General features: G+C 36.8%; 5 protein-coding genes across 6 annotated transcripts in view; 2 read left to right on the top strand and 3 right to left on the bottom strand.

Annotated features, from left to right (window-relative positions):
- Positions 1 to 11,229, bottom strand: part of LOC121414260 (proteasomal ATPase-associated factor 1-like) — a 13,914-nt gene extending 2,685 nt beyond the window's left edge. Inside the window, exons 1-9 of the mRNA XM_041607377.1 lie at positions 11,145 to 11,229; positions 11,000 to 11,040; positions 9,534 to 9,637; positions 7,061 to 7,150; positions 5,618 to 5,716; positions 4,678 to 4,828; positions 3,795 to 3,989; positions 2,507 to 2,598; positions 656 to 771 (exon numbers count right to left, since the gene is read on the bottom strand). Coding sequence (XP_041463311.1) covers positions 656 to 771; positions 2,507 to 2,598; positions 3,795 to 3,989; positions 4,678 to 4,828; positions 5,618 to 5,716; positions 7,061 to 7,150; positions 9,534 to 9,637; positions 11,000 to 11,040; positions 11,145 to 11,200 — 944 coding nt within the window. The 5' untranslated portion in view covers positions 11,201 to 11,229. The remainder of the gene's footprint in view (positions 1 to 655; positions 772 to 2,506; positions 2,599 to 3,794; positions 3,990 to 4,677; positions 4,829 to 5,617; positions 5,717 to 7,060; positions 7,151 to 9,533; positions 9,638 to 10,999; positions 11,041 to 11,144) is intronic.
- Positions 11,230 to 19,788: 8,559 nt separating this feature from the next.
- LOC121414259 (histone deacetylase complex subunit SAP18-like) lies at positions 19,789 to 27,110 on the top strand. The gene is made up of 3 exons (XM_041607376.1): positions 19,789 to 19,899; positions 22,734 to 22,840; positions 25,378 to 27,110. The coding sequence occupies exons 1-3, from the start codon at positions 19,819 to 19,821 to the stop codon at positions 25,706 to 25,708; spliced, it is 519 nt and encodes a 172-aa protein (XP_041463310.1). The 5' UTR covers positions 19,789 to 19,818; the 3' UTR covers positions 25,709 to 27,110.
- A 6,055-nt stretch (positions 27,111 to 33,165) lies between these two features.
- LOC121414258 (acetyl-CoA acetyltransferase, cytosolic-like) lies at positions 33,166 to 48,184 on the bottom strand. Its single transcript, XM_041607374.1, has 8 exons — positions 48,014 to 48,184; positions 41,797 to 41,987; positions 41,055 to 41,180; positions 40,167 to 40,284; positions 38,259 to 38,525; positions 36,599 to 36,753; positions 34,273 to 34,383; positions 33,166 to 33,446 (listed from the first exon to the last, which is right to left on the bottom strand). Exons 1-8 carry the CDS (start codon positions 48,057 to 48,059, stop codon positions 33,270 to 33,272), a joined length of 1,191 nt encoding a protein of 396 aa, XP_041463308.1. The 5' UTR covers positions 48,060 to 48,184; the 3' UTR covers positions 33,166 to 33,269.
- A 4,184-nt stretch (positions 48,185 to 52,368) lies between these two features.
- LOC121413054 (serine-rich adhesin for platelets-like) lies at positions 52,369 to 59,079 on the top strand. The gene is made up of 6 exons (XM_041605815.1): positions 52,369 to 52,388; positions 53,984 to 54,041; positions 54,405 to 54,566; positions 55,040 to 55,123; positions 56,544 to 57,499; positions 58,110 to 59,079. Exons 1-6 carry the CDS (start codon positions 52,369 to 52,371, stop codon positions 59,077 to 59,079), a joined length of 2,250 nt encoding a protein of 749 aa, XP_041461749.1.
- Positions 59,080 to 70,888: 11,809 nt separating this feature from the next.
- Positions 70,889 to 72,089, bottom strand: part of LOC121414255 (cytochrome b5 reductase 4-like) — a 38,759-nt gene continuing 37,558 nt past the window's right edge. For both annotated transcript variants that reach the window (XM_041607371.1, XM_041607372.1), the window contains 2 exons: positions 72,088 to 72,089; positions 70,889 to 71,119 (listed from right to left, as the gene is read on the bottom strand). The exon at positions 72,088 to 72,089 is cut by the window's right edge and continues 166 nt beyond it. In XM_041607371.1, the coding sequence (XP_041463305.1) occupies positions 71,065 to 71,119; positions 72,088 to 72,089 (57 nt within the window). In that variant the 3' untranslated portion in view covers positions 70,889 to 71,064. The remainder of the gene's footprint in view (positions 71,120 to 72,087) is intronic.

The raw sequence follows: 72,089 nt of genomic DNA, 5'->3' as shown, positions 1-72,089 counted from the left end.
TATTGTTACATAGTACGTAGTTTAACTTCTTGTTATACTCTCAGTCATTCACCTTCACCTGTTTAGACGAACTCCCCCAATGTCATCTAAGAATTCCAAAACTCCCATTACCATTTAACGGCTAAACCCTGACCGAAAAAGACCAATCCCCAGTGACATCAGCTAACTTCAAGGAACACAAGTTCTAAGAAGTATGACTCACACTTCAAGCCCCAGTCACTTGCGCATAGCATCACCACACCCCTTTATACCAGAGAAAGTTTGATAGACAGTTACCTGTAGACCAATCAGAGCAAGATTAGATCCCTCGATCCCACCTTAAATTGTTACACCCCCAAAACTAATGATATAAGACTTCTTTATCAACCAACAGATTTACTCAACCCACACTCATCAAGATAAATAGACTGACATCCTTTACAATATCATATTCAGAATAATCATACAGATTACTTACATTGGTGGAATTTCATAGAAAAAGCAGCATTCAAAATTTGACGTCACAAATCAAAAATGTAAAATTCTAATAACTTTTTTATTTTTGGATAGATTTTCCTCAAACCCCACCAATATTTTGAATTATTTTTTTTAGATGTTTTTTTCCAAAAAGGTTTTGGTCATGTTGAACTTCCTCATTAAACAACCTTCAACCTACCTTGTGTTCCTGACATCAATGAGATAGATAGTTCCATCGTCTGCTCCTCCGGCCAAGGTTTGTGATGAGAGGAATGTACAACAGTTAAAAGGAGAGGAACCAGCGACATTGAATACCTGAAATATGTCAAAAATAATTCTTGAATATCAAACAAACATGCAAGTTATGGTAATGAAATAACAAGTGGAATGCCTCTGGCCGTCTCACCTGCATCACGCGGTTCAATATAGCAGCAGTGCTCACTTTGAATACTACTCTAACTTGCACAAGATGTTCAGTGATACATGGTTACTCTTATTTCCCTTTTTTATGAACTAGACCAATAAACTTACAGAGATATGATGGTTATTCAACAAAAAAACCCAACATGGCCAAAGTTCATTGACCTTACATGACCTTTGACCTTGATCATGTGACCTGAAACTCAAACAGGATGTTCAGTGATACTTGATTACTCTTATGTACAAGTTTCATGAATCAGATCCATAAACTTTCAAAGTTATGATGGTAATTCAACAGATACACCCAATTCGGCCAAAGTTCATTGACCTTTGACCTTGGTCATGTGACCTGAAACGCGCACAGGATGTTCAGTGATACTTGATTACTCTAATGTCCAAGTTTAATGAACTAGACCAATAAACTTTCAAAGTTATGATGGTAATTCAACAGATACCCCCAATTCGGCCAAAGTTCATTGACCCTAAATGACCTTTGACCTTGGTCATGTGACATGAAACTCTAATAGGATGTTCAGTAATACTTGATTAACCTTATGGCCAAGTTTTATTAACTAGGTCCATATACTTTCTAAGTTATGACGTCATTTCAAAAACTTAACCTCAGGTTAAGATTTGATGTTGACGCCGCCGCCGCCGTCGAGAAAAGCGGCGCCTATAGTCTCACTTTGCTTCGCAGGTGAGACAAAAATGAGTTTGAACAGAATCCAATAAAATAAATACCAAGGTCCTTTAAACGTATGGGAAAAAATATGTGCCAAATGCTTTTGGAAGAAATTATGCAAGTGCTGAGATATTGACCAACTAGCATGGTGTTACAGCCAGAAGTTTGATCTTTTTTTCCAGCAAGAATTCAATAACGCACATCATCATCACCTGATGCTTCCAGCATTATCACCACTTCCATTATCATTACATCATGGTAGTCATCACCAACATCGTCATTATTGCTATCAACATTATCGTCATCATGTTCCTCTCCATCATCATCATCATCATCATCACCATAATCATATCCATCACCAAGATCATTATCATCATCATCATTCCCATTTTTATATCCATCATCATCATCATCACCACCATAATCATCATCATCATCACCACCACCACCACCACTACCATCATCATCATCATCATCACCACCATAATCATCATCATCATCACCACCACCACCACTATCATCATCATCATCATCACCACCACCACCACCACCACCACCACCACCATCATCATCATCATCTTCATCACCACCACCACCACCACCACCACCACCATCATCATCATCACCACCACCACCATCATCATCATCATCATCACCACCACCATCACCATCATCATCACCACCACCACCATCATCACCACCACCACCATCATCATCTTCACCATCACCACCATAATCATCATCTTCACCATCACCACCATAATCATCATCATCACCACCATAATCATCATCATCATCATCATCACCACCACCATCACCATCATCATCATCATCATCATCATAATCATCATCTTCACCATCACCACATCCATCATCATGTCATTATTCAATCTTTGCAGCATAGAGTTTCCTCTCATTTTCATAATTAATTTTCACAAGAAATCTAACCTTCTGTCTACTTTTTAAGCCATAACCTTCCAGACTGCCCCCTTCCCTCGCTAGAAGTAAAAGCTTGTCATCAGTGCCAACTTCTCGATCAGCTAGATACATAAAAAAAAGGGAAAACAATAAATGCACAACATCATTAACAGAGTTTGAGCTCCAACAGGCCTTATACAGTGCTCTGTGCAGTCAATTCAATTTGTTCATTCTTTTACATTTAAAACATGTACATTCCATCATAAATTCAAAATATCCTTTAAGTAAACTATGAGAATAAAAATATAAATGGTAAATCAAATACCTGTCGAAAACTTTTAAAGCTCCTAATTGTCAGGTGTCGAGGAATGTTCAAGGAACGATTCCTACAAACCAACAATACCTCACTGAAGAATATTCTCTATAAATAGCCAAAATAGTAATTTGGCCTTCAAAAAGTAAACATTAGCTCATTTGCAAGATTATTTCTTCTTTATACTGTCCGAATTTGAAGTTGTAAGTTTAAATAAACAATGAGATACTACAAGAGTTTCTTTGACACCATTTTTTCAGATTGCTTGGAAGTTTCGCCAAACTTGCACAGTATACACATTATGCTTGACTAATCCACAGCTCTCACTGAATTTCTTCTCAGTTCAATCAAGTACTTAAATGGATTATTGTTGATCAATTTTGACTAGTTATGTATCATTCAAAGGCTTAGAACATGCTCTTTCAATTCAAGCTCAATAATAATCTATTAAGTATTTTGACAACATACTGTTGGCTGTAGGATTGCAGAACACAATTGTAAATTTTTGTCTTCATTTTTTTTAATGCAGAAACTCCTGCCCTCCCATCATGCTTCTGTTATCCCATAGGAACTTGGCAGGACAGCTATTTGCTGGTATAGTGGAAAGCTGGTACATGTATATAACCAATTACATATGAAACATTTTACATCCACATTGTGTGGCACTCTACCCAAGTGAAGTGAATGGGTTTCCGGTAGGAAGAAATTCCTTGAATGCTTGAGCGCCTAGGCAGCTCAGCTAAAGCCGGGGTAATTCTAATAGCAAGGCCCGCTGGAAGAAAAGTTTTCAGAACTGAAGTGGCTTCCCATGGGTAAAACTACCTATATCATTATTTTACATCTTTCAGGCATAGTGGCTGACCTTATAGACGACAGAAATTATTCTCAAGGTCTTTTTATCAAAGAGAAGACAATGGCAGAGCGGGGATTTGAACTCACAATCCTACAATCACGAGTCCCATGTTCTAACCACTAGACCACACGACCCTTGAAATGTTCACTCACATGAGGGATTCTCCGGAGTGCCAAGGTCTACTCCATCGCAGACTGGGGCTATAGAACAGCCATTGATTGCATCCGACCCTTGACCTATGACCCCGAGACACTGCGACTGGCCACAGTCCCATAACCTTGCTGACCCGTCCAAGGAACAGGAGACGATGTTCCGTCCTTTGTCCACAATGGCGGTGTCTTGAATACCTGATTGGGGTGTGAATTCATAAAAAAAGCAAACAGAAAATTTTATGACATAAGATTCAAGAAAAAGATAATTGGATATAAATAACAACCACATGCACTTGGAAGTTTTACACAAGGACGTAAGGTCATGGGTTCAAAAGTCAATCATAAGTCTTGCAATAAACTTCAAATTTGCATTTGATCGCCGGTCTGCTTCTTGCACTAACAACTACTTAAAACTGATCTATAACCTATAAATTTGCAACTGAAATTTTCAATTGATGCAAAAAAAACTGCATTTGAAAAGAAACTTATCAAATAGACATTTTTTTTTGTGAAATTTGATTCAAAGCATTCCTTGATGCTACCTAGCCTGTCTGTATCTGTGTGAGGCTGCATGATTGTTCAATTTAATTAAAATTTTGATGCTAACTTCCTGTAGCCTTTCTGTGATTGAACCAATTTCTTAATTATTGACATGTGCTTTTGTAAAGATTATTGAAGCTAGCCTGTGTAAAATTCTTGTTCATTTTGCCAGATTGGAATTTGTGCAGTGCCTTTGTAAAGTTTCTTTTAGAATCCAATTTGTTTTTTGGCAATACTCCTATGTCTTGTCCAAGTTCCACAAATACATTCAACCTTTCCTTTACAATCAGATAACATTTGTGTAAACTGCCAACTTGGATTGCTCAGAGCTAACCATACCCACCTCGTTTGTGACCCCTGAGAGTTACCGGACAGCTCCCGTCTTCCACTGACCATATCTTCAGCTGAGTGTCCAGTCCTCCACTCAAGACGACCACACCCGACGGGAAGAACCGACATGTCTCCACTTCTCCAGCATGGCCCTCTAGCTCCCTCTGGTGTCGAATAATAAACATGTGAAATTTTTCTTGGAATCTAATAGGTCCAAAGTCACAAAGTGTGATACCATTGTTCGGCAAGTAAAAGGGCAATATCATATTATACATTGCTAAAAATGATACCAGTTTAAATTGCCCTTTCTACAAACTATTTATTCACTTGGTTGGTATATAGGCGCACCCAATATTGCCCTTCCTTCAGCCAAAGTTGGCATTTGGGGGCAATTTGCCCTTTTTATTATCAAATTTCTACAAGCGGAATGCCTCTGGTAGTCTCGCCTGCATTACGCGATGCAATATAGCAGCAATACTGACTTTGATAGACAACTATTAAATAATTATCCACAGAAAAACACCATTCATATGATAACATTTTTATTTGACCCTAAATGACCTTTGACCTTGGTCATGCAACCTGAAAATCACACGGAATGTTCAATGATTCACTATTACCCACTTACCCTTTTGTCCGCATTTCATAAACTGGGTACATATACTTCCTAAGCTATATTTACACTTCAAAAACTTAACGTTGGTTAAGATTTCAATGTTGCAGGTGAGACAAAAATATGGTGACATTCGTAAATTTGAAGACATTACCAGAAAGGGCTTTTTTAAGGTAACAGGAATGTAAATTGTAAAAAAAAAAAAAAATATCTCATATCGGCTACATTGCCTATTTATTTTGCGTAAAATGATACAATGTAGCTAATTCTGGCTGGTCAGTTCTAAAATGTAGCCCTGAAAAAACTTTAAATTACCTTACGGAATCGTTCTTCAACTCACCCTCACAATTCCTGTTGATGTTTCCCATATTCTAAGACGACCATCAGAGCTTGCTGATACTCCTAAGGCACCCCCTGAGGAGATGTCTAAACTGTGAATCTATTTAAAAAAATAAAAAAGTGTATTAAGTATATACTGTTCCTCATTATATGTTTGGTTTTATTCACAGATTTCACAAATATATGACAAATATTCTTACCAAGATTTTTGCATTGTATGATCTCTTCAAATTGTTAACATTTTGAGTATAAATTGTGCTTGTAAATATGTAAAAATTGTCATCATGTTTGTATACTAATAAAGACCGCTTTTCAATTGAATTGAATATCAAATAATATATTTATGGCAAATTGTAAGGTTGAAGTGAAGGCATAGAAATAATCAAAATAAAATACTTTTTGAGGACCTGTGTACAGATTGTATTGTGGGTGAAAAAAGTAATAAGGGCTTTGTTGTAAAGGAGCAAATCACAGGTCATCTACAGTGACTTTATTTATTGCATCATATCAGAAGTGTGTCATGATGGGATCGAACAGTAATATACATACATTGAAAAATATTTTAAGATATTTAAAACCTTGGATCTGACTGGCTGATGGTAAATTTGTCATCAAAATTCAAAGACATGATCCATTCAATCCATCCCCCATTATGATACATAAGCGATTTTCATTCACAGATTTTTCAAGCTAATGAAATCTTTGCATTGGATTAGTTCAGAATTTCTTTTTCCAATAAAAATCACTGACAAAACGGAAACCCTCCCCATAGATCTATCGGCAATTTTCAATGACAAATGTTTTTAGCTACTGAATCATTGCATATGATTGTTCTCAGAGCAAATTGGTCAATGAAAATCACAGACAAGAAGATTGATGAAACCCTTATGGAAGCTTACAAGTGCCATCCAGATGCTCATATAATCATCTCGTCATGTCTACATCCCGTGGGACAGATGATCAGATGACAAGACCTTGGATCTTGTCATGTCTACATCCCGTGGGACAGATGACAAGATCTTGGATCTCGTCATGTCTACATCCCGTGGGACAGATGATCAGATGACAAGATCTTGGATCTCGTCATGTCTACATCCCGTGGGAGAGATGATCAGATGACAAGATCTCAGATCCAATCATCTCTTCCCAAAAGAAGAGATGGCAAGATGTTGGATCTCGTCATGACTGCATCTTATAGAAGAGATGGTAAGATCTTGGATCCAAGATATTGTAATCTCATCATCTCTCCCACGGGATGACAGGACGAGATCTAAGATCTTGTCATCTCATCATTAGACCTCTTCTACTGGATGTAGACATGGTGAGATCTAAGATCTCGTCATCCCCATCCTTTTCTCAAAGAGATGTAGACATGATGAGATGATTATATGAACATCTGGGTGGCACTTCATGCTTCCAAAAATCCCTCCCTGTGCATACTTACACTCTTATCATGGATACTTTCCAGTTCGGTGCTAGGGGCTACAAACTGGGCCGATACATTCTTCTCAGGACACGTCACGGTGATCTTCCTCTGTTGGCAAATTTCAAAGATAACAAGATTGAAGTAATTATTCACAATAATTATGTACTTGTATCTAACACTATGCTCATCACTAAAACAACACATACTAAAAAAAATCACCCCTCCCCCTCCCTATCTTGGCAGTCACTGGCTTCATATCAATTTCATTTTTTTAACAAATACACACACATTGTTACCAAAATGTTTACACGCATTTGATGTTATTTTACTATAGGATAAAAGAGTAAAGTTGATCATATGCCTTGCTCAAGGACATTTAGGCGCCGTAGTGGGGATCGCACCCTGAGCTTTGAGGTATCTAGTCAGGCACCTCAGACCACGGCACATACATGTAGCAAGAAAAAAATTGTTGAAGCTTTGTGAAATATGGATCCCATTTGGTCAAGTCTACTCTCTTGTCTTTTTTTTTTGTACCCCTTCTTCTTCTTTCTTCTTCTCCTCCTTCTTCTTCTTCTTCTTCTCCTCCTTCTTCTCCTTCTTCTTAAAGTACAGGCCACAATCTGTTGTAATCCTCTACTGTTGTGCAGGTAATGTACAGTGTCTTGATAAAAAAGGGTCTACAATAAATTAATGTAACAGTAAATTTTGCTGGGTTAATTTATTTAATCTGTACTCTTACGTTTGGCTTTCCATACTTTATTGTTTACATTCAACTTGTTTATTTCCATTCCAACTCATTTCATCCTTCTTTCCATCCTCACAATCCACACACATTGTCATGATCTCATCTTTCATTCCATCTCCACAATACATCTCACATAGCAGCACAGGTTCATTGCATTTCATTCATTCATTCAGTTTCCCCTCAGTCATGCTTCCTGGTTTTCCTTTAGCTTTCCACTCCACATGGTCTTATTGTTTAATTCTCATTAGGATTCAGTTTAACTCATGATCACCCTTCTCTATTCTCTGATTGGTTCTTATTTTTAAACAAGTGGAATGCCTCTGGCCATCTCACCTGCATCACGCGGTTCAATATAGCAGCAGTGCTGACTTTGAATACTACTCTAACTCGCACAAGATGTTCAGTGATACATGGTTACTCTTATGTCCACTTTTTATGAACTAGACCAATAAACTTACAGAGATATGATGGTTATTCAACAAAAAACCCCAACATGGCCAAAGTTCATTGACCTTACATGACCTTTGACCTTAATCATATGACCTGAAACTTGAACAGGATGTTCAGTGATACTTGATTACTCTTAAGTTATGTACAAGTTTCATGAATCAGATCCATAAACTTTCAGTTAGATGGTAATTCAACAGATACACCCAATTCGGCCAAAGTTCATTGACCTTTGACCTTGGTCATGTGACCTGAAACGCGCACAGGATGTTCAGTGATACTTGATTACTCTAATGTCCAAGTTTATTTAACTAGACCAATAAACTTTCAAAGTTATGATGGTAATTCAACAGATACCCCCGATTCGGCCAAAGTTCATTGACCCTAAATGACCTTTGACCTTAATCATGAGACCTGAAACTTGCACAAAATTTTCAGTGATGCTTGATTACTATTATGTCCAAGTTTCATGAATCAGATCCATAAACTTTCAAAGTTATGATGGGAATTCAACAGATATCCCCAATTCGGCCAAAGTTCATTGACCCTAAATGACCTTTGACCTTGGTCATGTGACGTGAAACTCATGCAGGATCTTCAGTGATACTTGATTAACCTTATGTCCAAGTTTCATGAACTAGGTCCATATATTTTCTAAGTTATGATGACATTTCAAAAACTTAACCTCAGGTTAAGATTTCGATGTTGATTCCTCCAACATGGTCTAAGTTCATTGACCCTAAATGACCTTTGACCTTGGTCATGTGACATGAAACTCTAATAGGATGTTCAGTAATACTTGATTAACCAAGTTTTATTAACTAGGTCCATATACTTTCTAAGTTATGACGTCATTTAAAAAACTTAACCTCAGGTTAAGATTTGATGTTGACACCGCCGCCGCCGCCGGAAAAGCGGCGCCTTTGCTTCGCAGGTGAGACAATAGGGTTAGTTCATTTTATAGTTCATACCATTATCCTTGTATTTGATTGGTGGATTTCTTTGATTATCCAATGTGGGTACATTGGCAGGACTTCCCAAAAGATTGGATTGGAAAGTAAAGTCAGTGCTGATCTGGACTTCATCTTGTTAACTTCTAATTTATTCTGTGTTCACCCTATCTTCAGTTTAATAATTTTAGTTTAATTAAAGGAGAGCTTAGGAGACTGATTGTACAGGAGAGCATAGGAGACTGAGTTTATGATTTTACAAGAGTACAAACTGTCATGTTACATTAAGATCTAAATCAAAATCCTTGGACAATTTATAAAGATGAAAATACCATAATTGCCAACTAACCTTTGTTGCATCAGACACAGTAAACCCTTCTGACACGGTGACCTCTGGTGTTCCAAGGTCATTGACCCCATGTGACCTCAATTCACCTTCTATCGTCTTCTCCCCTAGATGTGGAAACAAGTGACAAAAGTGCATTTAATTCAGACTCACAATCTAGATATTAAGGTATAGACCATTACTGCCAGAACGAGCAGCACTAGCACAAGTCTTGGATTTAATTTTATCTGTGTCACAATTTACTACATGTAGGGTTATTATTTTTTTTTAAAGGCTTGATTTAAATGAAACACAAGTTAGTTGTAAGAGTGCTTAGCACTGATAAAAATTAGTGTTGAAATTTGGTGTTGACAACACCAGCACCAGCCACAACACTGTAGCCTGTAGGCCTATTTGAATAAATAAATACTTAGGCTGGCATTGGGATTGACCTTGAGCAGTAAATATGACATATTTCTGGCAGTTAAGTGACACAGACCTGTGTTGAATGTTGTCTGCTGATTCAAGCATTACAGTCGGTGTTGACAATTTACATGTAATTTCACTAACACCAAACCCTAGAGACTGGTTAAATCATAACTTCAAGTTCAGTGTTGGTGTTGTTGATCTGAAGCTCACAAACGCAAACAGGCAGCGAACAGGATAAAACATCCCTGTAAAATTAGCTTTTACATTTAAGATTAGTGGACATCACTGAATCATTATATATTTTTATTTTATGAACAATGATATTTACTCTTTCGGATTCTTGCAGTGATTTTAAGCTATGCAATTTGTAAAATAAGAAATTTTTACTGCCATTTCTCCCAGATTTTATGTTCTTTGAGATTTCTCGCATGAAGTGGAGTTCATCAGCAGCACAGTGTGGAGGGATGACGTCATGAGCTATTGATAATGCTATCAGTATCATAATTCTGAATCCAGCTAGGTGTTTGAGTTCAGCAGATTTTTCATGCTCTTATCACCAACAGCGCCGCCACCACCAAACAACAAACTTGAAATCACCCAATCAAAGCCAGAATTACAAAGTTATAAAGTGGACTCAAATACACCTATTAATCTTTTAATGCCTCATTCTGTAATAATAATGATATATGAAAAAAACACCTTTGCAAAGACTGGCTGAGCTAATAGTCATTCAATCATTGTCTGCACTCACATTCATATCAATACGGTTATTTATAGATCCAGTAACCTACACAAAATTCAGCATATGGGACTAGAAGGCGACTCACAAATCTCCATTGATAGAAAGTCATTTTTGCGATTATTCTACAACTTCATTCAAAAGGAAAGTATCAGTGATGTAGTTGTGACATATAAAAATCACTTAAGTATCAAAACTACACAAATTATTCAATTCTGTCACGTAATTTATCATGAAACAAACGCCGCTAGGAATTTAAGGGATTCAGCCTGGATTGCGCCCGGGCTACGTTGGGAGTAAAATAACCTAGCATTCCGCTCACCTATTGTTCTGCAGTTCACCCATGCCACTCCGTCGTTTTCACTGGATAAAAGATAGAAAATAAAACGAAATTCATCATCCTCTAATTAAGGCATAAAAATACATTATTTTCAAAAGTAAAGAAAGGCTAAGATACTTATAATCACCTCAAACTCCTCTGCCACTCGCTCATTAGAGACAATCTGCTTGAGATGGTAGCCATTTTGTCCCAAGAACTAAGTGAGTCTAAGCGCAAGACATAGAGATGCAAGATCAAGCCCGGGATCCGGATCAAGCATGGTCTTGTAACTCTTTTACTGCCCCATACTGAAAGTGGACCTAATACGGGGACCAAATCTCCATTTTTATATTGAAAATAGTAATTAAGTATCTTTTTTGTTATTGCCCCAAAAATCATTTATTAATTTCTTATTTATTTTCATCGCATTCATCGCATTCATTCATTCATTCGTTCGTTCGTTCGTTCGTTTGTTCATTCATTCATTCGTCAATCCGTTCATTCATTTATTCGTTCATTCATTCGTTCATTCATTCATTCATTCGTTTATTCATTCCCCGGAGTTTGTTCGTTCATTCGTTCATTCATTCATTCATTCATTATCATTCATTTATTCATTCATTCATTTGTTCGTTTGTTCGCTTGTTCATGCATTCATTCATTCATTCATTCGTTTATTCATTCCCCGGAGTTCGTTCGTTCATTCATTCATTTGTTCGTTTGTTCGCTTGTTCATGCATTCATTCTTTCATTCATTCATAGATTCATTCCTGCATTCATTCATTGAGTCAGTAAGTTACTAAGTTATTTAGTAAGTTAGTCATTTAGCTAGTTAGTTGGTAATAGTCAGATAAATTTTTATCCAAAGGGGGGCCCGGAATTTTCCTGAGGAAAAATTTGACAAGCAAATGAAAAGGTCTTCACTTTCAAAGGGGTGGGGGAGCTTGGGGACACACTTCTGTTTTTAATAGTGCCTCTCAAGGGGGGGGGGCGTCCCCCCCTCCTGGATCCGCCAGTGAATGATGGGTACATAAAAAAACCTAGGGAGTTTGGAGCACTGAGATAATCCAATAAATATTTCCATGGCACAATCCTCCTATATTTGTGGTTGAAGACCTTTTTTTTTTTGCTTGTCAATTTTGGGGTGGACGAATTTGCCCCCCCCCCTCTGGAAAATCCTAGGTACGCCACTTAACACATATGCCAATCAGTGGCGTAACTACGGGGGGCATGGGGGCCCCCCAATCGGCTGGCAAAAAAAGGGGGAAAAGAGAAAAAGAGGGAGAAAGTGAAAGAAACATAGTGGGAAGCAAGAAATTATTGTTAATTATGTTATATTATAATTATGTTATGTTATATTATATAAAAATAAAAAAAATATATATAACTTTATGAAACATGATTAGCTCAGGGCCTATGTCTTCATTGTTCCTGATACTCGCATTGTCTGTTTAACGAGATATATTATCTTGTTGTACTAAAACCTCCCGTTTTTAAGCCAATATACACCAAATATATCTCCCCGCACTTCGAATTATTATTGTTTTATGACACATCATTTTAAGGTCTTAACCTTTGGTCTTAACATAAAACATTTCCCTTCCGTGCTTACTTTCGCATTAGTGGATTAGTGAGATGATAATATCTGCTCTTCATGATTTCCTAAAATCAGTCCTTAAAATGTCTATTTTTTAAATCTGAATATCAAAGATTTCAGCTTGCGCTCGCATCATTTGGTTAGTGGTCTACGTGAATTCCTACAAACAAGCCTTAGAATGCCCCTCTTCAGGTGTGAATTTCCAAATTTTTCAGCTCGCGCTCGCAATATTTGACTATAGTGAGATGCGTATGATAATCATGACTACAATGACTACAAAAAGTATGTCTTAAGGTGGAATTCTAACAAAATCAGCATGCGCTTGGCACTCGCATTAGAATACTATATGGTGAGATATGTATACTCTATAGATTTGGGGTCAATATATACAAAAATTTCAGCTCGCGCTTCGCGCTCGCTTCATTTGGTTAATGAAATACGTAGGGTCGTCGTGAATTCCTACAAAAAAGCCTTAAAATGTCCCTCTTCAGGTCTGAATTTCCTAAATTTTTAGCTCGCTCTTCGCGCTCGCAATATTTGATTAGTGAGATGCGCATTTTAATCATGATTACAATGACAATTGCTTTATGTGTTTGGATGCATAAATCAGCAAGCGCTTGGCACTCGCATTAGAATACTATGGTGAGATATGTATACTCTTAATAGATTCCTAAAATATAGTCCTTAAAGGGGAAGTTCACCCTGACAAAAAGTTTATTGTAAAAATAGCAGAAAAAATAATAAAAAATATTGACGAAGGTTTGAGAAAAATTCATCAAATAATTAAAAAGTTATTAGAATTTCAATTATTTGATTTGTGACGTCATATGCGAGCAGCATTCCTACATAGTGAATGGTAAAAAATCAATGAAATGTCATTTTCTCAGAAAATTGAAAATGGTTTTTACTGTACTTTTTGTATATCAATAGACAAATCATTTCACACCCGATCATGAATAGAAAACAAAATTAAGTCATCAGCAACCATATAAAATTTGAAATTCATACATTTTATATTACATAACACATGGGGCAGCTGCTCGTTTATGACGTCACAAATCCAAACCTTTGAACTCTAATAACTTTCTTATTCTTTAACGGGTTTTCCTCAAACCGTCACCAATATTTTTACTATTTTTTCTGCTATTTTTACAACAAAGTTTTCTTCAGGGTGAACTTCCCCTTTAAAATGACTGATTGGGATCAATATATACAAAAATTTCAGCTCGCTTTTCGCGCTCGCATTGTTTGTTTAGCGAAACAGGTACATATCATGATTACAAAAATTTGCTTATAATTTCCCCTTTTAGGTCTGAATATAAAAAATTTTAGCTCGCGCTTCACGCTCGCATTATGTGATCAGTAACATACATATCCGTTTAATGACACTGTCCTTAATATCTCTATTAGGTCAGCATAATTAGCAACTGAGCGCGCTTCGAGCGCTCACTTGGTGACTCAAAATGTTTGCTGGTGCCCCCCCCCCCAATGCCGTGACCCACGGTACGCCACTGATGCCATAATAATCTAGATTTAAAAAAAAGTTATTTAATTGTTTATCTTTTATGATAGCAATTTATCCAAGCTAATGTATTACAAGATATACCTGGAAATTTGACTGCAGAAATGATAAAGGTATAAAGTTTAAAAAGTACTAAAATCGAAATGAATTTATTTTACAATATATGTGATATATTATCATTATACAAGCTAGGCCTAAAGGGGTGGGGGCAGAGGGGAGATATGTCAAAGTGTAAGATATGAATATTAACATTTAATAAAACAATCAAGTAATATGCAGAATGCAGAATAGATAAATGATATCAATTACTGATAATATAAAAATGAAACCAAGCCTAATTGAATCAAAGTCATGCATTAGACATAATTATGTGTCAATAATTATTTGCACACCATATTCATGTAATTATCTGTAATATCGCAATGAACTAGCTATTGAAGCCTATATGGAATCATTTCAATATTTTTTTTAATCATATTATGAGTGATACTAGGATTAAGGAACGAAGAAGGAAAGTTTTAAATAAAGATTTAAAGGAATGTCGTGAGGAATCAGGGGCAACTCGGGTCTCGTGACAATTCGGTCCGTGGTCCGAATTGTCCCGACCCCGTCGTGAGGATCAAAACCACGCGGATGTATACAAGGAGTAAATTCTAAAGTGTTGGGACTGCTCAATAGCCAGATATAGGTCATTGCATTGTCTCTTTTGGGGGCGGGAGAGGCTGCAGGGGGGGGGGTGGTTGGAAAGATAAAACCCAAAGATTTCCCTTTAATTAGCACTTTCTCAAGGGTACATGTTAAATAAGCTGCACTCATGCTTTTATTGGGAATGTTGAAAAGAGCTAGCGGTTTTATAAAAATGCAGTTCATCTGATATAGGGGGCCTACCCTTGTTAAAAAGTAGATATAGTACCATGTTATGGTATTACCACAGTATACTACATATAGTAATACTATGGTAAAATACCATGATGTACTTTTTTTACAAGGGTACGAGAATGGGCACTTGAAGGGGACACTGACCGTGCACGCAAAAGGGGCATTTTCTTTGGTAAAAAGGAACAATTTAAAAAGTTGAGGGCACTATATATACATGTATGCCTCCTCCCTTTGCCCCCCCCCGAGTCCCCCGGATTGCCGCCCTCATTTATACGAACTGTTCAAGCAATGTTAATTATTCGTATCTTCCGAGAAAACTTATGAGAGAGGGAAAATGAGTGTTTCATCATTGGTATATATGTTCAAGTCGTTCAAGTTCATGCGGGCATGGGTCCTATGTACGTACTCGAGCGTCGGATTTTCTCATCAGTATAGACTATAAGTTTCATGATGATAGGGACGATTTTTTTCTTCAATTTATCAGTTATGAAATTGACCGTTTATATCGCCTGCATTTGTTTATAATATAATGATAATAATAATATTGCGCACATATCCACCCTGTTAGGTGCTCAAGGCGCTCCTATATTACCCGGCTAAGCTCGGCGTACAGCTTTTTAAGGAATTACTTCCTATCGGTACCCATTTACCTCACCTGGGTTGAGTGCAACACACTGTAGATCAGTTTATTGCTGAAGAAAATTACGCCAGCCGGGCTGGGATTCGAACCCATGACCCTCTGTTTCAAAGTCCAAAGACTAATCCACTGGGCCACAACGCTCCACATGTGTGTTTATGTTTGTCTTTAAGTAATTTATTATTTCCTATATTGAAGTGAGGACATGGGGAGGCCGGGGAGACATTTTTTCCCCAATTGTATTTATTTATTTTTTATTATAAATTATATATACACTGGCGTAAATCCGTGTTGATGGGTGGGGGGGGGATGACTGAAATATTTTGGCATTTTTTTGCAATCATGTTTTTAGATATGCAAGGAATTGTCTTTGATATGTCGACACTGGCGTTCCGTGGGTCACGGCAATGTGGGGGCACCAGCAAATTTTTTTGAGTCACTGAGTGAGCGCGCGAAGCGCGAGCTGATTTTTTTATATTCACACCTAAAAAGGGACATTATAATCAAATTTATGTAATCATGATAGGTACCTGTCTTGCTAAACAATGCGAGCGCGAAGCGCGAGCTGGAATTTTCGTATATTTTGACCACAAACAGCGAGATTTTAAGGAATATATTTTAGGAATCCATTAAGAGTATGCATATCTCACCATAGTCATCTAATGCGAGTGCCAAGCGCTTGCTGATTTTATTAGAATTACATCTGAACACATGAAACACTGTTTGTAGTCATTGCAATCATGATTATCATACGCATCTCACCAATCAAATATTGCGAGCGCGAAGCGCGAGCTCAAAATTTAGATAATTCAGACCTGAAGTGGGGCATTGTAAGGTTTCTTTGTAGGAATTAACTAGGACCATATAGGTATTTCATTAACCAAATGATGCGAGCGCGAAGCGCGAGCTGAAAATTTTTCATATTCAAATCAGAAGAAGGGACATTTAAGGACTGATTTTAGGAATTCACGAAGAGCAGACATATCTCACCAATCCACTAATGCGAACGTAATCACGGACAGGAAATGTTTATATACGGAGACCTTAACATGGGGCAATCACTTTTTGAGTCATGTAAAAGAAGCATATGTCAATATATGATAACTCAAGTGCTAGAAAATATATTTGGTTTATATTGACTTGAAAACGTGATGTTTTATTACAACAGGATTATATTTGTTAAACAGACAATGCGAGCACCAGGAACAATGAAGACGTAGGCCCTGGGCAAATTATGTTTCATAAAGTTATGATTAAAAATGTTTCTTATGTAATGTAACATAAATAATTATAATGTTACATTATAATGAATTATATTTTCTTCTTTCCCACTACGTTTCTATTCCTTTCTCCCTCATTTCTCCTTTTCCCCGTTTTTTTTTTGGGGGGGGGGGGCATGTGCCCCCATGCCCCCGGTAGTTACGCCACTGTATGTCCATATGGCAAATACCCCTCCGATATTGTTATTTTTTTTACCCCATGATGGTTTAATGGTTTTATTAGAGATTACATTCAAAATGTTTTGACATTCCATCTTAATCCCCCCAACCCCACCCCCAACATTGATGAACTGGAAGAAACGGGGGTTTCTCTTCAATGTTTTAATTAGGACAAAAGTATTTCGTTTGCAAATGGTGAACTAGCTCTTTATTTGCATTTTATGATCGAATGATATTGTTTTATTTGTTAAGCGGTATTTTAGGAAGAATTTTCACCAACAAAACAATTATCTCTTGTGTTTTTTTCATTTCTTCCGTAAAAAGTGGGGGTGTTTGTACAGGCCACCCCCCTCCTCGAAAGGTGGGGGGATATATCCCCCCCATCCCCCCGGGATTTTACGCCAGTGTATATATATTTTTTTTTTTGGGGGGGTGGCAATTAAGTGCCTCCTCCACGCCCCTCTTCCGGCACTCTTGGACCAAATGACGATGATCCCCACTCCCTCTTAAAAAAAAACATTCAAGTTATTCTTTTTTGTAGGAGCCCTTATCATTTAATAGGCCTAAGAATTAAACCAAAAACGTTTCAAAATATCTTCACACCGTTTAACTGACCGTTGTTAGCGCTATCCAAATATGTAAATAAAAAAAAAATTTAACGGGCAAAATGCTTAAAAGTAATATCGATCGCTTTGTGTAATCATTAAAATTGATCAATATTTAGTAAGCCTACTCTCTTCAGTAGCTTGGAATATTCCTTGATTAAAAAAAAGCGGCATTCAAAAATTTTAATAATATATTTTGATCATATCATATTTTTTATCATACTTAATCTACTTCCTCATTATTTTATGTATATGTGTATAAATATTCATTGCCTAAGTATTAATTCTGTCTCAGTAATACCGTTTCTCATGTCATTTTTTTAAACCAACTTCATGCTTTTTAATGTTTGAAATGTGTAATGAGTCTTTTGTTTGTACTTTATACATGACCCGAATTCAGCCATTTGGCTGCGACTCATTTTTCAATGAATGTTGAATTGATTGGTTCATTGATTGGATATTTTTGGGGACCGGTGGTATGGAAGCTTAAAAGTGCCACCGAGATGTTGAGATAATTATCTCGGGAAGTCGACATCTTGATAGCAAAAGATAAGATGACGAGATCCCAGATCTCATCATGTCGACATCTTTAAGAAGAGATGATGAGATGACAAGATGACAAGATCCCGGATCTCATCTTGTTGACATCTTGTAGAAGAGATGATGAGATGACAAGATCCCGGATCTCATCATGTCAACATCTTTTAGAAGAGATGATGAGATGACAAGATCCCGGATCTCATCATGTTGACATCTTGTAGAAGAGATGATCAGATGACAAGATCTTGGATCTCGTCATGTCTACATCCAGTGGAAGAGATGATCAGATGTCATGATCTCGTAACTCGTCATGTCTACATCTTTAAGAAGAGATGATTAGATGACATGATCATGGATCGAAGATCTTGTCATCTGATCATCTCTTCTAAAAGATGTCGACATGACGAGATCCGGGATCTTGTCATCTGATCATCTCATCTACAAGATGTTGACATGATGAGATCCTGGATCTTGTCATCTCATCATCTCTTCTAATAGATGTTGACATGATGAGATCTGGGATCTCGTCATCTTATCTTTTGCTATCAAGATGTCGACTTTCCGAGATAATTATCTCAACATCTCGGTGGCACTTTTAAGCTTCCATACGGTGGTCAAATGCAAAATCTATAATTAAAGAACCAATATAGAGGCCGAGGTATATATAGTGCAGTGGGGAGTGGGGTGTACGTCGATCCGTTCTCTGGAGTCGCCGCCTGTGCCGATTAGCCCGGCGAGAATTAGTCACAGTCTGGTCATCATACCGATTCCTAGAAAGATTGAGTAGAGGTGCGCGTAGCCGAGTGGTCTAAGGCGCCTGGCTATGCATGGAAACTCCGGGGTTCGAGCCCCTGCCGCGGCACTTATGCCCGTGAGCAAAGCATTTAATCTACAATGCTCTTTTATCTTGCTTTCAAATAAATGGAAATGCAAGATGCATTATTGGTAACTAGGTGTGCACTTGTTTTGTTTAAAAAAAAAATTGAAGAAAGGACAAGGACAGAAAAAATAAAGAAGATGAACGATGAAGGAAACAAAAATGAAAGCCAGAAGGTCGAAGATAAAAAGAAATACAGAAAAAAACAATAACACGCACATTAAAGAATATGTAGAAAAATAGATATACAATAGATAAATAAGTAATAGACTAATAGATAGATGAAACAGATAAATAGGCCTATACTCGATAAATTAACAATTATGAATAAATGAACGAATAAATAAATAAATGATCGAACAAATGAATATAATGAAATGATCGATAAATGAAAATCAATCAATAAATCAATTAATTAATATAGGTAGGCCTAAAATGAATGACTAAATAAGACAGATCGGATCGCGCTACGAAGGAAAGAAAAAAAGAAAGAAAGACAAAAAGAAAGAAATAAATAAATAAAGAAGGAAAGAAAGAATTCAAGAAGGAAATAAAGAAAGAAAGAAAGAAGAAAGAAAGAAAGAAAAAAATAAAGAGAGAGATAAAAGAAAGAAAGATAGAAAGAAAGACATAGGCCTAGATAAAGAAAAAAATCTGGAGTTAGAAGACCGCTAGAAGAATAAAGTTTTGTTAATTTGTTTGTCTATCATTTCATTTTCAATCAAGATGGCGTCTCACGTGGTATCACGGATCACAGAAGTTGATAACAAACCCCCGGCGCCAGAAAACCCAATTGATCGTGAAAAGGTAAGCTAATAATGATAAAGTAAAGAATCATTTAGAACATTTGACTGAATCATGTTACGAATTTATGGAGCAAGATTGATCTTCCGACAAGCTCTTAAATTTTGCTTTTTTGTCGGGTTTTCTAAATATTTATACAAGTCCCATATGTAGATTTCTATGTCATGTCTAACCCAGGCCGCTCCTGCCCGCGAAGCGGACCGGAGCCGGAGGCGGAGCCTTCCTCGGGCGAAGTTCGTGCAGGCTCTACTCTACTTCACTTAGCCAGGCCAGGAGGCTTCTAGTCTAGAGAGTAAAAATCATTTACTAACGTGAGGTTACTCTCATAGTCACACGAAGCCAGGTCTTCCTTTCATGTCCTTTCTATATACACTTGTGTGTACCAACAAAAAACCTGAAAATTTCGCCCCTGAGATTTCTAGATCTAGAACTGCAACTGTCTCTAGATGGAAATCTTTATTAAAGGGGAATGAAACCTTTGGAACAAATAGGCTTGTGTAGAAACAGAAAAATCAAAGAATAAGAATAAAGAAAGTTTGAGAAAAATCAGACAAATAATGAGAAAATTATGAGCATTTGAATATTGCAATCACAAATGCTATGGAGATCCTCTCATTGGCAATGCGACAAGGATGTGTGATGTCACTGATGAACAACTTTCCCTTTGGTGGACTGTAAAATACCCTCAAAATGTCTCTTTTTGCTTTTTCTTATGATGATACAAACTCTATCCATTATGCATTCTTAAAAAATATGTATTACATGCCCTCATGTAGAAAGAACACATAGATGTGATAAAAGAGGCAATTCAAGTGAAATATATACTAAAGTACTAATGCCTTGGGGAGAGTTGTTCACAAGTGACATCACACATCTTTGTCGCATTGCCAATTTGCTATCGCCATAGCAATAGTGATTGCAATATTCAAATGCTCATAACTTTCTCATCATTTGTTCGATTTTTCTCAATCTTTCGTTGATCTGTTTCTTTGATTTTTCTGTTTTCACACAAGCTATCTTGTTCCAATGGTTTAATTCTCCTTTAAATGATTTAAGTTCGTTTTAAAAAGGAATTGGATATTATTTATAAAAGTGTTTTTATCGCTTACCTCCAAGTCTCAACCAGGATACTTCGTTCGATCCGTCCTTAGTTATCCTTGATACTGCGGTGGAAAGTACGCAAACAACAATCGAAAAGCAATTTTTCCTATCGAACATTCTCGATTCAAGTCGTCAGCGCATAATAGGAAATTGTACCAAAAATCAACAGGTTGCATCTCATGTACTTATTGGTAAAGTACGCCATCTTTTGACAAGATGATGATGAAAGTGGATTGAATGAGCAAGAAAATAATGCTGATCGCCTAGAATGCAGCTAGCAGTACAAGTTGCAAAACTTGGTTGTTAAGTGCCTACCGGCTTGTGAATAATATCGCGCGCCCTCTTTAGGCAAAAATTGATATCCGTGCTGAGCAGGAGGTATCTACGTGAAGATTACGAAAAATGCTCTTTATTTTATTAAAAAAAACAGCAAAGAGAAGTAAAAAACGATCCATATGGTTCGGTGAGTATCCTCTACTGGTCATAGCACAATTAGAATTCTTAGCTATGATGTAAAGTCATAGTTATTTAAGTAAAAAGGGTGTGAAAGATTCGCGTGCACCAGGTGCATATGAATCCTTCGCATGCGAGATGATTTCAAATCATGGGTGGCCTAGCCCTAATCATGTACATGGGATACAACTTCATTTCCAACATTTCTACGCTACGGATTTTATTTTTAGACAAGAATTCATTAAAAAAATGAGAAAAATATCATGAAAAGAAGGAAGAGACTTGCCCGATGTTTACGCCGCCATCTTGTTTTCTATTGTTTTTCACCCACAATACGGACACTTGCGTCGCGTATCGTGGGTGAAGAACAATAGATTAGAAAACAAGATGGCGGCGTAAACATGTCTCTTCCGTCTTTTCATGATATTTTTCTCATTTTTTTATGAATTCTTGTCTAAAAATAAAATCAATAGCGTAGAAATGTCGGAAATGAAGTTGTATCCCATGTACATGATTAAGGCTAGATCTTTTAGTTTTAGAGAGAAAGTACATGTAGAAATCTCGGGGGCAAAATTTTCTGTTTTTTTAGTGGTACACACAAGTGTATAGAAAGGAAGACCTGGCTTCGTATGAGAGTAACCTTACGTTAGTAAATGATTTTTACTCTCTAGAAGCCTCCTGGCTAACTTCACTGTACCGCTACACTACGCTCCACCTACCCGAACTTCGGGACGGTAAACTCGATTGAACATTCCGAGTGACAAAGGTGGGATCACAAAGTGGTTTATTGTAAAATTAAAGAAAAAAATATAATGGGAAAGAAAAAAAAATTAATTTCTTACTCTTCAGACTTCACCCTTATTTCACTCTGTGTCCATCCTCTGGTTTTCCTCAAAATTGCTGATTGCTGAATCAGTGGAATATTGTCCCAAACTCTTTAAATATCAGGAATGGCTGTATTACTTTTAGCTCGATCCTGACGGCCGAATGGATATACTGAGGGCGATGTCAGGCTCTTGGGGATAATGGATCACAGTTAATGAATTATATATTTTAAATTTCATAAAGTTTTGATAAAATTGTATTGCCGAACATCTGAAGTCGGAGATGTCTTTGGATTCAGTCTCTTCTCACTCGCGTATTGAGCTACTTGTATACCCAGGGATTTAGCGCTGGTGCAACTCAAATGACTGTATCAAAGAATATACATTCCATACACCCGTGAAAGTAATGGCCTCACTCTTTGAATCTTGGTGTATTCTTTAATCTCCTCCTTTTCCTAGACCTGTCCACTTCTACTGAGGGTGTTCTGTAATAACAATCGTCACCATCAGGAGCATGAGTTTTCTAGAGGAACAGTCCCAGCCAATGAACTCCAGATCTACACCTGGTAAGTAATTGGTAGTGAAGGGTTGGTGGTCGAGTGGTCTCTGATGCACCTTAAAAGTGCATGGTACCTACATGTATATGCCTTTGAGCAAGGCATTTTATAATCAATAATGCTGCTTTATGGTCTGTGAAATAAATAGAAATGGGGAAAATAGCATTAAAAATGAACATGCTGAAGCATGCACTCATTGGAGTAAAATCTGCCTGTTAAGCCAAACATAATTAAAAATAAAAAACTAAATGACCCCTAATCCTTATATTTACATTATTCTGAACCCAAAACTGAATCCAAACTCTAACCCATGCCCCTTGAGATATTAAATCCGGAGCAAATGTCGCAATATCAAATGTGTCACCGATATATCATCCCCAACGAATGTCAAACATTTTTTGAGTTGCGTTCTACCACCTTTTTTCGCTGAGACTTACAGAATGTTTATAATAATATAGGTATATTTACCCAGGGTAGCCACTTCAGTTTCAAAAACTGTTCTACCGGCGGACCCTTCTATTATTATTACCCCGGCTTTAGCTGAGCTCCCTAGGCGCTCAAGCATTCAAGGAATTTCTTCCTACCGGGTACCCATTCACCTCACCTGCGTTGAGTGCAGCACAATGTGGATGAGTTTCTTGCTGAAGGAAACTACACCATGTTTATCCTGGTATAATGCCGAGTTTGATTCTAGTAATGGGAATTATTGTCCCGTGCTTATGCACCAGAATCATGTTCACAAAAGTATGTCTGCGTACGATTCATACTTACGGTTGAGGCCACAAGTTTACATACACCCATGGAATTTAGTGAAATTTGTTTGCTTGCCAAACACCGTAAAATTTACAATATCTTCAGAAATATAAATACTACCATGACGAATTTGGTATCAAAAGAAAGAGCGTGTTAAGCTCTTTCACAGGATAGGAATGTCATTGGGATTATAGTATATTTCAGGTAGAACTTTCTTTGAAGTAAACAAATAATATTCGTGCCAAATGTATTCTATTTGTTATCTTATGTTTTCAAACATCGTGTCATGCAAATATATAAATGTCAAATCTATTTTCTATCATGATATGTCACCACTGAACCGAAAAAAATTCAATCTGAAATGTTTGTGTTAAGAAGTATATTATAGCACAAATATGAAATGTTTTGTCAAGTCTTTATTTTCAATATATATAAAATATGAAGATTTTTTTGGGGAAAATGACACCTAAATTTTGTTAAGCTCCTGATGACAAAGCAATGTGATAAAGGGGCATGACATAATTCATTTGTTTGATATTAAATTCATCATGATAGCACAAATATTTTATAAGATTGAATTTCATTTTCATGATGTTTGGCAAGTATCAACTTGTCTTTGATTTTTCTGGTTGTATGTAAATTTCTGGCCTCAAGTGTATTTTATTGTCTGAGGAGTACTTTTGTCAAGACTTGCCCTGCTGTTTTTTTGTCTCACCTGCATAGCAAAGTGAGACTATAGGCGCCGCTTTTCCGACGGCGGCGGCGTCAACATCAAATCTTAACCTAAGGTTAAGTTTTCGAAATGACATCATAACTTAGAAAGTATATGGACCTAGTTCATGAAACTTGGCCAGAATGTTAATCAAGTATTACTGAACATCCTATTAGAGCTTCATGTCACATGACCAAGGTCAAAGGTCATTTAGGGTCAATGAACTTAGACCATGTTGGGGGAATCAACATCAAAATCTTAACCTGAGGTTAAGTTTTTGAAATGTCATCATAACTTAGAAGATATATGGACCTAGTTCATTAAACTGTAAGGTTAATCAAGTATCAATGACCTTTGGCCAATTTGGGGTATCTGTTGAATTACATTTACAATAAAAACTTTAAAAGTTTTTGGATCTGATTCATGAAACTTGGACATAATAGTAATCAAGTATCACTGAACATCCTGTGCAAGTTTCAGGTCACATGATCAAGGTCAAAGGTCATTTAGGGTCAATGAACTTTGGCCGAATTGGGGGTATTTGTTGAATTACCATCATAACTTTAAAAGTATGTTGGTCTAGTTCATAAAACTTGGACATAAGAGTAATCAAGTATCACTGAACATCCTGTGCACATTTTAGGTCACATGACCAAGGTCAAAGGTTAATGAACTTTGGCCATAATGGGGGTATCTGTTGACTTGCCATCATAACTTTGCAAGTTTATTGATCTGACTTTTGAAACTTGGACATAAGAGTAATCAAGTATCACTGAATATCCTGTGCAAGTTTCAGGTCACATGATCAAGGTCAAAGGTCATGTGAGGTCAATGAACTTTGGCCACTTTGGGGGTATTTGTTGAATTACCATCCTATCTCTGTAAAGTGTATTGGTCTAGTTCATAAAATGTGGAAATAAGAGTAACCAAGTATCACCGAACATCTTGTGCGAGTTATAGTAGTTTTCAAAGTCAGCACTGCTGCTTTGTTGAATCGTGTGATGCAGGTGAGACGGCCAGATGCATTCCACTTGTTTTCTTGTATACCTCTTACGTTTTATGATATTTTTTATTTTAATAGGATGGATGCCACTTTAAAAGAGCTATCTAGCCTAGTGAAGGAAGTCAACCCCGATGCACGGCGGAGGGGGACGTACTTTGACTTCGCCATCGTCCACCCGCACCCGAGGCGCCAACAAGCCTACCAGATGAGGGAGATCGGGATGACCTGCTCTGGGCGCAAGGGACCCGATGATTCCGTGACCCTGTCGGCGCAGAATTTCGTCATCGGCGATTATATCGATATCGCCATCACCTTGCCTCCGAGGGGCGGGCTCGGAGAACGAGGAGGAGGAGGGGGGATGGGAGGCGGCGGGATGGGGATGGGTAGGAGAGGAGGTTGGGGGCGGTGATAGACGTAAGGGTACATGTTCTAGGTAGTAAGTCAGAATGAGATGAATTAACGGGGGGGGGGGGGGGATTTGAGATGGTGTGGAGAAGAGTTTGAACAAAAAAATTGTGGGGGAGGGGGGTGTTCTTCAATGCTGCATAGACTTGGAAAAGGAAGGAGGCATGGGACATTGTCAATAACTGCCAAAAAACAAATATGAACCATCTAATTCAAAGTAAGCTGTTGAAAATTTATACAATGTTGCCCAACTGTAGATCTTTTTATACCTTTCTATCCCTGAAGAAATGTGCATATTGATTGAATCAATATTAAGACTTGAAGAGTTGCATCACATTAATAGGCTGTCCAACATAAAATCACAAGTTAGATCACAGATCACATCTTCTTGTACACAGGTTTCAAGGTATGCTGATGTACAGCTTGGGAAAATATTAGTAGAACATGCCATTTGGGACCTTACTAGGAAGGTGGTCTTATAATTATTTCCAAAGTGTACAGCATGATGTAAGTGGACCACAATTTTGGGAACCCGTCCATGTTATGTAACATTATCTTTGTTGCAAAAAGCTTCTGGTTATCAAGGGCAACTTGTAAAAAAAAATTAGCCATGTCACGTTGCTCACCTTAAATGACATGTACTTAAAAAAAAAAAAACATTGTTAATACATACATTTTCAATGTAGGAATCTGATTTCAGGGCCCTGGTCTTACATTAAGTTGTTATTGATTCAGTCAGTTTAATCAATATTAACTGTGAAACTCTCCAAAGTCATCACAGGGGCATATTTCAAATAGTTATGTACCCATTCCAGATGAAGATACGGGTGACTGGTGAATTTTCAGAGTTGAGATCGTAAAACACTTTTTCATGTGCAATTGTCACGACCAGAATTTCTTCCTAAATTCTAAAATCATTTCACTTCTTCAATGAAGAATTTTAATGACATTGACGGCTTGCCATACCTGAGAGTGATAAGATCGATCACAACTCTTTGTAAGACCTGGTTCAGGTATCTTTACTCCATTCTGCTGGTATACAAAAAATTCACAGATTTCATTGTACATGTTTGATAAAAACAGGATTCGGGTCTGTTCTCCCGTAGGCATTTATTTGCATTCATTCGATGTAAATCATACCGGTTCAGATCTTTCTAAAAAATCATATTATGTTACCAATTCTGTAGTAATTATTTTATCTCTGTTATGTACAGGTGTAGTGATTCAATCAGCAAAATTTATGGTTCTACATAGTTCATTAGATATAATTTCAATTTTATTGTATGGGATTGTGAAATGTGTCTATATTGTTACAAGTTTGCAGGTTGTAAGTTGCAAGTTGCAGTTCATTTCAGGCCAAAATCAAAATTTTATAATAATTTTTAACATTTACCAGTATGGATGTTGATTTTATTGCATTTTCATGTTGACTTTATTTTAGACTTTTTAATTATATTAATTTGGTCAGAGAAATTAACCTTAAGATTCATATGCCATTCACCATAATTCTATATGCCCTGGATAGGGGGTGGGGGAGGGCGGAGGGCGAGTCACTTGTTTTCAGATAGATGTATGAAACATTTGCAGCAAAGAGCACATTGTGTAAATAAATCAGTTAATTATTTGAAATGTAAAGTAGGTTTTTTTTTTAAAATATCTAACATTTATTTCATGTGACCTTTGTAATGTTGCTGAAAAATGTTCAAGTTGCCATTTTGTCCAGATACACAAATTGTTCAGACTTGTTCAGACGCCACGTGTGGTTACATGTAGGTAACCTTGTCAGATCAGATTTTTTTTTTGGGGGGGGGTGCTTCACAATGATTTAGAGTCATGCTTGAACACCAGTGCGCACAGGTCATTTAATGAGTAATCTGATTGATCTGTCCAGTGCGGTGATGCATTATAATGCACGCTACTGAAAAACTGAAATTTAAGTGCGACTCATAGTCGCACTTTGTGAAACACCCCTTATATTATTATGTGATGGTCATTTGTGCTTTATTTCATTCCCAAATGCAGATTAGAATTTGGTATCGTTTTGCATTTATACATTTTTTTCTTCTGTCCTTTTTTAAAATTGTCACTTTTTTAAGGAAATAATTTTCTGTGTTTGAAATATATTGGGGGGTAAACTTGGAGGATGTATGTGTGAAACTGTAAATAAATCTTTGTATCATAAAGCTGTAGAATGATTGTGTTTATTGCTCTTTGGATATTTTAAAGACTGTAGGTAAAGATGAAATTGAAAAAATAAAAACTCGATTTAGTTACAATGTACAAAGCACAACAATAAAAGTCTTATACATATTCACCACTTTTCAGCGGATTATTTTGCTCATTAACTCAAATTAACAGGTTTTGACAAGAGGTTTTATTGCACTTCATAATGGCCTGAATTGTGTGACGTCACACTCACTTGGCACTTTGCATGGATCCATGCACTGTGTCAGGATAGGCTTGTATGTAGAGAAGATCAATTATTCAGTGCTTCAATGGATGGGAATCTGCAGCGCTTGACTAGGTTTGTTTTCTGATTTCTTAATTTTGCTTTTCTTCTTTGGCCTAGGAAAAACTGTGAACAGATATTTGAATGCAGATAGAGGTTGAAAATTTTGCCAAATCTAAAGCAGGAAGTCAAACATGAAAAAGCCCATCCAGAACTGGAGGTTTCATCAATTTCAGCATGCAGGAAAAGCTATTTGTGTGATCTCTCTTGTGATAAAATAAAATCACCCAGCTTTTCTGCATACAAACCTATGGAATCACAATGCTTTTAAGACAGAATGAAATTAGGGACTTGAGGCCGGTGATGAGCACAATAAAGGGATGATTCAGGCTGAAAATATATTTAGAGTAAAATTCACAGAGCAATATGCGAAAAATTTCATCGAAATCGGATAACAAATGACGAAGTTAATGAATTTTAAAGTTTATCAATATTTTGTGAAAACGGTTATATGCATATCATCACATATATTCATCGGATGGGCTGATGTCACATCCCCACTTTACTTTTTCTTATGTTATTTAAACATGAAATCATAAATGTTTCATTATTTCTGTGTAAAAGATATGTCTCCATTATGATGAAACAAATTGCGGCAATAAATAACTAATGCACTTAATCAGTTGTCAATCCAATTGTTTTAGATCTTTGTAGGCTAATTTTGAATAAACCTAAATTCATATAATAAAATGCAAAAGAACAAGTGGGGATATGACATCATCAGCCCACCTAATGAATATTCATAAAGACATGCCTAGAACTGTTTAACCGGAATAATGCAAATCTTGAAAATTCAATAACTTTGTTATTTATAAAATTTTCAACATTTTGCTTTGTGAATTTTACTCTTATTTATTGAGATATAAATATCTCTAGCCTGGACCATCCCTTTAAAGCCTGTTGTTGAAGTCTGATAAAGCTATTCTCTGCTGGCCAGCAGTGAAAATGCATAAACCTGGGGAGCGTTTCATCAATATTTTCATCCGATAAGTTGTCAGATCTGACATCTTTCCATGATTTTGATTGGCTGAGATGCACTGTTCCTATGGTAACTGTCGGATAAACTGGTACTTGTCGGATAAAATGTCCGACAAGTCGTTTCATGAAATGCTCCCCTGGTACTGCTGTGCTTTATAGCACTGTAATGTTTTTATTTTCATTTGAAATAGCTTCTCAAGCACATACTTTACATATTTAGTTATTGGATATTACAAAGATTATATCCTGAAATTTTCAGTCAATTCCATGCTTGAAAATGTGTTTTATACAGACAAGATAAAAAGACTAAGATATTATATTTTGATCTGGCACCCAATCAAATTAAAATCTAGTGTGAAATCAGTAAATTTATCCAATGAAACACAATTTCAGTTTATATCCTTCACAGCACAACTGTTATGGGGGCACGAGTATTAATATAAGCTAGCAATGAAATGTAATAGTGACCTGCACCTATGTGGGGATTTACCAAAACTGAAAATAGGCTTTAACAGAAATGTAATTTTGATGAGTTTTCATATGATCTTGAAAGTTTGTGTGGTGGTTCTGACTATATACAAACAGGAGATGGATTTGTGGTTAATCCAGAGAAACAAACCCAGGAATAGAGGGAGAAGTGTGAGAGATGGAGGGAGACAGTAAATAAGAGAGGGAGAGAGAGAAGAAGGGGAGCAGAATTGTAGAGAGGAAAAGAGGAAGGCATAGAAGAAATGGACAAAAGACAGAAGCATGGAGAATGAGAGAAGAAAAAAAAGCATAAAAGAGGCAAAAAAAAAAGAGAATCAAAATCTGATCTGTCAAATACTTTCTGTTGGCATGCGCAGGCTCGATTCCAGTCATCTCTGGTAAAAACTGAAAAATCAGGTAAGTCTGATTTCTGCCATTGACTTTAACACGAAACAATCTCCGGTAAAAACGACCCAAGTTTTCTCAGGTAAAAAGTTTTATGCAACGGGCCCCTGGAGATCTTAATATCTTATGTGAAAGGGGCACTCTAAAAACTGAGCAATGCAGCCGAGATACAAGGTTTAAAGGCCATGTCCCATCATTGCGTACAAGCCTTGTATGTGACTTTTATGACTAACCAAAGGTTGCCCACATTGACAGTATCTCGCATGCAGTTGGTCGCAGGAGCACACGCAAGTCTGATTTGCACACAGTTGCGGGTGATTTACGGGCAAACGCCCGCCCACAACTCACCCACAAGGCTTGCATGGAACGATGTGATGGGGCCTTTAAACAGTGCTCCAATGATATGCTTGTAAATTTACTGAAATACTATAGTAATCAGTACACATGTAAATAAATATTGATATACAGACAAAAGTATGATAATGAATTTTATTCATATAGCAATTACCCACATAATTCACATGATACCATACAATGACAATCCTTTAAAAAAATTATAAGTTACAATTTCATACAAATTATTACAGTACATGAAATATTAAATGAGTGACACCGATATGCATGCATATATGCATAAAATGCAACATCACATCAAAGCCCCCAATCTGTCTTGAAATTACAATATACATTGCAACATACAGACCCACAAGAAAGAGAAATAAACTGATATTTGCTTTGATGCTTTGAATACCTTGCAAAATGAGGCTTAACTTGCTTAAGGAAAATACATTGTTCACATGTAAATGATTCAAAATTTTATTAATATTGTACATTGTCTAAATAGCATATATACATCAGTTGCATTTATATCTTTGTGTAATTTGTAAGATATACTCATTGCATTAGGAATTTCCTTTCCTGCCTTTATAAATGCACATGGTTCATGCAGTTGTATACTTCATTTATACAAACTGCAGTCATAACCACAATAGCATTTTGGACCTGAATAAAACAACTGCTGTATTCTTGATTATTTTTTCTTAATACCCAATAAATGAAGATATGATAAAACATGATTATTTTATACATACCAAGCACAGCATCAATTATTTGTTGAATTCTTGTGGTCATATTTTTCAAACACATAAGGGAAGTTAAAAATGTAGTTTGGCAAAAAGAAGACCCTGGAACAATAGATATATGGTTAGATACTAATTATTCTTAAGAAGGAAAACAAATTATGACACCCTGTAAATAAATGTGCCTCATGCATGTTCTGGAAATCATCCTAAAATGACAAAAGAGATTTTCTGTGCCTCAGGCATGTTCTGGAAATCATCCTAAAATGACAAAAGAGATTTTCTGTTTACTGCACTTTATTTTACATTAATATTTTTTCTCTCGCGAAATTCGCAATGTCTCATGGGAAAAGGGCGACATATATGTTATGTCTGTTGTGCATGCTATAGTGCATGCATGCAATTATGCTGTGCTGGCCGACGCAGCTTGCATATCATGCTGTTTACCAGGGCCCAGGAGGTGGTAGAGAAATTTGCCACATATTTCTTCATGAAATATAGACCATTTTCTTGAATTCTTCCTCCGCTTTTGGTCATATGGTTTTCATTTTTGAAGCATCACAGTCACATGACAGTACACTAGCACTGTGTGCTGCTTGAGCCTGCCACGCGATGTCGACCCCGAAATTAGAAATTTGGCCTAGTCACTGTAACTGATAGATGGTGCACCGTATTGTGGATCCACAAAATTAAACACCATGGCCCGTATTCTGAAGTCGGGTTTAACTTAGACTATGGTCTAACTCTGTGCTAAAATTATGGGAAGCCAAAAGTGTCAAAATTATCATTAAGTTGTATTTTTCTTATGTTTACTGTGCTTTTTTCTGATTCATCGATAGTGAAGACAATCATATTTTTATACTTCCTAGACAATTACTAATGGTTTAAGATCAAAATGAGCTGAAATATGATATCTCTACTGTTAGTGATTTATGTAACAATTGGCTGTCCATACTGAAACCACAACTTTAAACCTGAGTTTAAGTTAAATCCGACTTCAGTATACGGGCCCATGAAATGAATTATAATACGTAATAGATTGGCCCCCAAAATTCAAACTTTGTGTAGAAAAAAATAATCAAATACAAAATATGAAAACAGAATAAATGTAAACTTCTAACGGATAATCAGAAACAGTTATCTTTATAAACACATTTTATTTTTGGTGAGCTGTTTTTTGAATCAGTATATTACATTATATATCAGAGGGGTGGATCTGATTTCATAACCCTCTAAATACATATGAAAATCACACACAAATTTCCCACACAACCCTCCTAATCATTCAAAGAAAATGTAAAGACAGATCCTTCAAATTCTTCAACAAGAAATCCCATCTATCATTTGTAGGAAAGGGCAATTGACAATCATTCCCCATAAATGACGTAGTCTCATCCCCTGTTAGATATAAGATAATCTAAATTCTGTTATTCCAGTGTTTCAGATGTTTTCTATCATTTTGAATGAGATTTTGTCTTTGTTGTGCCTGAAAATTGTCTGTGTTTCCCTGTATTACAGAAGTGTTTCACACTAAAATTGATCCAAGAAGCACAATAGAAGTACAAGTTCTGGGCCCCGTCTTACAAAGAGTTATGGTCCGATGAACCTCAACTGTATGGAAATTCATCAATCTCATACTTTTTCCTCCCAGAAATTCGCACAATGTCCTTTGTAAACAAAGAGAAGTACACTAAATATTCATGAAAATGATGAAAGTATTAATATACAGCATATCAATAATTTTTTTTTAACAAAGAAGCGTTTTGGACGTTGACGTTGCTGACTTTCCACAGTTGTGGTAGATTGGATCAATTGCGACTCTTTGTAAGACAGGGTAAAGGGGACCTTCTTACAAAGAGTAGCAAATTGATCCGATCAATCGCAACTATGGAAGCCAGAAACATCAACATACATGTTTGTTCAAAATATTTTCTACACATGAGGTATATTCATACATTCACTCTTTCCTTGACGAATCAGTATGCTTCTCTTTGTTTTCATTGGACATTGGGCAAATATTCTGAAGAAAAAATTATGAAATTGATTTCCATAGAGTTATGACTGAGTGGATCAATCATAAGTCTTTGTAAGACAGGGGTCCTGGTTTGGAATGGTATTTTGTTAGACTACAAGGTTTCGACACACATTGCAATGCCCAAAGTAGTTCCTCCCCCTATGCAGAGAGCAGCGAGACCCTTCTTGGCGCCGGTCCTTTTCATGCCGTTGAGGAGGGTGACCATGATACGGGTACCCGACACCGCCAACGGGTGGCCCAGGGCTATGGCACCGCCGTAGATATTGACCTGCAGAGGGAGAGAGGGGGAGGAAGGAAGAGAGGGGAGAAAAGAGAGAAAAAGGAAAAGAGGGGAGGGGTGATAAATAGAAAGAAAGTGAAAGAAGGGAGGGAAGGAGAGAGAGATGGAGAAGGGAAGGAATGAAAGATTCATTACTTAATGGAATTGCCCAGAACACAAAAGTCTTGTTAAAGGCCTTGGATAGACTTTAAGGCCCGAATTCACAAAGGTGGTTTTGAAAACCCACGGTGGAGTCCATGGTTTATGCAGATTTCCTGTATAAATTATGCTTAATATAGTGTTTAAAAAATTTCCAATGCTGATGCGTACTTTTTTCACAGTGCGCCAAATGGACGCCCGTTATTCATGAGTCCACTGTTTGAAGAGTGGAATCCTGAATAAAAAAAGTGCACTGGACTCATGCATAAAATAGCGTTGATAACCATGGCAACAGGCATTAATTTGGTGCACTGTGACAAAAGCACGCATCAGGATTGGACATTTCATACACGCACCGATACGCGCTAAATTAAGCGTAATTTATATAGGAAATCTGAATAAATTGTGGACTCAACCGTTTTTAAAAACCCCTTTGCGAATTCGGGCCTAAGAGATCTGGGCCGTTTGGTCTACCTATGTCTGTGATGTACACAATATCATTTCAGAGGCCATATTATTTTTGCACAATAGTCCGCCTCTCAAAACGATTGTGTCTAACCTGAATTTGATCCGCACCCGCATCAAAGTTCAGGATTTAAAGAAAAAAGACTTTTAACCTACATGTATTTAACTGAAGAAGAAATAAATCATAGGAAAGATTTAATCTAAAATTTACCTTAGAAGTATCTATCCCAAGCTCCTTTGTGACGGTGAGAGACTGTGCAGCAAAGGCTTCATTCAGTTCAAATAGATCAACATCACCAATAGACCATCCTGCACTCCCAAGCTATGGCGGGGGGAAAGAACCAAAGTAAAAAAAAATACACTTTAGACTTTTTTTCAGTATTCTTCAACATAAGCTGATGGGGACCAAATGATTGAGAATCCGATAAGGACACAATAAAGGGTCACCTGGGCCTCGTCTTACAAAGAGTTACAATTGATCCAATCAATCTCAACTGTATGGAAATCCATACATCTCATTATTTTTTCTACAAGAATTTTACACAATCTCCTTAGTAAATTTCAAAGAGAACTATGTATGTATGAATGTACTTCATATCTAGACAACATTTTGAACAAATTTGCGTTTAAAGGCCACCGCACACCTTACAACCCGACCAGTCGCCGACTGGCTTGCGACTGGGTGAGGGGAGATGTGACGTCACAGCGCTTGTCAGCTTCAGAGTCGCAGACCGGTCAGAGACAAGTCGCAAGGAAATCGGAAGGATTTAACATGTCGAATCCTTATGACTGGATCGCAAGCTCAATCCAATCTCCAGCCAATCAGACAGCAGAGTTGCATAACGCGTATTATGATAAACAACGCGCATACGCAGTAGTAAGCGCAATTTCTCAGATGCTATGCCAAAAACAAAAAGCGCATGCGTGAGTCGCAGATCGGATCGTAAGGTGTGCGGTGTCGAGGGTTATGACTGCCTTGCGACTCATCTCCCCTCACTCAGTAGCAAGCCAGTCACCGACCGGTCGGGTCTTAAGGTGTGCGGTGGCCTTTAGATGTTGATGTTGCTGGCCATTCATAGTTTCTTTGTAAGACGAGGCCCAGTTGTGCATAACTAACATAGACAGATAGCTTTATGAAATACCCATCCTGGGTCCCGTAACTTAAAGGTCAAGTCCACCCCAGAAAAATGTTGATTAGAATAAAAAGAGAAAAATCAAACGAGCGTAACACTGAAAATTTCATCAAAATCAGATGTAAAATAAGAAAGTTATGACATTTTTAAGTTTCGCTTATTTTTCACAAAACGATAATATGCGCAACTCAGTGACATGCAAATGAGACAGTCGATGATGTCCCTCACTATTTGTTTTGTTTTCTATTGTTTGAATTATACAATACTTAATTTTTTACAGATTTGACAATAAGGACAAACTTGAATCAACCGTATAGTATTAAACAATGCTAATTCCACATGTTCATGGAGAAAATTGAAATATTTCATATAATAAAATACAAAAGAAATAGTGAATGGATGACGTCATTAAGTCTCCTCATTTGCATACCGACCAAGATGTACATATAACTGAACTTAAGCAAAAATCTAGAATGTCATAACTTTCTTAATTTACATCTGATTTTGATGAAATTTTTGGTATTATGCTTGTTTGATTTTTCTCATTTTATTGAAAACAACTTTTTGTTGGGGTGGACTTGTCCTACAAAGATAAGCAATAAACCGCTAAATGAATTGGCCTATCAAGATCATCCTTACATGCGCATTTTTCTCAGTAGACTGACTAGGAACCAATCAGAATAGCTCTTTCAAATTAGAGATTAATCACTAATCTTTGTGTTATGGCCCTGGGCCCCGTTGCATAAAAGTTACTTTTATGGTAAGTTTGCCATCCAATAGTAACTACCATGGCAATGCTGATCAACAGCCAATCAGAAATCAGTGTTCCATGGTAGTTATCATTGAATTGCAAAGTTACCATAATGGTAAATTTTATGCAACGGGGCCCTGGGGGTGTTTCACAAAGATTTAAGTATGACTTAGGTTGCACTTCAATGTTGACGCGTACATGATATGCAACGCACAATCTTATCGATCAATACGCCGCGGTAGTGCACGTCCTCTTGGCATGATCTGACCAAATTGTCATGCCTTTTATACTTCGCGCAACTAGACATTTAAGTGTGACTCCAAGTCATACTTAAATCTTTATGAAACACCACCCTAGTGGGAGTAACACCGATGTAAGTATTGCATTCAGTGAGTATGCAATGCTCATGAAATTCATTGGATCGTGAACAGCAGGAAATGTTATCCCCCTACATCCTCAGCCCCTTGCAAACTGGATCTACTTTCTTCATTTTCTTTATCTCTTGTCTCCAGAGTTCTGCAGGTGATATAATTAATAACAATATTTCCAGATTTCTTGATAGCAGGGACCTGACCCATCCCAGCCTGGCCATACAGACTCTCATAGCTAAGAGTGCCACGCCCCCTTCAACTCGTCCCCATGTAAAATCTTACCGCTTTCTTGATAGCGGGGATGGGACCCGACCCCATGATAGCGGGATCCACCCCAGCCTGGCCCCATGAGACTATCCTCGCTAAGGGTGCCACACCCCTTTTCTGGGCCTCCGAGAGCTTCATGAGGACCACTGCTGCTGCTCCATCATTGATTCCTAGAAGAAAAAAGCAGGAGAGTTATTCTCATGTGTAAAAAAGACCAGTGAATTAAAAAGAAATTAAGTAAGCCTATTCAGTTTTAAAGAGCGATTTTGTTGTTTTCATCACTTACCAATTTAGAATGTGCATGAGTTTGTTTTTCCAGACTTGTATCCATCAGATATTTTCACTGTCATCATCTGAAAGACGTGACCCAGGGCTTGAACCTCAAACTTCTGCAATCAATGACTGCCCCCATTTAGATTGCATTACAGGTGCACACCACATTACCCAATTTTCTTGCTAACCAAGCTAGGTTGAGCTTGTACGCACGCAGGACCTTGATACCGAGGAAAAGTACCCCATCACACAATAAACGGTATATGGGTCCATATCAACTTGTAAGGTACTCCATATGCGCACATGCAATAGAAAAAAGTGTAGAATTTTGTGCGCACTTGACCTATTTGGGCACTTTTATTGTTTCCGGTGATCTATAAGGAGCATGTTCTAGCTCTATCTACATATTGATATCGATGGTATAAACTTGGCTACTGTAATGCCTTGTTTACATATGATACAATCATCATCTAAACAGGGCAAAGATCAAGTATTCCAGTACTGAGTTCAAGGAGGTCAATGTCTACCAGGCTCAGACCCAGCCAGGCTAGACACAATAGTTCTGGGAAGCCAACTATTGTGCAAACACAATACAGCACCTCAAAAGTTATCGTATACAACCTGACTAGTTTGTTAACAAATTTTGCGCATTACTCCTATTTTGTGATTAAGATTTCTATGCTCGATCTGTAATGAAAATCATAAAGCCCCCATCACACTTATTCCATATCAAGTAGAATTGGCCGGAATGAAAGGACTACCGGTATTGTTCGACCACCAGTTTGTCATTTAAATCTACTTCGAACACGGTTTGAAAATACCCCTTGAATGTTTTGAACATGACCGAAACCTTCGGGACGGCCAAAAGAAATGAAAAAATATTTAGAGTGCAGTCAGAATATTTAGAATGTGCCTAGAATGTCCAAGAATATACCACGAATTATCAATTCGACTCCATTGTGGTTCATAATATGTCTGTAAAGCGCTTAGAGACGTCGTTCCGATGTATTAAGCGCTATATAAATGCGGAATATTATTATTATTATTATTTTGACTAGTGTATGATGATTCACCTGGTCAATTTACTGAATTTCAACTTCAGTTTGGTGAATTCATAAGTTCCTCCCCAAAAATGTCTAAATTTTTAAATTCTTTTTTTTTCTTCCAGCATCTACTTGTTTCCTGCTGATTCCGAACAAGTGTGATGGGCGCATAAGTCACAAAAAATTGGAACTAGACTTTCTGACTTATGATTTTCATTACAGATCGAGCATAGCGATCTTAAACACAAAATAGGACTAATGCTGAAAATTTGTTAACAAATCATAATTTCCTCCTATTAAAGCCTCTTTATTTACGACGACCTGACTTGATCCGCTACTAAAGTGTACTCTGGTCTCACCGGATGCGTTTCCTGCCGTAACGGTTCCCGTAGCATCCTTGATGAAACATGATCTGAGTTTAGCCATCCCCTCGATGGTTGACCCTTTCCTCGGATGCTCGTCCACACTGACCTCTACAGTGGTCTTGCGGCTCTTGACCGGGACGGGGATGATCTCTGTTGCAAAGATGCCTTCCGTCTGGGCCTTCTCCGCTTTGAGTTGCGACTGAAGAGCAAACTGGTCTTGCTGCTCTCGGGTGATTTCCCACTTCTTGGCAAGGTTTTCAGCTGCCAAGATTGAAAAAGTTCATTAAAAAATTGATTAGATAATCACAGCACCTAATACTTCTTTCTTAGAATTCTCTATAGCATGATTCTTCTCGCTTTTGGCTAGCTACTGTTAAGTGCCCAGCATTTTTCAAGGAATAAATTCCTTCCCATTCACCTCACCTGGGTTGAGTGCAGCACAGTGTGGATAAACTTCTTGCTGAAGGGACTTATGCAGGCAAAAAATAATTTTCATTCATTTTCAGGAGTTACATTTCACAATCTACTGCCTAAATCTGCAACAATGGAAAAGCTTCAATATTCCAGTGAATAGGGATTTTCAGGTTTTAAAATTTTTTTGCAGGGCTCTTAGGCATTTTGGAGATGAAATAGCCCCAAGCTCCCATTTATTCCCCCCGACTTACGTCATGGCTGCGATTTGAACCCACAACCCTATGTTTCGGAGACTAATCCACTGGGATACAATGCTCCACATTAATCTACATGCCATCACATTACTCTTGAAATTTTAGTCTAATCCACTTATAGGCATTCTCTTCCCATTTGATTATAGGACTCCCTCTTGATTTAGTTCCCTAGCTACTCTTCCATCCAAAATCATGTACAGTATCTTTTATAATGATTTGATGCAGACGGCTATGTTCAAAGTATCTGACCTTCCTGTCCATGACCATTCCTACTAGTGTCATTGTTGACATCCCACCATGTGTGGTATCTATTTTTCATGAATTCATTATCTGTTTCAAACAGATGCCATGTAAAGATGGACAACAAAGAAAGAAGCAGGCTCATGGAGTCGCAAGTTACTGTGTACCAGATTGCTATTCATGGGTTAGGATCTAAACTTCAATTTCACAGCTTACGGCCCAGTGCACACTATGCAATCCGATAAGATGCAAATTTTCAATTAGTCATATTCTGCATTAAATATGAAAGTTTCAAGAAGAAAAATTACTTTATTTGGAGTTCGGCATAATGTTGGGAACAATCAAATAATTTTTCTTTGCAGCAAGCCCTGTTGTCAGAGTAAAGTTGTTTTGTTGATTGTTCTTGGTGTTTTTTTTTAAATGACGTCATTACCACTTGGAATTGAATGCTTTTATTCCTACAATAGTACAGGGAGGCTCCAACTAGACTGAATTTTTATTTCAATAGTCTTACCCTTATTCTTATCTCTGATCACTAAAATTTTATTGGTTGGAATGTTCAAATCAAATGTTAATATAATTTCTTTGAAAATCGAATTGCAAAGGATCGCATAGTGTGCACTGGGATTAACAGTACGAGAGTTTGTAAAATCTTCTGTTAAATGCATTCGTAATTATTCATTCATTAGTGGAGCGTTGTGGCCCAGTGGATTAGTCTCCGGACTTTGAATTCATCCACATTGTGCTGCACTCAACCCAGGTGAGGTGAATGGGTACATGGCAGGAATTTATTCCTTGAAATACGTGCACACACTGCGCTGTAATCTGAGTAATTACGGCTGCCAAGCTACAGCTGGGGTAATAATATCCAAGTCCTTTGGAAGCGCATATAGAGAGACATTATTCATAATGTGATATGCACTATATACAAGAACTGTGTATTATCATTATCATTATAATGGGATCTAATCATACTCTCCATCCATCACTTTACCTGTAATTCCCATGTGGTAATTATTGAAGGCATCCATCAGTCCATCGTTCACTAACAAATCTACCAATGGTTTGTCACCGAATGCCATTCCACTACGAAGGTGTGCAGCATGGGGTGCCTGCAAGGTAATGAACAATAAAATGCTATATCCTACATATCCTACATAAATTAAATCATGTATGCTAATTGGTTTCAATAGCATCAAGTGACCAAACATACATGTATTCTCACTATTTTATGAAAAATGAAACGCCCACTGAAGAAAAATAATTTCTCTGTGACATCAATGATGGAATAGTGCACTAGAAGAATATAATACAACAAAAAACTCTAGATGGATGCCACTACTTCAATACTTTCGGGGGAAGGGGGTGGTTCCAAGACATTAGGGGTGCCACTATAGGAAAAAGGGTGAGGGGAGGGTTCACCTCCCTATGACTTTTCTTTTCAAGTAGTGAAAAAAAAAGAAATAAATATATATGAATTTCAGTTTTAATCAAAGGCTAAAACAAATTTCTTCTTTACATATCAAGGAAATTTCATGATATTAAATTTCAAACCTTGATCAACCAAATAGAACTGTTTAAATAAGATCAAAAGCAGGGTCTCTCGATTTCCTTGCTTTGGGATATTCGTTAAGTTATCATGATCATCATCATCTTCATAACGCTTGCCACCATCATTATCACTATAATTATCACCAACAACATCATTGTTATCTTAATCTTCATCAACAACATCATCATCATCAAACCACCACCACCATCATCACTATCATCATCATGATCATGATCATGATCATCATCATGATCATGATCATCATCATCATCATCATCATCATCCTCCTCCTCCTCATCATTACACCAGAATTGAATTTTATTCACCAACCTGACTCATGCTTTCTTGCCCCCCTGCCACCACAATGGTTGAGTCCCCACACATGATGGCCTGTGCTCCTAGTACTATAGTCCTCAGACCTGAGCCACACAGCATGTTCACATTAGTTGCTGGTACCTGCATATTGAATGAAAGATACCAAGAACGGATATCAATTTACTTTCTTTCCTTCCTGTTAATTTTTTCCATGTGAATTTGACCATATTGCAATCATTTTCCATATTCAATTTATGTAATGCAAATTAATCACAATTTCTTTATTTTTGGTTTTCTTTCCTCTGTTTATCTCTTTCATTTTCCTTTCTTTTCTCTGATCTGCAAAGTCTACAGTTTATCCACTCTTTGTCAAACCTCCCATTTTTCTTTGTCTTACCTACTCAGTACTCACACATTGTGTATTTCTTCATTCTGTCGACTCTTTCGAGCCATCTCATAGTCGTATTTTAGTATGGATCCAACTTTTCCTTGCTCAATATCTTATATAATTTTTAGATATGATACTTTTCCATAATTTTTTTCCCATTTTTTAGGAGGGGAAATACATCAGGCAAAAAAATATGTATATATTTTCGGCGGCTACTTTCAGTCACAACTTACTGCCTAAGTCGGCAACATTGGATAAGTATTAGCTTTTTAATTAATGGGGATATTTCAGGGCTCTTTTGAATATACATGTAGTACTCTCATTTATTGTGTAATTTCCGTTTGAATATCATTGACACCGATTCCTTACCTCAACTGGTATCCCTGCATTGACACTGGCTTGTCTGGCTGGGTTCTGACCTTGACCTGCTGTGTACACTTGACCCATGATGACCTCTGACACATCACTGGCGCTGACCCCTGACCTCTGCAAGGCTTCCTTGATAACGATGGTTCCAAGATCATGGGCTGACACTGTGGACAACACTCCATTCAGACTGCCTATAATTAATGTAAGAAAAAGAAATGATCTAATCAAAAGTCATACAGTCAATAAACAAGAGCAAAGAAGTTCGGCAAACCCCAATTTCCAAAACTCGGGAGTCTTATGAATGTTGTTTTACTTCCATCAATTTTTCTAGCTGAACTTCAGGTCGTTGTGCCATTTTTGCTCTAACGATTCACTTAAGAACACTGCAAATGCTTCGTGTACCGTAAGCCGCCATTACATGGCCAAGGATTGATCGCACGTACACACCGCATGCACTAACCAACAGAAAACCTTATAATCATGATGACAGAATCCGTTGGAGGCGCTACTTCATTTTATTCAGAGCGTGTTGATGGGACAGCATTACGTCAAACTTCCCTTTGAAACAATACCGCAGTTCGGATTGCGAACTGCGGTGTTGTACCCCATTTTCCATTTGGATCTCCTAAAAATCATTTCCAAGCCCTTATCATGGTAGGGTCCATGCCCTTATCAACCGCGCTTGGCCAAGTAATCCAGGGGTAATCCCCGCTGTCTCAATTTCACCCCCACAGGCCAGTATATGAGCATTGAGCAAAGGACGAAAAGATAAACAACAGCTGCACTATTACGTAAGACTTCTCTGCCTGTACGTAGTAGGACCTTCGGAATGAAATTATTGTATTCCATATTTAATCACGTTTTCAAAGGCATATTGTATTCAGTAACCCAATGTTAGTCCATTTTCAATTTCGAACGAAGAAAATCGACCTCGGAATAAGGAAAGTAAGTGAATAAAAATGACGGCATGCTTACAGGGACCGCACTCAGCGCATGCATCCCATCGTGTGTGGCCCCCTGCTGTGACTGTATATGCCAGCTGTTGTTTTATCTTCGGACCAACGTCAAGAAACAGGTATTTTGATACTTAAATTGCTTTCTTGAGGCAGTTATGGCTGGAGAAGAGAATTGATGAGAAGGGGAACTGGGGTATAGTGTTCTCAAATGAAAGTTTTTCGTCATGAGTATGTGGAGCGCATGTACATGTTCTTATTTATTTATTTCTTTTTATTTATTTATAAAATTCTGAGCTTTTCTGAGAATTTAAAAAAATCTGGATTTTCAGAAAAATCTGGTAAAGTGGCCTCTCTGCATATTGAAATGGGGATGCTTGCACTGTAAGTTATTATTCAATTTTTTTTTACTAGTTGGCACCATCAAAATTTATAATGGTTAATGCCTGCATCTGCAGCATTGCCATTGGACAAGTTTTTGCCTTTAACATTGGAAAGTAAGTGGATTAGCCTTTATTTTTTTTTAGTTTCTAGATTCCAGGGCCTGGTTATGAAACCACTGCCCCAGAATTCTAGTTCACGATTCAAGATTCTTTTATTGGTCATTGACGCATACATAGAAATTTTGTTTCCAATGTCTTCGAAAATAGGTATATAGATGAACAGTTCAATATATCAATGAAAATATTGAAAACTTTACATGAAAAAAATTACTTTAATACCCCTAAACAATCATAATGCACGTGGATGATGACAAAAGGTCTGTATGCTGCTCTAACATCCCCCAGGCAAAAAAAAGGGAAGAGAGGAAAGGGAAGAAAGGCAGCTTTGTGTTTCCTTTTCCTTTTTATTCTTTTTCTCTCAATAGAGAAACTCCTTCATTCTTGCTCTTTATTTTTATATGAATTTTGCTTCCGCGCTGTGCGCGGTTAAATGACAAAATTCAGGTTCTCCATTGTTTCTCCTTTCTCTAACCATTTTTCCACCTCAGCTATATGTGTTTCTTGCCAGTTTAAGTTCAAATGTATACATTAGGGCATGGATTTAGAGTAAGGTTAGGCCGAAGTATATGAAGTTATCTTTTTTTTTTAAATTGATCGGGCAACTTCTGGTCGGGTCGGCTCCGGGTGGGTAAAATCTTTATATCAATTTCTGCCGTCACCTCCATAAAGTCAACTTCTCTCGCTTTTCAGCTCATTACTAACATGACTAAACAACCATAATTTTGGGGCAAACAGGTTCCTAATTTTGAAAGAGGAAGGTATAAAATTTGTGTTGTATTAAATAACAAGTGGAATGCCTCTGGCCGTCTCACCTGCATCACGCGGTTCAATATAGCAGCAGTGCTCACTTTGAACCCTAAATGACCTTTGACCTTAATCATGAGACCTGAAACTTGCAAAAAATTTTCAGTGATGCTTGATTACTATTATGTCCAAGTTTCATGAATCAGATCCATAAACTTTCAAAGTTATGATGGGAATTCAACAGATATCCCCAATTCGGCCAAAGTTCATTGACCTTGGTCATGTGACGTGAAACTCATGCAGGATGTTCAGTGATACCTGATTAACCTTATGTCCAAGTTTCATGAACTCGATCCATATATTTTCTAAGTTATGACGTCATTTCAAAAACTTAACCTCAGGTTAAGATTTGATGTTGACGCCGCCGCCGCTGCCGCCGTCGAAAAAGCGGCGCCTATAGTCTCACTTTGCTTCGCAGGTGAGACAAAAAAGTACACTATTTTTTATGAAATTCTATTAAATTTCATGTCATTTCCCTGAACATTCATCTCCTGACCAGTTTGGCACCCTGAGTTTAATTCAAAATGAAGCACTTCAGGATAAGTCAAAGAAATTAGACATCCTCTTTTATATAATTTCAAAGTTTTAACTTTTTGCGCACTAGTTTTCTTGTAATTAAGTTAATAATCTTAGAAAATCAATTGAATTAGAGCAGATGGGGTTTTAGAGAAATCTGCATTTTAATGAAACATCCGCCCTTTGAAATTTCAGAGTTTCATTGCTCTGCGCAGGAAGGAATATCTTCCTCCCGACATATACACTTCTTCTCCTCTGTTTTGCGAGTTAAAGATATGCACTGTCGCTATAAATTGTTTGTAATGAAATCTGATCTTTCCAAGAGAAGTATTTAATATATCTTTGAGAATATCCATTTCTCGGAATTTAAGCAAAAGCCAAAGGCATGATGATCAACATGATGATCAACATGATGAAAGGAGTCCCGATATACATGTAGGCGATAATGTAAAAAGACGAGTCGGGGTGGGCACAGCGTTTATACTCCAGAAAGGTTAAACCTGTAACAATCATTGATGATGGGATGAGATCTATCTACCATAATGGACTATGGTCCGGACTTTGGTAAGTAGGCGTTTCAGCCAGATTTCAGAAATTCAGGATAACTTAAAAAAACAAAAAACAAACTAACAGTAACACGTTGAATAAATAGACAAGTCACAATGACAAATCACAAAGAACAATAACTGAATTAAAGATGAATAACCAAAACAGATCATGTAAAAGTTTATCTGCAGTACCTTGAATCAGTACTTGAGTAAACACTACATGTATTCCTGAATCAGTACTACAACCACTCATTCAATGAACAAGGTTATGATATAGCCTTGTTCTCAGTTACACCACCATGTGTGGCAAAATAAGGGTGGCAATGTTTAGCTTAATTTTCTCTTTTTCTATGGGACAAATTCTTGATTTTCTTACACTATCAGTTTCCATTACAGCTATTCATTATATAACTTGGCTTTCATGTAAATTTAATTCTTTATTAAAAATAGAGATTGAAAAATGAAAATTTTCTTGCCATAGTGTCCAACAATAGAGGACGTACACAAAAATATGCCAAAAATTCAAGTTTTTGAGCGCTCTGGTGAATACAATTTTTTTCCCCAAGTCACTAATGAAAAATGCATTGCAAATGTATAGTAATTTTGATCACAAAAGTGAAATTTTAATATTTAAAGTGTCTGGTATGTACAGCATTGGCATACCATAGTCTTACCTGTAGATTCCCCATAGGCAGGATGGTTGCAGTGAACAAGTGACTACAACTCAGGGTGACCAGACGTCCCGTATTTCCCGGGATCGTCCTGTATTTTGCTCCTTTGTCCCAGCGTCCCGACAAACCCTTCCCGGGACGCCTATTTATCCCATATTTCAGAATGTTGAACAGAATGTACTTTAATACATTTAAAAGTTACGAATTTTCATCAAATAACCAACAGATGACGAAGCAGAGACAACAATAAAGTCAATATTGCAAGTTCTGCGGTAATTTTCTTGCTAAATACATTGCACACTGGCCTCCTGCCTGTGTGTGGCAGGTATTGGCTAGGCAATTAGGATCAGATTCTCAATGGTGCAAACATGACATGATTTTTATAAACAGTTTTTCCACCAAAATAATCACTAAATCGGCGAAAAATTTGTATAATTGGATTCTCAGGTTACTGATTTGGACATGTAATCGGAGAAACAAGTTATTAGTTTTCATAACTAGATCTAGCTGTTTCAGCTTTCGTTTTGAGTCTTGTTGTGTATCATGCCCGGATATTTCATCTAATTTTTAAGTTGACAATGTCTCACTTTGAATTTTATTCATTTCTGAACATTCTATATTTTTTATTTTAAAAATATATTTAAAAACATCAAATATCATGATTTTTGTTAGATGATTAGATTGTTTTTGTTTGCTTGAAGTTTGAACTTTTCTTTCTTTTCTATAATCCTTCTATCCTTCCTGCTTGTCCTTTTTGTTCCATCTATCTTCATAACCCATCTTTCTTTCCTGATCCTTTCTCTTTCTCTGTTCATTTTTATTTATTTACTTCTTCCTCTTGACTTAACTGCTGTCTTTATTAAATTTTTCTTTTTTTTTTCCTTCATTCTTTTTTCCTTAAACTTTTCTTTGCTACCTTCTTCCTTCCTTTCCTTTTTCTTTTCGTTCTTTCTCTCCTTCCATTATTTTCTTTTTTTCATTCTCTCCTCCCTCTCTTCTTTCAATCTTTGTTTTATATTTTTTTTATTCTTTTCCCTTCTTTCCCTCCCTTCCTTCCTCCCCTCCTTCATTCCTGGTTCTCTTCTTTCTTTGTTTCTTACTTTCAAAAAATAAAGGAAACATGACTTTCCTTCATTTGTCTTTCCTCCTCCTTTTTTCTCACTGTTTTTCTTACCCTTTTTTTGTCTTTCAATTTACACATTTATTCATCCTCCCTTTCTTTTCCTTTCTTTCTAGGGCCTAGGCCTATATTCAATTCAAAGAATGACAGAAACCTTTTTATCTCTTTTTAATTTCTTTCATCCTTCTTTTATTTTTTATTTTTCTTTATTTTCCCCTTCTTTTTTCTCAATTCATCTCTTTTCTTTCGTCTTTTCTATTTCTCTTCTTCATTCTTTCATTCACCCTTCCAATTCTTTATATTTTTTTACAGCCACAGGTCTAACACTGTGTAGCCGTCTTTGTTGATCTTTTTGTCGATTGCCCGTATTTCATTTTGTGAAATCTTGTCACCCTGCTACAACCAAGTTCCATTGACTTGAAAATGATCGACCGGCAAAGCAAATGTGGGCGTGGACACTCATTCAATGAACAAGGTTATAATATAACCTTGTTCTCAGTTATATCTCCATGTGTGGCAAAATAAGAGTGGCAATGTTTGGCTAAATTTCTCTTTTTGTTTGGAGCAAATGCTTGATTTTTTTACACTGACAGTTTCCATTACACCTATTATTCATACAACTTGGCTCTTATTTAAATTTGATACTTTAAATCATTTTTTTCTTAATTAAAAATAGAGAACAAAAAATGTAAATTTTCTTGCCATATTACTTTCCACCAATAGAGGGCGTACACAAAAATATGCCCAAAATTCAAGTTTTTGAGCGCTCTGGTGAATACAAAAATTATTCTGAAGTTACTAATGAAAAATAAATTGCAACTTTTTTTAACGGAAATTAGTAATTTTGGTCACAAAAGTGATATTTTAATGACGTTTTAAAGTGTGTGCTCTGCCTCTGGACAACATTGTCATACCATATTCCTTCCTGTAGATTCCCCACAGGCAGGGTGGTAGCAGTGAACAAGTGGGCGTGGATTTGAACCGTAACTGCTAGACATACATGTAGTCTAGCCTACACTATTCCCAGTGAGTGGGACCGAGGTCAGACGACCGGCGAATCTGCAAAATGTTCATCGTTGCATTTGGAAATTTACTAACTTACCAATTGGAGTGCGAACGGCAGAAACGAAAACAACCGGATCAGACATGATGACTAGTATATTTAGGTGCGGTAAAACAAAAACCTAAATGTCAAATCACTCTTTAAACTGGGTCTGGGATAGCAAGTTCTTCGCACCAAGTCACAGCTGACGCCACGGAGTTTTTGTAGAGTAACTTCAGTCGTTTTTATGAACTCATATTTTGCCCCGCGCTTAATTACGAACGCGCTGAACTACTGGGGGGAGAGTAAACATTCAATTTCTACAAAAGCCTGTTTGCAAAGACTGTTGTTGATCGTCCGAGATTGACCTTTGACCGAAAACTTTGGACCACTCAAAATCACAGATTATGATAATCGAATCACATGATCACCTTGTCTGAAGTTGTCTCAGAATCATTCAGATAATTCTAGGAATTTTGCTATTTTCCAGGATTATTCCAGGAAGTGAGAAATTCCAGGAAGTTTTCCAGGAAGTTATCATTATCGGGAATGATATTATTTTCTGAATATTATCTCAAAATCTATCACAAAACTAGATCGTTTTCATTAATATGTCAAAATAAAATTTGCCTGTTATGTCATGTTTCACACCCCTCAAGTTTTTTTTTTCAATTACGACACTGGGCCCTAAATTTCACTATTTTTTGTGTATATAGTGCGTATAAAAAAAACGGGACAGATTTGAAAAGTCGATAAAATTTTTGTTTCAAATTATGATCTCTATATTTTGATGTCAAGGTGCTTTGAAGTGTTATCCTTCAAATGCCATTAAAATCATTTAGTTTCGCTCATGCATGAGCGAACATGGAATGTTTTCGTCTTGGGTTAAAAAGGAGGCTTGCGCCAAAATGGCATTCAAAGGATAAATATGATGGTCGGACTTCTTGCTAATCAGCAGATTTCCTCTTAACCTTTCCATTATCGTTTCCATAATTTTCGAATTATCCGATGAGTCAAAATTCATTTCCAAATCTACGGCTTGAATATTTCTGCTACTGTTCCTTTCTAATATGCTCTCTTTTAGCTTTGAATATGCCTTCTTTAGGCAAAAAAAATATTTTTAATCCGAAGTATGGGAGAGCGTGCTTTTTTTTCAAATCCTTCATTGTGTTCTACAAAGGTTATGGTGCCTTTGAACATTGGCATACTGATGGATGGGGGCTTGGGGTGCTCCACCCCCGCCCCCCCCATTAAAAAAAAATAATGACCAAGAATAAAAAGTGCAAAGAAAAATAACAGAAAACATACTAAACGAAATATACCATTTTCTGAATATTATGTCAAATCACAAAATTTGATATATTATTAAAAAAGTGGAAATTTTTGCCTCCTCGCTTCACAACTTTTTGAATACATTTTACCCGATTTGCCATATTCAAAATTGACTCAATACAAAATTGCCATTGAAAGACATGAGTTCTTTCCTGTTTGTACTGTCAAGAACATAATTAAACTTGGTAAAGGATTCAATAACCCCTTGAAAATGGATTCAACTCTTTTAAAGGTACCATAACATAATTTGTTTCACATGATAAAAGGATTTGAATAATTACGAATTCTCCTAATTGATAATGTAAATCTTCTTACTTGGGTTGACAAAAAGTCTTCTTTTCTTACTTATGAAGGAAAATTCAAAGGTAAAAGAAGTTTAAATGAAAAACAAAATAATTCAGGTAAATAAATAAATTAGTAAATGAAATTTGACAGCATAATTCGAAAATTATGGCAAAGATAATGAAAATATTGAGAGAAAGTCTGCTGATTAGCCAAAAGTCTAATCATCAAATTTATCATTTCTGCAATTTTGGCGCCAGCCTCTTCTTGAACCCCCGACACAAACGTCCCGTATTCGCTCAAGCATGAACAAAATTATTTTTTAAATGGCATTTGAAAGATAAGATCTATAAGAGCATATATTAATATCAAAATATAGATATAATATTTTGAAACAAATTTTTTTTACAGACTTTTCAAAACTGTCCCGTTTTTTTTTATACGCACTGTATAAGAGAATTATAACTTATGGAAGACTGGACAACATTCGGAAAATTCCAATATATTTTGTAAAATTTCAGGAAGTTTCGGCAGAGTAAATTCAAGGAAGTCCCGTTTTGAAAAGTGGAAGCATTGCTCAGAATACTTATCGCAATCTCGAAGGGCGGATTTTCGATTCACACATGACTATCTCATCAAAGCTCAAATATCTGTAAATCATTAGGTACCAACTAGATACCGGTGATGTCTGTTTTATTCGGAAATACTTGTTAAAACGGTCTGCCACAGAGAAAATATAAGTACCTAACCTGGAAGTTTCTCCAGTCTTGGTTTTTGCAATTCCGACTTTTGTTCAATTTACCCCAGAAAGTTATCTCAGCTTCAAAATGCTGCAGCTCGTAGTACTTTATCAAACAAATTCTCACAAAATTTTACCCCGTTTCTGAATTCACGGCACTGGTTACCCCATAAGATTTTGTTGTATTCATGTGTGGTAGCTAAATTTATTATAGCTCTAAGTATACCCGGGTTCTTCCAACACAGAACAAAAACAGACGAAGAGGTAGATGTTACTGGTTTGAAGGTCTGTGCTCAACTGCCTGAGCTTGGCAGGGCATAATTCATTTTTCATATCTTTAGGCTTTCTTTGCACAAGGTACTTCAACACATATTCAAATTAACTTGGAAGATGACAATAACAGAAGTAACGCATCATCATGAATAAGAACCACGCATAATGAGTCTTACAACATAAATATTCATCATCAACCAAGAGAGAGGAGGGATGTATAGCTGGGAGGACCAACAGATAAAGGGATTTGATAACAAAAATAATGGTCAAGTGTGGGGTGCAAAAAATCAGAAGGATGAATGAGGATAACAAAGGAGATAGGGATAATAAAGAAAAATGAGGATAAACGGCAAGAATGCTGATGGAGACTGAAGAAAAGGGGACAGTAAATTAGGGTTATTTTGGAGTAGAGCAATGTCCTGACAATGAGAGAGGGCCGGGTGAAAGAACTCTCTGAACTCTGGTTTAAGGGTAATGAACTTGTAACCAAAACTGAAATGAACAAACAAAACTGGAATGAACTTGAATAATGAACAAATAATAGTAAGTTCCCCATAGGCGGATCCAGGGGGGGGGGGCCGAGGGGCCCGCCCCCCCCCCCATTGGCTGAGCAAAAAAGGGGAAAAAGTGGGAAAGAAAGAAAAAAAGAAGGGAAAAGTCGGAGGAGAAAAAAAGGAGAGGAAACATAAAAGGAGAAAGGCGAGTGAATAAAATAAGATGAGGGGAAAACTTGGAAAATATTTTTAAAAATCTTTCATGCCACAGTACAGTATAAAATTTTCGCTCGCGCTTCGTGCTCGAATCGCTTTTTTAGGTGATTTGTATATCGTGCTCAATATGGAGCTTTAAAAAAAGGTTCGGCCACCCCCCCCCCCTTTTGCGGAGGCTGGATCCGCCCCTGGTTCCCTACACATTGTTCAGCTCCCCAATACAACCTTCCTTTTATCAATTATTACATACCCACTATAGGTCTCTACGCTCTTCAACATCTCGCTTGATTGTGGTTCCAAAATCTTTGGGAGTAAGATCCTTTGCTCATGCTTGTCTTATGGGACAAACATCCAGAAATTTTATCTGTTGAGTCTTTCAAAAAAATTCTAAAAATCTTGCTTTTTACTTCTTAATTTCTTAATGCGTCTTGAGCACTCTACATGGCTTTGGCGCTTATTATTATCATTATTATTAGGATTATTATTATTCTCCTAGGTCACATTGTTTTTGGTCATACAGATTTCATCACTTAAGGGGGTGGCGGGAAATTATTTTTTATTTTCATTTATATTCCCCAATCGGCTCGTCTTCACTCGTCTTCCTTCCTTATGTTCCACTTCTTTTTTTCTTCCATTTCCCCCTTTTTCCATTCTTTCTTTCTTTTTCTTTCTTTCTTTCTTTCTTTCTTTCTTCCTTCCTTCCTTCTTCCTTCTTTCTTTCTTTTCTTTCTCTTCTTATTTTGTCCGTCCTTGTTTTGTAACCCTTCCTTTCTACTTCTCGCCCTTTTTCTTCCTTTTTCTCGACGAGAGCACAATGTATACGCCAGGGAAGTGGGGGTGGAGGCCGTGTAGCACCCCACCCCCATCGGTGATATCAGTATTATGACGCGCAAAGATGTGGTGAATACCATTGTTTCGTAAGCATTATGAGCTCTGCGCTGCGCAATGACTCAAATTCAGTCTCGTTTGTATAATACAGGTAATTTACGTAAACAAACCTACGGTATTCACTCGTTCAACTTTTGCTGAATTGATTGATCTTTGAATTATCTCAGAGAAAATTCTATATTTTAGCGAATATGGACCAGCATGCCTTTCGGTAAGTAACATACTATTTCAGTAGTATAACAGCCTGCACACTGAGAAATTTCAGTATTTTATCCTTTTCCCATTCATGAAATATTTTCAATTTTTTATGACTTATTTTTAGAGTTTTTGATCAGACTATGATTTTCAAATCGCATTCATTTCCGCATGTGTAGCGTTAATGCCAAGTCTCTAGACTCTGGCTCTGCTAATCTCCGAAGCTAACGGAGGAAGAAGAAGAGTTAGAGTCATTAAAAACTTCTATAAATAACTCAGATTTCCATCATGTCTAGATCTAAAAAATATCAAATCAGCATATTGCAATCTCTTTTATTTAGCTAAAACCCGTAAGCCTAGCTCATATTATTATTAACTTATTTAAAACTCAAGTTTTTGTTTAGTTCGGCTGCCTCTGACTTTAGTTTAAAACTCAAAAGTCAAACGTTAGTCTAACTTAGTCTAACATTAGAGTCTAGACTCGAGGCCTACTTATGTTAGGCCTAGATCTAACTTAGAAAGATCTGATATTTTACTTTTTAGACTAACGTAGGTACATGTATGGTACCGTACCGTATGTTTAACGAGAGTAGGCCTAATGTTGTAGTCTAGACTAGAGTCTAAGTTAGAGTAGGCCTAGTCCTAGGCCTAGTAGTAAGCCTAGAACTACTCTAGATCTATTTGTATTAGTAATAATAGTACGGTATAGGCCAACTAATGTTAGACCCTATCTTGATAACCTAACGTTAGAAGTTAGGCCTAGGCCTAGCTAGAATATATCTAAAACTACATCTAACATTGATCCAATGGTATTCATTCATACTTTTTTATAGGCTTGACCCTAATCAATAAACAAATTAGGCCTAGGATTCAGCTGCTTGTTTTTAGCAATAATTTCAATCCACTGCCTTGGTTCAGTCCAAATTCCCATGTAGAGTCTAGATCTAGAATAGCTAGATCTTAGGGTAAATTTTCAACATTATAGAGATCTCGATCTAAATTAGATGTAGAATTACTTGATGGAAATCACCATATGAGGATTGTAATTCTACTACGGTTAAACAGCAGAGGATATTTTGCAGTCATTTCATTTACAAGTTATGACTGTAGTCTACAGCTTCATGAAAATAGATCTCAGAGATCTTGGTCAAAACACTTAGGCCTAATGGATAAAGAAAAATATCATTTTTTAAGCTTACGTTTTGACTAGATCTAAACCAGGTTGGCTTCACGCCTGGGCTCCGCTGATGTCGGGCCCACCTGGGTTACCTTTTGACATGAAATATGAAGAAATACCTTGTCTTACAAAGATTTCAGTTTTGATTAAAATTCAAATTTTAAAATCATCTTCAAAATTTTCAGTCATCTAAGATTAGTGATAATATTTTACTGTGGATGCATGTACGTCGTGAATGATGTACACGTCTTTTCCTATCTCCTTCTCTTCTAAGTGTAATCCTCTTTATTTCCTATATCTCTCCCTTGTTGCTATCTGGAAACTTTTCACACCCTTCTCTTTCTCTCTCTCTCTCTCTCTTTCTTTCTTTTTTTCCTATCCTCTGTTCTTTATTTCATCAATAAAAATGGTGTCTCCAGCCCGCCTTTGTACAGGCAAGAGACTACCGTACAGCATGGCCAACCCACCGTGGGTGGTGCTCAGCTTTTAGATGTAAGTTCTTAAACTCAGAATAAACAATATTTTTTTTTTTAGATTTTTCTTTTGAATTTGATACGGGCATACCGATATTTCTCATTTATTCTCCTTTTTTGAGTGAAAGTGGAGGGAGATTGTTCTTATACGATTTTGGAAAAGATGTGACGGGTAAAGGTCCTAACTAGTACATAGAATGCTATCATATTCCCCTTTTAGATTAGTACAATCGCTCACACTTTTTTTTCAATATGTGCAAAACTTTTTATGGCTAAAAAAATTGCTCATTCAATCTTCATTTCTTTATTTTGATTGCCATTGTCTTTCAAATTGCTCATTTTAAACACATATTGACTTGTCTCTTGATTTTCATGACAATAGCTACAGCTTCGAGCCGATGTGGGAGACCAGATGGTACGCTATCTCTACAACCTGGCCACTGAGATGGGTGTTGGCGTTGATCTTGGCAATCCTATTCCAGCGTTAGCAACAGCCTGGCAGCAAGACAGACAACAAAATGTTTTGCTTGCCACTCAACTCCAAGTAAGGACTCATACTTTTTTAGAAGTAGAATATAACTTAATAAGTCCATGTATGCTATTTATCAATTAAATTAGTGTAACATTGTGTGTGAAGTTTGTTCAATATAAGAAAAAAAAAATGATGGGCCTATTGCTCATGAAATGAACCTGGGAAATGAAGTATGTTACTTGTTAGTGCTAGCTTATTACAGAGCAGTTGGGCAAAACTGTAAGTACCCCCTCCCCCTTCACTATCAGATATGATTATACTTTTCCAGTGCTTAGAACATATTACTTATTAGTAGCGTATCATCATCAAAATTTTTATTTAGACTAGATAACGTTCACTTTCAGTTTAAAACAAAAATGCCCCCAAATCATCATTCCTCTTTAAAATGTAACACTCATGGAAAGTTATGATTTTTTGTTTAATCAAATGCTACGAAATGGTATATTTATGTCTTGGGTTCAATTCATTTCTTTCTAATATTTCAGGGAGTAGAACAGAGATTGAGAGACCAAACAGAGGAACTTCTGACCGCACAACAACGCGTCAAAGACTTAGAGGTACTCCTCGAGGTAAGGAAGGAATCCTATCATCCAAGTCATCATCTTCATTTTCATCATCATCATCTTTACTTACCTTGAACATTATTGGTATCATCAAGACTTTTAGAAGAAACTGAATAGCATAAAATAACAATGAAGAAGGAAGGAAAATTTATATGAAGGACAGGCAAACGTAGAAAAAAATTAGAGCATTTTCATCGTAATCATCCTTACTTATATTGACCGTCATTGATATCATCAAGACTAAGAATAAACCCAAGCAATACAGCATAAAACAGCAGTGATGATAGGAAAATATTTGGGGGGGGGGTGCTCTTGCCTTATAATTTATTTACTTTCAATTTTTATCTCTCTTGTTTAATAGACTGTCATCATTTCTATGCAAAACAATTACATATTGTTAAATCTTAACTTGGGTTCTGCGATCCAGGGAGGGGGGGGGGGCACAGTACCCCATTCATGAAACATTAAAAAAGTGTCCCTTTTCCCAAGAAAAACCCCCCTTGTATATGTGTTCAGTGCCCCTTTTTATTTTAGATGAACCTGCTTCATGTGTTAATACGAGCATCTTTGCCTTCTTATAAGTAAACATTCTTGTATTAGATTAGTTACCCTTTTTTGAAACTTTTTTAATTTGTTCAAAATTTTCAGTCTGTTAATATAAGGTAATTGTTATCTGCATAATTCTTGGAACTGAAAGGGCGCTACAATTTCTCATGGGAAAAATTGCCCTTTTTTAAAACTAAATGTGCCCTTTAAGAGGAACAATTTCTTTTTAAATCTCTGCATTTTCGTTTCTAAAGTTTATTCTTGTTTATATGTATTTCATATTGTGCAATTTTTTTTACATCCCCGAAAGGGCACAATTACAATGCAAAGACATATTTGTGTGAATTTCATTTCTATAAACATGTTATACCTAAATAGGTCATTTAGTTTTATACCTTACAGTGCCCTCTGGAGTAAAAAAAATGCCCATCTCCATCTTTTTCTGTGATAACATGTTTGTGTTCTATTCAAGTGATAAAATCATTTTTTGTGAGGGAATTTACTGATGATAACTTTCTCTTCAAGATTTCAACAATCAAAATCATTTTAAGGGGAAGAATTGTTTATACCTTTTTGATGAACTAAAAAAATACAGTTAGCAAATAGTTTAATAATCAGCAATCTCCTTCAAAATGGATTTCCAAAATTATATTACTAGAAAACAAACAGTTACCTCGGGCAAAAGAATGGTCTGATGGTGAACATATCTGTCATTTAGAGTAGGGTAGATATGCCCCTTTCAAAAGAGGATGTTTTAACCCTTTGCCTCTCACTTTCAACTTTGCTCGCCTGCCCCTGTTTTAACTCATTGATTGTACTCAAGCGCTGTTAAATTCTTTACTAATTGGAGACTTATCAACACATTAAAATTTTTTTTTAGACGGTACTCCAACGTGGCACAGAACCACAAATTTCTGGCTCTTTGGATCATCAGATTGCTGACGCTGACAGGATTTCTACAACCGAGGGAGATGACCTTCCATCATCAGTCTCCCTTTTATCACCAGAGGAGAGCAGCTTGGTCTCCCTACCATCTCTGGAGACCACCCCAGCCTCCCTCCCATCTCTGGAAAGCTCTATTGTCTCCCGACTAGTCTCCCTCCCATCTGGTTTGGAGAGCTTCCCAGAGATGACCGACCTTCAGGCACAGACAGATGGCAACTCTTCCCGAACAGCTGAAGACTCTGCCTCTAACGTGCCTCTGGACGAAGAGTATCAGCCCAACGATGCTGTGCTCCTAAGCTTCCAGTCCATCCCAACACCTCCCGAATCACCCGCAGAGAACCAACAGAACCAGGAGTCGCAAGAGGAACCTTCTCTCCAGGAATTCCTTGGTCAGGATCGGACGTACATCCTTCCACTGATCGAGTCAACAGAACCAATTCCTGGAGGAGATTTCAGATCAGCTTCTCCATCATCTCTGGAGACCTCCTTAGTCTCCCTCCCATCTGGTCTGGAGAGCTTCCTAGAGATGACCAACCTTCAGGCACAGACAGATGGCAACTCTTCCCGAACAGCTGAAGACTCTGCCTCAAACGTGCCTCTGGACGAAGAGTATCAGCCCAACGATGCTGTGCTTCTTAGCTTCCAGTCCGTCCCAACACCTCCCCAATCACTCACAGAGAACCAACAGAACCAGGAGTCGCAAGGGGAACCTTCTCTCCAGGAATTCCTTGGTCAGGATCGGATGTACATCCTTCCACCGATCGAGTCAACAGGACCAATTCCTGCTGGAGATTTCAGATCAGCTTCTCCATCATCTCAGGAGTGTTCCCCAAGGCTTATCCATCCAGCACTCAACATCACTGGAACATCTGATGGATCAAGTGAAGAGGAGTGAGTATACTAATTTTATAAACATGATAATAATACTCATTAAAAATAGAGGTGTGAAGACCCTTTTCAAGTTACTTGATATTTTCAATACTAGTTAGTGGGGGTCAGACATGAAAAACCTTTTTTTTTATTAATATGCTTTGTGCATTTTTTAAAATTTCAAGAACTTAAAAACAAAGTTCAAAGTGACATAAACATAAACAAAGAGGTATGAAGATCTTCATTAGTTACTGGGATATTTTTATTAACTAAACTTGATTAAGAACAATACCTAGGATGAACATTTGAAACAAGAATTATGAAAAGTAATACGACTTAATGTATGCCTTGGTAATTATATTAGCCCATTTACTTCAACATAATAATAGAAGTATTGAAGTTATAATTATCTTGAGGAAAGCTTTACCAGTATGTTTCATGTGAAAATATAAGCTTGTATGTGCATTCTAAACAGATTTATGATCACTTTTGTTTTTCAAATCTCAATTTATAGATTCTAATTCAATCTTTATAATAGTTCGGAAGAACCTTTGTAATCAAAATAGATAAAAGAATTAATAATGTATTTTTTTTCAATTAAACTAATTCTTTTTTTTTCTTTGTCCAACAGAATCCCTTCGACGACTGCATCCTCTTCGAACCTCAACTCATCAAGCTCTTCAATATCATCTTCTGGAGCAGCTCATGTTTGGACCAGTGCTGAAGCTTTCACCAGCATCCAGAAAGCAATGCAGTCCATCACCCCACCAAGATGTAACAACATGGTGAGAGAGCTGAAAGACATTGCTTTGTGGTCAACAACAAGCACAGCCAGGACCATTGAGCTGGGAAGGGGTTCCAATGGAGCAGTATACCTCTTCAGGCACGCCGTGACTAAAGATCCGATTGCCTTGAAGAACTTCCCTCTGTCCAGGGAACCTGCTCACCGCCAGCGCCAGCTCTATGTAATCAGTGAAGAAGCAGGCATCCAAAAAGATCTGAGTGCATTCCGTCACTTCCCCAGGTACTTCGGTTACATCACTGTGGATTGCCATACGCTTGCTTTGGTGATGGAGTTTGTGGGTGATGCTCAGCGGGGGAAGAGCATCACCCTGGCCGACTCATTGGAAAGAACACATTCCGGATGGACGCAGGAAGAAAAGTTTACCATCGCCCTGGACATTGTTGAGGGAATCGTCAAAATGCATCAACAAGGATTCCTGATCAACGACCTCAAGTGTAACAACATCTTGCTTAGTGAAGAGGAAGGCAGGCTGAGGGCCAAGATCATTGATTTTGGTCATGCAACCCGGCGTGCTTGCCCTTCTCGTATCTACTGCCTTAATGAAGATGCAAAGAGACGGTACCGGACGGAAGGGCTTTACAATCATGTAGCACCGGAGGTTGCACTTGACGGCCAGATGCCTTCAGTCAAGTCGGACACGTTCCAGATTGGTCGTGTCTTTGTTAGGATGGGCAACCGTCTCCATCTGGATGCCCTCCTGAACATTGGACATGAGTGCTGTGATTTGGACCCTATGAAGCGACCAAGCCTAGTTTATGTTTCAACTGTTCTAAAAGTCATTAAATCAGCATTGTAGTGATACAAGAACACTATATATAAAAAAATAAAAAGGGGTGAAATGGGGGCATCAATGCTGAATGAAATTACAAACCATAAAACTAATTGCAACTTTTATTATTTAGGGGAAAATAAGTACCAGAGGTAAGTTCAATCTCATCACATTTATTTACAATTGGGCAGTCCCATAAAGTATTAATGTCCTATCCTCTAGATTTTGAACCTTTTTACAATATTTTTTTTTCTTTTTCATATGAAAAAAATTGTTTTGCTCAGAAATTATCATGGCTTGAGCAGTGTGTAAAATGATGAGCGAAACAAAGAAAAATGGGGGTTAGACATGCAAAATGATTTTTTATGGAATTGCCCAATTGTATAAATGTCATTTCGTTGTAAATAGACTTTGTATGTAGTTTAAGATTTGAATAAAATGTCTTGGAAAAAACAACTGTTTCACATGTTTCGAGGCGTATTTATTGGGGGGGTGGGGGTCTTTCTTTACAACTGCACACAAACAGTACCCTGGGGCATATTAACCGACATAACAAAGTTAAACATTCATTGGTCCAATCCTATCTATTTTGAATTCAAATTTACAGGTTCCAAATCTGTGGTATTGTAAGTATCATGAATTTGTTTGTACCTATAATCAGCGTTTTAATGATTGGATTTATATAGTGCTTTTTCCTGACAATACATAGCGCTGTTGCGACATGAAACAATAACAAAAAAAACGATATTAATAATAAACAACTCGTAGAGACCCATAAAGAATTACATCAGTCAAATATAATTTTAAAATCCACAGCTTCTTGTAGCTAGCTTACATTGTATCTCCTGCATTTGTATCATTTTTTGTTGCCTGATACCCCATAAATTACCAAAAGGAGGACACAATATAAGCTTGAAGACAAACAATGAAAAGAACATAATATTGTAATAAATGGAGCATGTTTCAAGGTAATCAAACTCTTTGGAAATCACATGAAGTTATGTTATGGATGAGCTTTGTTGCATCATTTATGACCTGGGCCCATATTCATAAAACCTTATAAGTCTAGCAATCACCTAATTTAGTTTGCAATTAGGTGATAACTAGACTTATTCAGGTTTCATGAATATGGTTCTAGACCATATAATAACAAGAGTCTTTTTTTTTTGTAGGAACGATGTCATCTTAATTGGTAGAAGATTGTCATCGGATTTGAATGTTTATTTTATATATGAACTATTCCTGCTTTAACTGGAACCATACCACTCTGCAAATCAAGACCAAACAATTCAAATTAGAAATTTAACAAATGCTGTTCATATTTTAGAATGTTGGTATAACTTGGACCTGGTGTGCATTTTTCATAACCTTGCTTAAAATCTAATAGGTCTATGATGGGGGGGGGGTTAAAATCTGCAATTGCATCAAGTTGTGAGGTGCTTTTATGAACAATATCAAAGCAAGTTTGTGTTTGTATATATTTCTTCATCATGGGATCAATTAAATATGTATATATTTATATTTTCTACTTTAATCAGATAAACTTGTGTTACAGTGTCATTATTGGTTGTTGATGGAGAAGCATGTTGAAGAGGGAGAGAGAGAGAGAGAGAAAGTTGAAAGAGAGAAAAGGGAAAGAGAGAGAGGGGAAAGAGAGAGAGGGAAAGAGAGAAAGGTGAAAGAGAGAAGGGGGAAAGAGAGAAAGGGAAAGAGAGAGAGAGAGAAGGGGGAAAGAGAGAAAGGGAAAGAGAGAAAGACAGAAGGGGGAAAGAGAGAAAGGTGAGAGGGAGCGAGAAAGGTTACAGGGAGAAAAAAACTTCAAGTGAGTGAGTGAGACAGACATGAAATGATAATTGTAAGAGCGAAAGAGACAGAGAAAGAAACATACTTGAGCCTAACTCGCACTTTACATTTAACAACTGCATGAATGGGATGTAATTTGTGAAAATGAATTTCCTTGATTAAATTTCTATGGAAAATTATTTCATTGCACATAAATTTTGTACAAGATCGATTAAAGGAAAATAGATTTCAAATCAAATATAATCATTTACCTTTTCTGTCTCTAAGGAGCAGAGGAGTTTTCTTTTTCACGCTCTGCATGGCTATTCAAATCATCACTCAAAATATTGAGGATTTATCCAAACATCAAACATGATCTAAAATTCCTTTCCAAAAGTATAAAGATTGCAATAGATAGTGAAATGGGAATTAGGCTACAAGTGGAAAAAAGTATATCATAGAAGTATGAAAGGAAAAGAGCAACGAAATTGAGTGAAAACAGAGTGGAGTAAAGAGAGAGAGAGGGGGGGGGGGAAGGAGAAAATGGGGGTGGGGGATATTGGACAGAGCTAACAGAAGCCTGTCAAAGATAAGTCAATGTAAATATAAAATGACCACTCGAAAATCAGTGACATGAAAATCATGAAATTATACTATCCATAAACTTCTAGAGCTAATATTCCGGGCACTGAGACTTCGGTAAAAATAGACAGATATCAACCAAATAAACAGCAAGATCAGACACAAGATATCATTTTAGAGGCCATCAGTAGTTTTGCAAAAAACTCCACCTCTCGAACTTACTGGCCCTTATTTTGAACTGCGGTTGAAATTAAATCCTGGTTTAAAGTTGTGGTTAAACAATTGGAACACAAATGCCTAACAGTACACATTCAATTTATTAACTCATATGACACCCAAATTGTTCATAATTGTCTGAGAATGATAAGTATTTTTATTCATTATGAAAGCAAAATTAGGAAACAAAATACATGTAGTAAACATAAGAAATATACATAATACACACAGAATTTTTTAACTTTTGGCTCCCCATAATTTTAGCATAGAGTTAGACCGTGGTCGAATTTAAACCCATAGAGATATATATTAATAACTAGTAATATATCTCTATGGTTGAACCCGAGTTCAGAATACGGGCCTCTGTGTCTAATCCGGCTGAATCTACCCACTTTTGAAATATCCCAATTCCAGTGTATCTGGCTGGATGTGTGCCTGGTCTTGCCCCCTTATGAAATATCAGACTCACACTGGGCCTAATTAGTGTAGGGTAAACTGCGATGGTCAAAATCATTAGACCATCTTGAATATTTAAATTATTTTAGCTTTCATTCACTTGGCCATTGAGATACCTTTAGAATAGTTGAAATATGTACAAAAGGCACCACTGTGCTTTAAAAACAATAGAATACATGCTTGTGCGTCTTGAACTCGCTCTATCGTGTGTTACGCCACCAACTGAAAAATCTTGCACTTACGAAGAAAAAAATAACATAACGCAAAAATATTACATTTCTCCCCATGAAAGCATGCATTTTTTTCTGATGAATAATAGAGTACAATAAATTTAGAGCATTTATGTGGGAAAAAAAAATTGAGGGGCCCCTTTTTTCCTATTTGGAGACCCTACTTAATTCCTCTTTCCTCTCACTGTTAATTTCTCACCATATTTGAATTGTCAATAAAGATTCATTTATAATTCAAGCATTATTTTGAAGAAACAACCTTACACATCAAAAGATGCAAATTTAATTAAAAACACTAGTTATGAACATAATCACGAAGATCATATTTATCCCAAAATAGCATGATCCCCTTAAGGTATTGTTTTCTGTGATGTAAAATTTGATTTTTGTCAAAGAAATGTATGGCTGCAATGAATTAATTCAGTTGCCAGGGAAACATAATCTTATGAGTTGAATCAAAACAATCGTTGCAAAATACTTTATGCATCAGGGGAAATATCTAATAAACACTTTTTAGTAAAAATTAGCATGATATTTCAATTGAAAAGAAATTTTGCAATGAAATTTTAATACCAAAGCTCATGTAGGATAATCACTACAGTGATTATTACTTCATGGACATTTGGATTCATTCATTGAAGTCATTATACTTTGAAACAAATCAAATTTCACGACTACATGTGCAGTATTTAATACCTCTTGAAATATACTAGTATGTGTTTACATATTCCACATAAAAATTATACTAAAGTATTTTGGAGATGAACATAATCTTTCAGGACAATTAGGAATAAGTGTGTCATGACATATTTTTGCACCAAACTGTCAATCTTTAAGATGTAAAGACTTTTCTCTCGCTCACTCAGTATAATACAGAGACAATTAACATAACACTCAGTAAAATGAACAAGGACATAGAGTAGTATTTTTGAATATTTTGTCCATTTCATATCCAACCCCGGGGGGGCCACTTCCATTCACGAGTGGATACCATGCGCGACCATGGGGTCTCGAAAAGCACCCTAAACACGTAATTTCCATATTCTGAAAATGCACCCCTTAACAAGTATTGGCGTGTGAAACCCTACCCTTAACAAGTATTGGAAACAAAACGATACTCTTGGCAAATATTCCCTGAAATGAACCCCTAAACAAGTACAGTAATGTTTTATTGTTACGGGTCCTTCGGTCGTCGGCTTACCTTAATTATTTGGTTTAGTACGACCCCACCTTCTACACCTCGCGCAAATCGGACTCTAAACACGAAGTGTTGGGGCAAAAAGGACATCCTTTATAAAACATTTTAATTTTGTTTTATCATCCCCGCAAATTCGACCCTAAACACGTAATTTTCCTATCAAAATAGATACCCTTTTTTCATTATTTTTGTGTTTTTGACACCCTTATCACGTTACGTACGTAACGTGCCCTATTGTGAAAAGGACATCCTTTTTACGTGTTTTTTTGGTCGCGCATGGTATCCACTCGTCAATGTAAGTGGCCCCCCCGGGTATCCAACCCAAATGTACACAGACACAGAAAGCAAAATATGCCCTTGCTAAAGAAATCATGAAACATTTACACTTCCACAAATAATATATTGCCAATTATACTGTAAACAGAATCCAAGGTGGGGTCTTACTAAAACAAGGTGGAGTCTCGCCTGACATCGATAAAATATGCAAAATGATCTCTTGACCTTATCCTCACGGACACATGTGCGGTATTTCCCAATGATTATTTGTAACAAGTGTATACACAATTGAGGCGATTATAAAGAATTGAGCAATTTGGACAAAAACTTGACCTTTTGACCCCTAGATGACCTTTGAACCCATCCCCTCATGGACACACATGCGGTATTACACATGGATTATACATGTATGTACCAAGTGTCAACATAATTGATGCAGAAATAGAGAAATAGGAGCAAGTTGAACAAAAACTCTTAACATTATCACTTGACCTTTAGACCCCTATAAGAACTTTGACCCAGTCATCCTCATGCATATACATGTAATATTACCCTAAGATCATATGTGCCAAGTCTCAACATAATTGATGCAGAAATAAAGAAATTAGAGCAAGTTGAACAAAAACTTTAACATTATCACTTGACCTTTAGATCCCTATATGACCTTTGACCCATCATCCTCCTGGATACACATGTAATATTACCCTAAGATCATATGTGCCAAGTCTCAACATAATTGATGCAGAAATAAAGAAATTAGAGCAAGTTCAACAAAAACTTTAACATTATCACTTGACCTTTTCACCCCGATATGACCTTTGACCCATCAACCTCATGGATACACATGTGGTATTACCCATGATCATATGTACCAAGTCTCAACATAACATTATTGGAACAGACATGACCTCATATAATTTTTCCCCTAAATAACCTTTGACCCCATCATCCTCATGGCCTAGGACACATACGTGGTATTAAAGGATTATGTAACAAGTATTATGTACCAAGTATGAACTTAATTGATGCAGAAATAAAGAAATGAAAGTTAAATAAAACCTGTAACATTTTGGAACAGACTAACAGACCAACCAGAAAAATTGATTACTAGATCTCTACCGAATTTTGTTCAGGCGAGACAAAAAGAGGGGAGGATTATCAAATATAATAAAACTTATTACGAACATGACTTGTTTCTTGAATAATATAGTGATTTCATATAATTCACCAAGTTACCTTACATAATTGTTAGTAATATCGGTGGTGACGCCCCACTGCTGTCTCCTAGAGAGGTGCACCTTAGTCTTAGGCACAGACCCTTGTTTTACGCAATTCACATCATGCATAATGCAGAGTCTGAAGTAGTGAGACTAGATTCACGATACTGTGACTGCCTCTACCAAACACAGAGAATTTTGGTGTCTAGTCTTCACTCTAAACATGGTGTTATTGGTTAAAGGGTGAAATATGAGTCTGTGATTGAAGACTAGGAGCATCTCTGGGGGCAGCTAGGGTAATACTAGTCTGAAGGCACAGACCCTGATTGGAACTTTGATCAACAAGTGTGCCTCCACGTAAAGACTAGCACATACAAAACTTGCTGTTCCAGAGAGCCTTCAGAACACAAGGCATGAGTAGGCTGCACATTCAAGTGAAGGTTTCGCCCAGCAGACTAGAGTAATACCATCTGGACTTTGTCAATGAGAACATACCTTTCCCTCTTGACCCAACAGGGTCAACAGTAAATTTAAATGGAGAAAAACGTTTTTGAATTTTATAAATCTTAATTCCTGGCAAAATTCTCTTCAAATGTGCATGTAGGAAAAAAAAAGGAAGCAATTCTTCAACCTCAGAGTGTTAAACTATCAATAATGTCTGAATGAAATGATGCTAATGGGGAATTTTATGACAGCATGCCATAGCGTCTATTTCCAATACATTTCTGCCACCTGATCAAGAACAAGAATACACATTGCTTTCCATGAAATTAATACATTACTTCCTTAAAACTGAATGAATAGCGATAATCTATTAAAAGCAGCAATTCTAATAAGTTTTCTCAATATGTCATATAAATATATCTATATCTAAATATACTATGATCTATCTATCTCCAAAATTAAGTGACATTTGGTGGTATTCTGGTAAAGAGTATACCTACCGAAGTGTGATGTCATCAATTTTTCACTTTATGCATTTCAGCCTGTTTTATACTAATTTTGGTAGAGTATGATGAAAAACTCCTACAACCCAAATTTGGTGAGAATCGGTCCATAATTAAACCCATTGAAGTCAATGTATTATTGGCCTGGTTTTAAAATTCAGGAAGCAGGCCAACAATACATGAACTTCAATGGCGTTTATCATATATTCATGAGGTCATATCTCAGGCCCCCATGGACCGATTCTCACCAAATTTTGGTAGGTTTTTTTATCATGCACTACCCAAATACTTTATGGTATAAAAAACACTGAAGCGCAACAAAAAAAATGTGACATCATCACTTCAGTACTCTGTAGTTAAACCTAGGTTAAATTTATAGACTAGACTTTCATGGAGTACTAGTTGTCAACCCATTCACCAATTTAAATATACTCTTATCCTGTTGCCAAAAGTTGTTCGAAAATTAATTGAATCATGAAACGGGAAGAAAAGGAATATACAAAAATAGGAATTTTAATGAAGTGATATATATCACAATTGCCACAGATATGGATGAAATATTATGAAAAAACCCAGCATTCCAAAGAAACTTGATTTAAAATTCTAGTTTAGTCTAGGGTTCGACCTAGGTTGAATTCTCAGAATACCACCAAAATGAGTTGATTAGCAACATGCCAATATGAAGAAGCCTTAACATGCAAGAAATCATCTTCATGAAAAATGTTGATCCACAAAACAATTCATCTCAAACATTCTTTAAAATTGGTATAAAAAACCCATTGATAATGAAATAACGTCAAAATATATAAAACAACTAATTACAAGATATTCATGTACATCAGGACCTAATGATTAGGTACTGATATAGCATTTGTGCAGACAAACAGGTATGAAAATATAAATGGATTTGCTCTCATGTAGATATAAATACAATAACATATTCTCTGCAAGATTTTTTTAAAATAGTTAAAAGTTTTTTTTTTTTTTTTTTTTGGGGGGGGGGGGAATGAGAGGCCTGTGAGCCTAATGAGAAGGCAAGTAAACTGAGCCCTCCAAGAAAAAATTAAATAACTAAAAATATACAAAAACAAACTAACAAAAAAGACCCTACCCCATCCAAAACAACATCAAGCAATATTAAGAAAATATTACATAAATCTGAAGAGACAAAAAATAACTTGTGCAGACTGAGAATTTTTTTTCCCCAGCATCCTTTGAACATAATCCTGTCAAAATGAAATTGATAGATCAACTTATTCTCTAGACACCAATTCATTAATGACAAAAAGTATTAAAAAGGAAAGTTTATCCTAATTTGATATGAATAAAGGAAGAATGTCTGTCTACAAGAACATCAATAAATTAAATCGTTTATGAAAAATTTTCATAGCAGGCTGGATTGTATTTTTTTACAGAGTAAAAAATAGAAAGTATATACAACATACCAATAATCATATCACAAATGATGTGTAATCATTGATGAAAAATGTTTGGAATATAAAGAATGTTTACTTCACATCACAGAGCCAAATTTTACTAAGAGAAGTCTATAAAGCTAATGTCTCAATTTCATTTGCCATTTCACCCACAAAAAGGAGAAAAATTAATTTACATTTTATTATTACAAATTAATTACAAAATATACCCACATGACATATAAAACAAACTCAATCATGATATGGTAGTATTTCAGAATGAAAAGGGCTAACACAATAAAGATTATGCCAACTGCTTTGAGTTTTTATGGATTGCGGAGTAAACACCCCCAAACATACAGCACAAAATATTAAGGGTAACTGATGTTCCAGAGGACAAAATATACAGATTTTACAAAAATGTAATACAAAAGGAAATGATATATTGGTGCGGAATACAAAAGGTTTATATTTTTTCTGACTTTATCTCATGACAGAAAACTGTAAAAATGTGGTGATATATATATATATAGTATACAAACATATCATAATTTCCACAAATTCAAAAATACACCCTCATATACATGTAAACAGCATGGTAAATATCATGATTACGGTATTCAAGAAAAATGTAAAATACATTGAAGAGTAAAATACATTAATGAAACAAATCAAGCATCTTAATTACAACTGCTATGATTAATTAGGAATTGGTAGATATATGAATATGTACATATAAAAAAATGACCATATCTGTACATGTATCATATACTGCAATTGTAGTGACAATATGAATTTTTATGACATTTTCCCCATATTTCTGCTTCATTCTTTAGACCTACAGAGAGCTGTAACTTTTCAAGTGACAATATCTCTCTCCTATTTTGCTTAACTCTTCATGCGTTCACCTGTATACCCCCTGTGTTGCATTATTTTAGGGTCTCATTCACATTCGTACCATGAGTCACAAACTCCTAACAATAAACCTGGCCATGGTATTGTTTGTGAGGAGGGTTTTATTGATTTTTTCCTCTCCTTTTTCAATGATCAGGATGTATTGATTTTTTGGGAAAACTCAAAGATTCTGTAATTTGTAAAGTGCGATAATCCTTCGAACGCTAAACTAATGTCGCACGCGCGATCAATCGATTGGTACACATGTACGGTATACAAAAATGCCAGGCTATACATTGGAGCTAGCCACGCTCTGGGGCATGCAATTGTTCGAAAAACAATGGGACAGGGGACGTCTATGGGAAATGTGTGGTTGTGCAAAAATGCGAACGAAACACGCCTACGGATGTGCAATAATGCGAACGTAACGCATGAAGAGTTAAATCTTGTCCAATGTGGCTAGTACTTTTCAAGTTAAACTTAATACATAGTCACAACCGTTCATAGAGGACAGATGAGTGATTGAAGGTATCACAGGCCCAAAATATTTCCCATTGACTCGTGTGTTAAAATGGCACTTACAAAAAATTCATAAAAAAATAGGGATGAAATTTGGGGGTCCAATGTTTACTACCTGTGGATAGGAAGCCTTGACCGGCTCATTTTAAAAATAAATTGGCATTTATACAGGAATCTCCGGAGGGATCAAATTCATCACCTGAAACAGTGAATAGCCCTTATCCTTCCGCCTTTCAAAATACAGATCCAAAGTTGGTGATATTTCTTCCCAATGCGGCAAAAGGAAGTTCATTAATTACCAAAAATAGAATCAGTCTTAGATGGACAATCATATTCATACACTTTACGGTTCACGATGTGTAATATGAAGAAGGGAAGGAAATTCAGGCAAAAAGATTGAAATGGAAAGACAAGATAGAATGAACAGAGAAAATTAGAAGAATTCTTTTATTGAAAGTGAGTGAAGTCCTAAAAAGGACTATAAACCAGATGAAATGAGCTGAATATGGCTTGAGTAGCGGTGGTTTGAGAAGTAGCTGGTCTTCGTATTACATATGGGGAACTGTAAGCCTTCTCAATGTGACAAATTCCACCATACAAACCTACTAAGATCACCTAAAGAAATCTACTTCAGTTATTATTCCAAGACAGTTATGAATGATTCATGAATTAAATGGGCCAATACATTCAACCAGGTGGTTGTTTCATAAAGCTGTTCGTAAAGTTACGAACAACTTTACGCACGACTGGAACATGATCTTAGGTCCTAACTCAATTTAGATGAATCACTTGGAATGAGAAAGGATCACCAGTTGTGCGGAAAGTCATTCCTATCTGAGAGCTTTTCACAGCTTTATGAAACACCCAACAGGTGCGTGCTTCATAAAGCTATATGTAAGTTATAAATGACTCAACACGCGACTGGTGATCCATTCTTGTGCTATGATATATAGCCCTATGTAATTGACTTAGGACATAATAGCCCAAATTCACAAAGGTGGTTTTTAACACCATCGGTTGAAACCATGGTTTAAGCAGATTTCCTGTATAAATTATGCTTATTCATTGCATATACTAAAAAAATGTCCAATGCTGATGCGCGCTTTTGTCACAGTGCACCAAATTGATGCCTCTTGCCGTGGTTATCCTCGCTATTTTATTCATGAGTTGACTGTTTGAAGAGTGGACTTGTTGATTAATTTGTAATAGTTATCTTACCCTAATTCAGAATACGGGCCATAGTAGTACAATAATGAGGCCCATCTTACAAAGAGTTGCGATTGATCTGATCAACTTCAACTATAGCAAGCCAGCAACGTCAACATCTAAAATGCATGATTGTTCAAAAAACAATTCTAGAAATGATGTATATCCATAAATTAATTGATTTCTTGACAATTTGGTGTGTTCTCCTTTGTTTACAAAGGACATTTTGCATATTTCAGGGGTCTACATGTAAGTCTGTACATGACATATACTCCATCACTTGTCAAGGCATCCATTTTGCCGTGCGACTCTTCATCCAAGTCCAATGTCCCTTGTCTCACGTTTTCAGTATGAGACTTCCATATCAGAGGCTCTCGCTCCTGTCGGAAAATTGTTGTCGCAATACGGAGACCCAATTTCAATTTCATCTTGTTGCGATGGTGCCCTTTTAACAAGGAACGTGTATCCATCATCATTGCTACATCTCTCTGCTTGAAAGACAGGGTTCATACCACAATACCCACGGCAGATAAAACCCATTCATTAATAATAATATTCCGCATTTATATAGTGCTTAACACATTGGAACAATGTCTCTAAGCGCTTTACAGATATATTATTAGCCCGGTCATCGGATCCTTGCATGCCCGCATACAATGTATGCACCTTCTCCACTCCCTGTGAGCATTCCTACTGGGTACCCATTTAGCACCTGGGTTGAGAGTGGAAAATTGTGGGTTGACGCATTGCCAAAGGACGCTAGGCAATTGTGGGATTCGAACACACGACCCTCTGATTACAAGGCGAGAGTCATGACAGCTACACAATGGCGCTTCCACTCACGTGAAACATTTAAGAGGTAAAGGGGATAGGAGGAGTAGTTACATAATGGGAAAAATTGCCACCGGAAGCTATGATAGCTCAATGTTTCACATGACGAGGTAATCCTAAGGTTTTCGACATTCAGATGATGGAGAGTGGGTCCGAAAGGAATGATGGGATGGGATCCGGTCTAGATTAAAAGGTTTTTTTTAGCCAAAGTCTATTTCTTTGTTATGGTTTGTCTCGCCATTATCAACCTGAGAAAAGACAGATGCATTTCTCCTTAAAACCAGCATCCAGAAGCAATCTGAAAAGATAAAACAGATAAGAAAAAAAAGAACTTCATTTTATCTATTCTATGTAAATTCCAGATCAACACTAGCAATGATCACTACAATGAAAATGGTGATAAATACAATTATACAATAACAGAAGAGTAAAGAAAGTACACATACAAAAAGTAAGAATATAAAGTAATGCCTGTGGCTTTAAAAGAAGTTTGATCAATTGACATGAATTGATACATGAGACCTGCAGGGCGTTTCACAAAGATTCAAGTGTGACCTAGGGACACACTAAAATTCCCAATCGAGTGCAGTATAAAAAGTATCACCGCATCCATCAAATCATGTTTATAGGATGTGCGCTTCTGCGTATCAATAAGATTTTGCATTGATGTCATGTGCGCGTGGCCTGGGGGTGTTTCACAAAAAGCCAAGTATGACTTAGAGCCACACTCAAATTGCAAATACTTTCAGATATATCTTCAAAGTAATATAAACAATAATGCAGTTCGTGGATAGCGCATATCAAATTATGACATAACGTCCATATGCGCTTCCTTAGGATAATAATAATAATACATTTTTATAGCGCCTTTTCTAATACAAGATACAAAGCGCATTATTTGGATTTGGATATTTAATACCCTGGCTTTAGCCCTGCAGCATCTGACATTGCAGAGGTATTTCAAAGAACAAACTCCCGTAAGGTACCAATATTACCTCACCCCGGTCGAGTGCAGCATGATGGATCCATTTCTTAATACCAAAGGAAATTACACCATGGCTGGGATTAAACTCATGACATAGGTGTAAATCCATGACATGAAACTGTTCAAGTGGGGGGGGGGGGTGAAACGATAGTTCATCCAACCCCTGAAGCATAGATTCATGGCTTTAATTTATGCCAGTGACCCACAACCCTCTGTTTCAAAGCCAGAAGACTAATCCACTGGGCCACTACGGTCCAACAAACACTAAGATGTTGACTTACTG

Source organism: Lytechinus variegatus, chromosome 4 (genome assembly GCF_018143015.1).
Source record: "Lytechinus variegatus isolate NC3 chromosome 4, Lvar_3.0, whole genome shotgun sequence".
In the NCBI taxonomy this organism is placed as follows: domain Eukaryota; kingdom Metazoa; phylum Echinodermata; class Echinoidea; order Temnopleuroida; family Toxopneustidae; genus Lytechinus; species Lytechinus variegatus.
Note: the sequence above shows the minus strand (reverse complement) of the source record. Positions and strands in the feature narration are given on the sequence as shown.

What these genes read in the sequence shown, in the direction of transcription:
- LOC121414259 (XM_041607376.1), top strand. Translation starts at nt 19,819, where the DNA reads ATGGCGTCTCACGTGGTATCACGGATCACAGAAGTTGATAACAAACCC. An exon ending in ACCCAATTGATCGTGAAAAG is followed by an intron (nt 19,900 to 22,733) that starts GTAAGCTAATAA and finishes TCCTTTTCCTAG; the next exon opens with ACCTGTCCACTTCTACTGAG. An exon ending in GAACTCCAGATCTACACCTG is followed by an intron (nt 22,841 to 25,377) that starts GTAAGTAATTGG and finishes TTATTTTAATAG; the next exon opens with GATGGATGCCACTTTAAAAG.
- LOC121414258 (XM_041607374.1), bottom strand. Translation starts at nt 48,059, where the DNA reads ATGTCTGATCCGGTTGTTTTCGTTTCTGCCGTTCGCACTCCAATTG. An exon ending in TGCCGTTCGCACTCCAATTG is followed by an intron (nt 41,988 to 48,013) that starts GTAAGTTAGTAA and finishes CATTAATTATAG; the next exon opens with GCAGTCTGAATGGAGTGTTG. An exon ending in TTACCACATGGGAATTACAG is followed by an intron (nt 38,526 to 40,166) that starts GTAAAGTGATGG and finishes CAATCTTGGCAG; the next exon opens with CTGAAAACCTTGCCAAGAAG.
- LOC121413054 (XM_041605815.1), top strand. Translation starts at nt 52,369, where the DNA reads ATGGACCAGCATGCCTTTCG. An exon ending in ATGGACCAGCATGCCTTTCG is followed by an intron (nt 52,389 to 53,983) that starts GTAAGTAACATA and finishes GCCTTTGTACAG; the next exon opens with GCAAGAGACTACCGTACAGC. An exon ending in ACTTAGAGGTACTCCTCGAG is followed by an intron (nt 55,124 to 56,543) that starts GTAAGGAAGGAA and finishes ATTTTTTTTTAG; the next exon opens with ACGGTACTCCAACGTGGCAC.